Below are 54,358 nucleotides of genomic sequence, written 5' to 3'. Positions count from 1 at the left end.
TATAGTTCTTCTGTGTAATCTTGCCACCTCTTCTTAATCTCTTCTGCATCTGTTAGGTCCCTGCCATTTTGGTCCTTTATCATGCCCATCTTTGCATGAAATGTTCCCTTCATATCTCCAATTTTCTTGAAGAGATCTCTGGTCCTCCCTATTCTATTGTTTTCTTCTATTTCTTTGCACTGTTCATTTAAGAAGGCATTCTTATCTCTTCTAGCTGTTCTCTGGAATTCTGCAATCAATTGGGTGTATCTTTCCTTTTCTCCCTTGCCTTTCACTTCCCTTCTTTCCTCAGCTATTTGTAAAGCTTCCTCAGACAGCCATTTTGCTTTCTTGCATTTCTTTTTCTTTGGGATGATTTTAGTTGCTTCCTCTTGTACAATGTTGCTAACCTCCGTCCATAGTTCTTCAGGCACTCTGTCTATCAGATCTAATTCCTTCAATCTATTTGTCACCTCTACTGTATATTCATCAAGGATATGATTTAGGTCATACCTGAGTGGCCTAGTACTTTCCCTACTTTCTTCAGTTTAAGCCTAAATTTTGCAACAAGAAGCTCATGATCTGAGCCACAGTCAGCTTTTGGTCTAGTTTTTACTGACTGGATAGAGCTTCTCCATCTTTGGCACCAGAGCACATAGTCAATCTGATTTCTGTGTTGACCGTCTGGTGATGTCCATGTGTAGAGTCGTCTCTTGGGTTGTTGAAAAAGAGTGTTTGCTATGACCATTGTATTCTCTTGACAAAATTCTACCAGCCTGTGCCCTGCTTCATTTTGTACTCCAAGGCCAAACTTGCCTGTTATTCCGGTTATCTTTTGGCTTCCTACTTTAGCATTCCAATCCCCCATGATGATACGGACATCGTTTTTGGGTGTTAATTCTAGAAGGTGTTGTAGGCCTTCATAGAACCAGTAAACTTCAGCCTCTTCAGCACCAGTGGTTGGGGCATAGACTTGGACTATTGTGATGTTGAATGGTTTGCCTTGGATTTGAACTGAGATCATTCTATCATTTTGGAGATTGTATCCCAGTACTGTTTTCCTACTCTTTTATTGACTATGAAGGCTACTCCTTTTCTTCTGAGAGATTCTTGCCCGCAGTAGTATACCTGATGGTCACCTGCATTAAATTCACCCATTCCTGTCCATTTTAGTTCACTGATTCCTAAGATGTCGATGTTCAGTCTTGTCATCCCTTGTTTGACCACGTCCAGCTTACCTTGATTCACGGATCTTACATTCCAGGTTCCTATGGAGTACAGATCTTTGCCGCATCAGACTTTCCTTTCACCACCAGATACATCTGCAACTGAGTGTCCTTTCGGCTTTGACCCACTCGCTTCATTCTTTCTGGCGCTACTAATACTAGCCCTCTGCTGTTCCCCAGTAGCATATTGGACACCTTCCGACCTGAGGGGCTCATCTTCCGGTGTCATATGTTTTTGCCTTTTGGTACTGTCCATGGGGTTGTCATGGCAAAGATACTGGAGTGGGTTGCCATTGAGCTACGCAAGCCCCTTCGCCACAACAAGGCAGTGATCCATGAAGGAGTGTGATTCCCTACACCCTGTTTATAGATTCTTTACATGTTTCTGAGACTCTGTAGTTTTGCTTCCGTGACTAAGCAGCACTTTCAGAGAGCTTTTTTGTTAGTTTGTTTTAGAGCGGGGGAAATGTGGCATTTGTATGTGTATGTGAAAGAAAACACAATCTCCTTTTGTGTGTTTATGCTATCTGATATACTATAGTGCCACCTAGAGGTTATGTGACAGAAAAGGAAATGCACCTTCTCTAGCGATCAGATCTCAGTCCTGTGAAGAAACCAAAGTTCACCCTGCGGATTTGCAGAGTGGTGTGGCAAAGCTCTAAATCTCAGAATGAAGACGACTTACTAAGGATTTCCCTGACCACTGATGGAGTGTCAGAAATTCCTAGCATATCACTAGTCCCTCCCCCACATGGCATGTGAGTGAATACATACATATGCACTTTGTTCTGGAAAGGCCTTTGAACAAGGACACGTCTTTGATAGCCCCCCAGATCTCCCCTTCCAGCTGGACTGTCAGCTTCCTGCTAAGGAGGTAAGAAGAAAAGCACTTGGAAGATGTACGACCATCGACCAAACCCTCCTCGACTATGGACCGGTTGGTTTGGCCTTTTCTCTCTGAGAACGGCTCAGCAGCCCCACACAAACGCTTGCTTTGTGTTGTGGAAGCTTTTCTTAGAGTCTGGCTGGGTGGCAGAGAGTGACATCAAAAGCAAGGCAGGCTCGGAGCCCGGGCGGCCCTGTCCTGCATGAATTACTCTTAGCATCCTAGTAAGACAGGTTTAGGGTGCAAGCATATGGGGTTCCTGCCCATGACATATAAGGTTCCAAAAACTGAGATGTCCGAGAAGCCTCTGCCCTGCCAGACAGCCAGACCAAGAATGGGGCACTTTGACCACTGCTTGATTACCTGCCACCCACTGGACAGGCCTGTGCATTTGTCTAGCTCACTCCCCAGTGGTGAGCAGAGTGAAGGTGATGGGGAGGCCATAGGAGTTCATGGATCCGCCTCCCTTCCTTGCCTGCCTGGAGAAAGTTCCTCTTTTGGACTTCCATGTGATCATCCAAGATTGGTTTTGCATTGCTGGAAAGCAATCAGGATGGCTCTTTCCATAAGAGCTGTGGGGGAGGGGAGAGATTGGATGCCTCCACCTATTCCCCTAAGGTTGAAAGGGGGAAGGTTGCAGGGGAGGTCTGTGGCTTTGGAAAAGAGGGGATCCAAAATATTCTGTGGTCCCCCAGTGAGTTCATTTGAGGTTTCGTTTGCAAAAGCAGCCAAGTGGTCCTGAACTTCTTTCTGCTTGATTCTTTAGTAGCTTTGCATATAGCCTGAAGTGCCTGATCCTGCCTCCTCTTGGAAGCTAAGCAGAGTTGGGCCTGATTGAAATCTGGATGGGTGACTTAATGTTGTGAACTCCCCACAGACCTTCTGCTATGGATGGTATAGAAATGTAATGTAGTAATATCATAATGTACATTGAATTGAAAACTAGTGTTGATTTGATTCTCTTGCCACGCCTGAAAGTTGACTTATCCATAGACTGAACTGCTTGGCAAACTTGCTTGTTACGAAATTTGAAAGAGGCTCTGAAACAGGGGTGCTCTTCTCCACTTATAAGAGCCGTAAGCCTAGATTCCCATGAAACCAGAGTATGAGTTATTCAATGGTAATTTTCCATAAGAATTAATCATACACAGGTGGTAGCAGCACTCCGTCCGAGGAATGTGAGCCAAAAGATGGCTTGCATCCTGGCCTATCTTGCAGGGCTGGAAGTGCAGCTACATCAGTAGACTGCAGTGTGACTTTCGGGGTGTATCCGATTTCGTGTAAGGAGTGGAATGGAGAGGAGAAACCAAGGGAGGATTGCTGGAGCATGGAGCTTTCCCACAGTCCGTTCTTGCAAGCAAATTGTGCTGCGGGTTGAAAGTTGCTTAATGGCTGCCTGTTGGCCATTCTTAAGTTCAATGCACAAGGCAGAAATCCAGAAAATGTCTCACTTGTATTCCACAGAGAGAGGGGGAGAGAGAGGGAGAGAGAGAGAGAGATCTTGGGGATTTTTCTTTCCACACTCACTGAAAAGGACTTGCCTGTGAGGGAGGCATCTTTTCCAGGCCTTTTACCCCAGCCTCTGTAACGCTATGAGCTCACTGTCTCCCCTCCTCACTGTTCCTCCCTCTTTAGGAAAGCCGATATGCCCAAAGAGGCAGGAGAGCTTGCCAGAGGTGAAGGGAGAAGATTTAGCAAGCTGTTGGCTGTTGTTCAGGATTCATGCTGATGGCGCCCTTGGCCAGCTGCCTCCATCTTGCACAGCTTTTCTGGTGTGTTTATCAGCCGGGTCCTACAAGAAAGGTGGACCAGGGAACAAATAGGCTGAAAGCTCTTGGCCAGCTTGGTTTGCCAAGAAAATGAAGGAGCAGCTGGAAACAACATTTATCTTATCAGCACGTCATTCTGAAATGGAAGGGCCATTAAAATAAATGATTCGAGTGTGAAGGCCTACATAATTTTCATTATTAATTGGCACCAAAGAAGGGGTGGAGAGACATAAATCTCTGTTTTTTGCACAGAGTTTTCGCTGCAGCCTTGATGCAAGCCAGTCAGCCATTCTTCTCCATCATGAAAACAACAACAAAAGCAATTAGACAAACCAAACCAGGCCAAGATTTCTGTTGCCAATTTGGGGATGAAGAGCATGGGAGGAAGAGTGTGGGAGGAAGGGGGAACTAACTAGCTCTGCCTTAGAATTGCCAATAAGGATTTAGGCGTTATGGTTGTTAATCAACTGGGCTTGTGCCAGCAACATAGAATTTGGGTACAAAGCAGCGCTCTCCATTGCCCCAGCACTGTCCAAAGAACCACTCTGCTTGGCTCAGTGACCTCCTCAGTGAAGCTTTCCCCTATCCTGCCACCTTCCGGCTGTGTTAAGACTACAACTCCCAGAACCCACAGCTGCTGGCTGGGGGATGCAGGGAGATGAAGCCCAACACCTCTGGAAAACACCATGTTGGGGAAGGTTGTGCTAGAGTGGTGAGCATGGTGGTCGTTAAATCCCTGCTCGGCTGAGAAGCTTAGTGTGTCACGGGAGACTGGTTTACACAAGCATGGACGTCACTTCATTTCTAAGCTTGAGCGAGTTATAGGGGAACATGTGAATTGATGGTGCTGAACTGACTCAGGCATTCCACTTGTGCGATGTCCAAGTGGTGAAGCTCATTTGTTTATCCCAGTCACCCTTTGATGGTGTTGCACCAAGGAGCACCCACCGAGTCTCTTGCTCTAGCTTGACACTTCACAGGTAGCTGGAAGATTCCTGGAGGAAAGAAAGGGGGCAAAATTCATCTGGCAATGGCTTCCACATTTCAAGGATTGATAGGTTTGGGGCAGAGACTAGTAGGGACCTGAGTGAGAATCCTGATGTTAGAAGCATCACTGCTGTAATCTAACATGGGACAGAGACCACCAACTGCTGAAAGTGCATTAAAATATGAGTAAGGGGCTAATTTGATGTGATACCAGGAGGTCTGTTATTGAATCTCCTGGGGGGGGGGGTTCCCTTTAAAAAAGGACAATATCTGTTAGGACCATGGCAACTGGGGAAGGAAAGCTAACCCTTTCCCTGGTGCCCTTTCCCCAATTAAATGCAAGTGTTATTTGCCCTATGGGGAGAAATACACCAGTATTTTTCCTTCCACATGGCAAATTCTAGCTTCAGGAGGCAATTTTAATTGGAAAAATGGCCCAAGGGAAAGTGTTAACCCTCCCCAGTTTCCCTAGTGAAGCAATCCAATCCTACGTCTTGCAATATTACATCCAGTTGCAACAGAAGTTCAGCTAGAGAAGCCAACTTGGAGATGCAGCAGTAATTAAAACTGCTGAACTTGTTTTCCTGTGGAGAAGCTTTTAAAGCTCAGACTGGCACAGTGAATAAACCAGAGGGCACTCCAGCTTCAGCTTTTAGGGTACCCTGGGCAGCTGGACTTTGATGTACCTTCTCGGTATTGACTAGCGCATCCATCCTCCCCCTTCCTCATGAGAAGGTAGCTCCGACAGGGCCCCCCTTACAGTGTCACTCCCACCAGTTAAGCCTATTCACACAGAATTACCATAGGGTGAGGGGTGGAAAGGGGGTGCTGCCAGTGCTGGGGACCCAAGCGGCCTCAGGTGCTAGGGCAGAGCCAGCTATGGTGTCCACAGGACCCCTGGCAAATGCCCCTGTATACTAGGTGCCGACTCTTGCACACTTGCCCTTCACATGTAATACTCAACACAGACATTTAGAATGTCTTCTTTCTGCTTTTGGTGGAAATAGAGCTCACATTTTATTATTATCAATCATGTTTGTGTCTATCACCCTTCATACAGAGGCTTATTAGGGCAGCTATGACCCATTATGACTGAGCCTATAGTTCATTAATCATGGGTTATTTGGGCCCACAAAGGAATGTGCTTCCAACTTCTGGTGTGTTAAACCACCCAAGGGTTGTTCTCCATGGTATGTGAACCTGGAATTCTGGGTTGCTGGAAGGAGAAATAGGCTAGAGAGGGTTATAAGTCCATGTGTCTTAGATTACAGAGGTCAATAGGCACCCACTATTTGGAGGGCTGTCCAAGTCTTGTAGAAAGATCAAGCAGCCGAAGGAGAAGAGTGTCAGCAGGGGACTTGAAGAGGCCCACCAGAAGTACCAGAGCATCAGGCATGAGTCTTCTGGTCACAATCTTCCCTATTAAGGTGGGATGTGTTGGATTTAAATTACAGTAATGCTAAGCATGCATCTGTACATAGAAATTAGTACATGTGAAATTGTGTCCTCTTTTGGGGGGCTGTGTAAGTGCCTGTGTTAGGAGTGATCCCATTCTTACAACTGCCAACATTTTATTCTTACAAGTGAGGTATGTGAGGCTGAGAGATCATTCAATTTGTTTCATGATCAAGCCCAGAATTCCTTCTTTTTTATTTCTGAATTTGCATGCCATCCACTTATCCAGATGGATTCTCTCCCTTAGCCTCCACTGCACCTAATTTTAGTGATTCAGTGATTCATGCATCTTTTTATGTAGAAAATATCAGGTCACTCTTTAGTCACCATAAGATGTCGATGCTCTTTTCCCCCAAATGAAACTTCCCCTGGAAAAAGGGTGCACAATGCTTCCCACAACTGAGGCAGAACATTGAGGAATCCCTCACAGGGCTGCAGCATGTGACCTTCTAGAGAAGTGGGGATAAATTCCAAGACTAGCTCCTCAAAAGCTGGAGCTCCCTTCAGGCAAGAAAGGCGGCCATGGCGCCTCGATAATGTTGTAATTACAAGCACAGCAGGAGTGAAGGCAAACAGGCACCCTTATTGCAAGGGGGAAAGGGAATCCTTCTGGGAGCTATTTCAACAGTACTCCTAAAATGCACTCCACCCAATTCAGAGTAATTGAGGCAGGATAAGGGTGCCAATGTGATGTCTATTTAGCAGAGAAAAGGCTGCTGTGCTGATACTCCTTGTCCTGCTAACACAGTTGGCTAAGTCTGCAATCCTATACACTTACCTGGGACTAAAGCCCATTAAACTCCGTGGGATAAACTTCCAAGAGCCATGGACAGCATTACATTGTAGACAGCTCATATACAGTGCATGGATCCTGATTCATGACAGATATTTCTTAACTTACTGGGGGAAGAACTATATATGCCAAAAACTGGTTTTTTATTTATCCTTTATTTTACCATTTATAAATAGCTTTTCCAAGAAATGCTCCAATTAAGCAATGTACAACAATCAAAATATTTTTAAAAAGTTAAAAAACCAATTAAGAGCAAAAAAATTCACAGCAATTAAAAACATTGCGACCAATATATTAGCAAATAATCACAGCACTAATTGTATGCAAAAGCCTGGTGGGTTGAAGAGAGCCTCCACGCTGAAAGATAAGTAACATGTAGACCAGCCCTTACTTGTCTCCTACAAGGATAGGTCATCATTCTAAAGTGTAAAAAATGATATTTTGAACACTTTTAACTAGGTGTTAAAAGACGGTGTGTGGTGACAATGGATTTAATTCTGGACATGATGGTGCTAATATCACATGCCCCCTTTTCTCAGAGAGATGTAGGTTACTGGAGTAATGTGGCTTGGCATCAGACTTGTGGACCCAGAGCCTCCAGCTAGAGCTTTAGAGTGTGATCCTATGCACGTTTAGTCAAAAAAAATCCAACAATTCCCAGGATTCCCCAGCAAGGGCTACTGGCTGAGGAATGCTGGGGACTGTAGAAATGTTTTCCATCTGAACATACAAGAGCTTGTGCCTTTCATCTCTAGCTGTACTAGATATCTCAGGGAATTAAGCAGCAAAAGAGCTTTGGTTAAGAGCTTCTACAGCCACTGGTGGGCAGTACTGAGCTAATTGATAGAGTTGATCCATCTTGGTAAAAAGAGAAACTAGTTCTTCATATTCTGCTTTGAATTCCTAAGGATGGTTGGGTGTGATGCTCTAACTTGTGGTCCTGCCCTGAGCAGGGAGTTGCACTCAGAGGCCTTATAGAGGCCTGTTGTATGATTCTATGGTACAATAATCATCTATTTTTCAGGAATGGAGTTGCAATTTTCACAATGTGGTTTAAGGGTACTCCCCAAAGCAGTTCAGTATCCTTTGCTCACAGTGCCACTTATTGGTAGATTTAAGCACATTAGTAACACACAAGAGTAAATGCATTTCACAGTCATCTTCTAAGGCCAAAGGACGTGTGTCATGCTGTCTGTTTAGTGCAATACAGTTGCAAGCCCTGTTCCAGCATCAGGAGCACAAGATCTTCTCTCCATACAATGGAGGGAGGCATGCCTCATGCCTGAGGACAGGGAGCCATGGTGGAAACAGCCAGATGTGTGTTTGCACATTCTTTCATACATAGCAGTGTGGCTGGGTGAACCCTACAGTGCCGGCTGTGCTCAGCAGAGCAGCGCACAGCCAGCAAATTATTCAAACATGCACACTAATTTTAAACAACAGCAGGGCAGTAGGAGGTGGGGTGAGATTATTCTTCATGCTTGAAAACAAATATACCGAGTGCTCCAGTGGTGGGATTATACAGCAGGAAGCATAACTTAAACAAAGGGCCACAACATGGCATGGTGTATGTCACTTTTCACCAACTGCATTACAGGAAATACCCAGTGTATTTTTATCACACTTGTACCACCACTTTTTCAGTGTCAACTGCAGTGATTTTCATTACCTACAGACAAGAATCATGTTTTTCCACGTCTAAACTGTGCTACTACAAAATGTCACCAGCCGCATGGTTAAGTTCACCATGTAGCACACAAAAGAAAGGTCACTGTCCTGGGCATCCATGGAGATACTAATTTAGATTCATGATAGCACCCTGGCTTGATTGGACATCATGGGTAGTTTAACCCAAGAATTGGCAGCCCTGTGCTTGAGTGAATGACTCCTCCTCCCAGCCACACAGAGTTTCCACTCTGCATCCCCTTTCAGCAATAGCACAGGAAGGCCCTGTGCCTGGGTGCTTGGTGCAATATATCAATACAGACCCCCAGGCTGCTGCAGGGCAATCAACCCAGAGGTGTAACCCAACCAAGTGAAATCAGAGGGAAAGTGCTGTTCCCACCTTCTGCGCTGGCCAGCACAAACAGGCAGGGATGATCCGTCAATTTGCTCCTCTCCTCACTTCCTGAACAGGATTGCTCTGCTAGATATCAAGTTGACAGCTTTGTTCGGTGATGGTCCTTGTTTAAAAAATTTTGGAACAAGAATAATCATGTTAAGTGCAACCCTATTTTTCCCTTTAAGTTATGAATGATTAAGTTCCTTGTCTTCTTTGTTCCTTTCCTGTTTATCCTTTGTTCCTTTTTTGGTGTTGTTCAGAGGCTGTCTTGGATTATGCTTTTTGTTGTTCTTACCGTCTGACATGCTATCTTTGCACAACTTTTTAAATGTCGTAACAGCAATAATTATTTTTAAAACGATCTCTATTTAGCATAAAGATGCTTTGGGAAGAAGGGCTTCAGCTGACATTTTCCCCTACCATGCCGCTTACCCATATGCTGAAAGTTTCTGTATGGGATAGCACAGAAACTTAATTCCTTCCAACCCACAGTCTGAAGGGGTGCAGACCAGCAAGCACTACAGCACATGATCCGGCTGATTCTGCAAGAAAACCTTTACCCCATAGAATGCCCAGGAGCTGATCCCTAAACAGAGATCCACGAGATCCCCTTTCTTAACACTTGCCTGTCTGGATGAAGGAAATAAAGTTACTAGGGCCACACTGTGTCTGGCAGAGAACTGTCTAGCAGGTAAAGTCCTCTTGCCCATGGGAGCAATTTCATCTGGGAAAGGAAACCATTATCCCACTGCAAGGAGTATCTGATGGTGCTGCTGTCCACACTGCCATACCTGGAATGCATAGAAATTGAGAAGACTGCAGGACAGCAAGCTGCTTTCCAGCAGTACTGAGTACAGGAATCAAAGGCTGGGCAGGAACAGCCTAACTGTGCATGTCTGGATTTTGGTGTGGAAGCACCACTATCTCTGCACTGCTGGAGTGGTCTCTGTACCTAGACTGTTGGAGCAGAAAGCAAATTCAGTGCCCAGTAGAGCAGAATTCTGCTGCCCATGCAGATTAGGCCCTCTTCATACATCCAGCCTTTCCTTATTTATTTCTGCAGGCCATGGGGAGGGACAGAGTGCCAAAGCCCAGTTGGCTGCCAATCAAAATCTTGCTCAGAGTTACTGCTTACACAGTTTTGAGCACATCCATGCAAGTGAAAGCTCTAGAAAATTGCTTTTCTTTTTCAAAAAGAGTTTTTAATGAAAGCTGAATTTCTGGGTGTGCCAAACTGTGCATCTACCATCAGTTCTCTCTCCTCCAAAGTAAGGTGATCGTGAATGTCCCACTACTCAGAGAGTGATGGAATATCATGCAGATTATAGTCTTTTGTTTTCTTTACTGTTTGTTTACTTACAATGAAGGATAAATAACTGATGATCCAGAAACTTGGAGTTTTTATTTTATGATCTGGACTTCCCTGCTTATGCAGTCCTCTTTCTGCTTTTTAACATGACCTGAAAACCAAAGTTAACTCTTTACATGAAAACAAAGAAAAGAGGAGCTTCGAAACCCTACTTCAAAGCTCCACCATTTGTAACCTTACAATGTGTTCCAGAAATGTGGAGCTGACAGCAGACTGTGTATGATCTTTTAGTTTGAAGGATGCCCTTTTCACATGTTCAGAAGCACTCTGTTCTTTATTATTGCTTCACAGATTCCAGAACTGAGCCACAGCACTGAAAAGAAGCACCAGGGCTGAACTCTACTGAGTCCTGGCTGGAAATTGAGGCTTTCCCAATAAGCCTAGCTCAGCCCCCTCAATTTAATTCATCCCTTGCCCCAAAGTAGTAAGAATACATCAGGATGGGCAAAGGTCCAGGCATCTTTTTGTCTGCTTGCTTTTTTGGGAAGTTCCCCAAAAGCTGCATAAAAGTCCCTCTGTGATCCATCCCTATTTGCCTGTTCTCAGCAGAAACCCTTGAAGAAGAAACAGTTCTCCAGAGGTTTGTGCCAAAGCAAAAGCAGGTCTACTTGGGGAAACTCTCACGAGACCCATCAGAGTACTCAAAGCTTGTAGGTCTGTTTCTATCACTGGTGGCCACTCAAATGGAATGCAGTTTCCAAAGTCTGTGAAGATGAACCATGTTTGCAAATAGCTATCCAATTATACACCAGAGCAGTGTGGATTGCTTGGATTAATGTAGTTACACAAGGAGGGACAGCGGTTACTGCCATTATTGTTCCCCCTCAGGAAAAAAAATAAAGGTATTACGGTAGCATTCCCATTTGTGCTCCATCTGCTTAAACAGCACCATTCGTTTCCTTGGCCATTCATCAAGGAAAGCTTTATTGTCCACTTATCACGGGTTCTGTCACTCCTGCACCCCCTCTGTGGGTTGATGGCAATCCAGTTCTCCCTTCAGCTCCACACTTCCGGGCAATTTCACTCCGGTTTTCCGGTCCACACACCAACATTTCCCTCGCTGCCCATCCAGTGCTGGGTGACACTGCAGAAAGAAAAGGAAACATTCTTTACTGGGACAGCAAATCATCTTTCTGTTTCCATCTGACCAAAATATGAGTTCAGGTAAAGATGATCTCAAGCAAATTCTGCTAGCTTACAACGTATAAAATTGGTGCTTTCCTGATATATTTCTTATGGATGCTTTAGATGTTTAGACTTTTCAGGGTTAAGGATAGGGCAAAGAAATACTTAGGATGGTATAAAAACACTTTTAATAAACAAGAAAACAAACTTTGGGCTGCAAGATGCCTTGGTTTGCTTGTTGAATATCCTACATAACACGGTTCTGAGGACAAAACTTTGGGTTTCGAAAATCCAGCACTGATTTTTCATTAACTACTTTTCTGTAATTAGCAATTTGGTTCCAGTGCTTGAAATGTAAGGGGCACGGGAGGATCCGTGTTCGACGTTTTTGCCAGCATTGCGATGTCTGACACACTAGTGCTCCCCGTGACGCTCACTGCTACTCATTCTTCCCACACTATTTCTGCCACTGTATTTCAAGATATCATTTCAGCATGTGCAAAATCTGCAGTCTTGTTCTGTGGGGCAGAGTAGTGGCTTCAGGGGGCTGGGTCAGAGTGACGCCGCAAGAGGCACCTGCACAACACTGTCCTCAGCTTGGCGCCAAGCCATGCTTTCCTCATTAGCACTTCCATTCCTTTGCAGAGGCCAGAAAATTCCACATTTTCGATTCAGTGGCAGAAACGGGGAGTTCCTACTGAATTTCCCCAAAAAGAAGGCCAGGCCTTATATTAATTTTTGCTCCAAAAGATGCATTAGGGCTTATTTTCAGGTGATGTCTAATTTTTCATGTACAGCAGTCTACATTTATTTATCCATGTACAAAAATCTACATTTATTCAAATACAGTCAAGTCATCATCTTCTGGAACATCGTCATAACTCTCCAAACCCCGAATTGTGTTGCAATGGACGTCCTAATTGCATCCATCTGGCTAATGAACTTAACTGGAGCTTATTTTTGGGGTAGGGCTTATATTACAAGCATCCTGAAAAATCATGGTAGGGCTTATTTTCCAGTTAGGTTTTATTTTCGGGGAAGCAGGGTATGTGCATATCCCAGGTGTATATTGCACAACTACCTCTTTACATCCTACATGGATAGCCAACTATCCCATAACATTTAAGCCAGAGAGTAGCTCTGTTGGGACCTGTACAAATTGCCTGAGGCATTTTGTGTCTCCACCAGAAGGGCAGTCAATTGTGGAGAATCTGGGTGGACTGAGAGTAAAAGCTACATTTTCTCTTTAAACAAGGCATAGAGAGAAGCATCTACCTTGATTTAATATAAAACCAAGCTCCTGAAAACCTCAGAAGAGTGCAATTTGGCATTAAAATAAGGCATGTGTTCCCCACACACTTCATTTTAAGGCAAAAATGTAGCTTTATTCATTCCCATTGCTGAAATTTGGCAGCAATTCAGTAGCATCCATGTGGGGCCAATGAGAACTGCAAAAGAAGATATCCATCCCACAGACCAAGCACAATCCACCCCTATCCATGTCTTCTCTCCCCCTAGGAATCAAGTCTACTCTTTTTTAACCCTTTCCAAATGATACTGCCTTTCCCATCTGTTTCTTTTCTAAACTGCAGTTGCTCCAATCAGGATTGGAACCACAGAGAGTGGGGAGAAGAGAGGGAAGGTGAAACACATTCCCTTCACTTTGCATAGAAACCAGTGTGGTATTCTGCTACCAGCTGGACTGAAGTGGAAAAACTAAGCCAAGCCGGATGTCTTTGTCTATAACCGAAAGAGTCTATAGCATTGTTGGGATGGTTGTAGGGAGGACTTGCAGAATCTTGGTGTGGTCCAGCACAGCATTCCTTGTGTTTTTAAGGAAGAATAACATACAGATTAGTTATGTCTTAGCTAATAACACACAACTTAACAGCTATGAGTAGGCACTAAGCACTCCTGATTTGTACGTAAAAGCTTGCCAGGGAATCAAGAGCTTGCAGTTTATTCCCACTACTGATGATGTCATACTGCACCCACAAAGAGCCAAAGCTTCAGTGTTACCTGTTTGGGGTGGAAATTCCCATTGCGGTCACAGTTGGGGATGGGTATTACGTATAAGTCCTCATGAGTCCGGGTTTGAGAAGCTGCTAACCTCTCCAGCGCTCTCTGAAGTTCACTCTGACATGAGCCTTGGACCTGTTAGCAAAGCAAAGGAAATGGCAAAGTTAGAAGTAGTGACAAGAAGCAGAAAAGGAATGAAGGTACCAAATGAAAGCATCATCGGGGTTCAACTAACTACCTGCTGCCTCCCAGGCAGATGGGGCTGCCAAGGCTTCGCAGCACTGGCTAGAAGGGGGCACAGTTAACCTCATCCCAGTTCCTTCTGACACAGGGCAGAAGTAACATCTGGGCAACCAAAATCCCTGCTCTCCCATACCTTAAAGAGATGTTGGGATGCAAATTAAACAACGGCTTGTCAAATAGCTTTGCTGTCTTCCTTGGCATGGCAACACAAAGGATTTCTTCCCCAGCCTGGCAGGCCATGGAATGACATGCCTGATGGACCTGGTAGGTCTTGTTGTGTTGGCCTATCTAAACCAAAGCATCTGTTGCAGCATGCTGGAAAGCTAAGGCCCAACAAGGCTGTTTTTCCTCAACAACTCTGTCTCCTGCCTACACTTCAGGCTGGAAAGCACCTGGTTTCTCAAATCTCTCCTACAGTGGATGATGGTGGTGAAAGCCTTTAACTACACTGAGCTTCAACAATACAGCAACCTCCTCTTTGTGGTACAGATATACAGAGTGGAACCATTTTCTGTCCGCAGTGTTTTGTTCCCCTTTGCAAGCACCACCCAGTTCATCAACTACTTGTACAGTATGTTTCTACAGAGCCATTACCATGTATTTAAATGCCTGCGGATGTCCTGGAAGGCTTAAAGATCAAATAACTTCACTGGAAGTACACTAGAGTGGAAGGATTGGCAGGAAAGTATCCTTAAACAGGCTGGGAGATACTGCCTCAGTCATCAGCTGAAAGAAATCTTACTTCACGCAATGTTGCTGTGAGGAAGAGTATTTTAAGGAGCAACCACACTGAGCATCAGGTGTGACTTATGTTCTCCCTCCCCTAATGAGAAGCCAGGACACCTCACCACAGGCCGGGTCTCCTCCCGGGCAAGCGGGTTCCCACTGTTCCTCATCTTGACACCGCTGTTTATCCGCTCACGAGCTCTTGCTTGCTGCTTCTGGAGGCATTTTCTGTCATGGCTGAGGCAGGGGCTGAAGCTGTTGGTCGGGGGGAGGTCAACCTCTTCCTGCTCTGAAGAGGAACAAAGCCACAAGGGTGTGAAAAACATCAAAAAGGGGGGTTGGTTTTACAGCGGCAGCATGGCAAACAACAGTTTCAGCACACTTAAGGACATGCACATCCCAAGAGCTCACTGCCAGGGTCCCCCGCATTCTCAGGACCAAGAGCTTTGTTCCTTGGTCACACAGACTGCACTGTTCATGGCGTTCTCCCTTTCCAATGAGTGGATCATCTCGTCCTCTGTGTTCAGACCAAGGGCTTGTGCACAGAAGCAGGGAACTTGCTGTTGCTTCGCTTGGACCCGTCTGGAGGTGAACATAGCAGAGGTGGCACTACAGAGCACAAAATGGGACAAACAGGATAGAATGCTCCTTGTGCTTCTGTGTAATTTACAGACTTCAGGACTGAATTGCAGCTTCGTGTTTTGCAAAGCAAGTTAAGGCTGCTCCCTTTTTAGCATCTTTTAACAGGCCTTGCTCCCATGGCTGGAAGGCCCAAATGCCATTAACTGCACCTCCTCCCATGACATCAAGTTTCCTCTACATCTTCTACAGCATCTCCTGATGCCCATCTTGTGACCTTTCCCCATCTGCAGCAGCAGGTAGTACGGTGGGCCAGGAAAACAAGGAGGGGAGTCCTCTGCCGTTACGGCATGGAGAAGAAGACCTAAGCACTGGGGAGAAGGCAGAAGCTAGATATGACTGCTCATCTTCACAATGAACATATAAGGAAGATGGCCTTCTTAGCGGCAGGGCCTCAACTCTGGAATGATCTTCCCTCTGAGGCCGCCTGGCTCCAACCTTGTCATCCCTTCAGTGCCAGGTCAAGAAAGTCCTCTATGCTGAGAAATTCAAAGATATATCAAGATATTTAAGGGCTTGAGGTGGACTATCCAACTCAGGTGTTTTACAGGTGTACCCTGGATTAAATGTGATTTTATAGCTGTTTTAACATTTTTGCATTGTGGAAAATTTTTTGATGCTATATTACATTGTCCCTTTTAGGAACAGTTAGATGTGACTCAGAAAGCTTCAGTTATTGGATGGTATAAGACAGACAGACACAGAGAGAAGTATCATATAGACTGATATACAGACATAGCTGCCACACATTTCCTTTCAAGGGGGGTTGCAAGATAATTTCTTGATGGATTCTGCCTCAGGAGTCAGATCACTGCAGCTTCTGCTCCACTGAACTGCAACCCAGGTATTTGCGCTATCATTTTAAAAGGAACCACAGGTAAACGCAGGGGCAGGGGCAGGGGCGAATGTGGCAGCTGCTCCCTCCATCTACTCCTCGATCCGTGTCATCCTCTGCATTTGTTTACTCCCCTTGCAGGGATGTAGATGTGCTGCGCAGAAGATAGCAAACCAAAGGAACAGGGCTTGAGGGCAAACTAGGATGTGATCCTGTACATGTTACAGGCTCTACAACTCTCAGCATTCCTCAGCCAGCCAGTGAAAACTGAAGAACCTTTTCTGTTTAAATCTCATTTATTTAACACATTTTTAACCCTGCCTGGTACCCAAAATGGATCTCTAGGCAACTGACAAAAAACCAAAAGCACAGGCTAAAACAGTTTCCAAAATATGAAAATATACAGTAAAACCATTCTATCCTATACAATAAAAATCATTCAGCCATTAAAATACTGGGTAAATAAAAAGGCTTTGGTCTGGTACCAGAAACGAATAAGGGGTCAGTGCCAGGCACACCTCTCTGGGAAGCAGGTTCCATAGCTGAGGTGCTACCTCGGAAAAGGCCCTTCCCCTAGTAGCCACTCTTCTAGAGGGCTCCAGAAAAAGGCCTCGGTGAAAGATCGCAGACAAGACATTGCAGAGTATCCTTAGCTGATATAAGGGAACGGACCACATTTTCAGACAGTAAGCTGTCAATATTGGTAATGGTGCAGTTTACCATAACTGGGGGAATCACCTTGGAGTAACAACGTAGTCTCTGTTGCACTGTAAATCAACATTCCCACACCCCGAGGGTAGATTTTCAGGACATTTCACGAACACTATTACAAAGCAACACAACTGCTTGCTCTCATTAATTGCAAAACTTCCAGCTCTTATATCTTATCTGCATTGCTTCTGCCAGCCCTCTGGTCACCTCTCAAGAAGACCTCTTAAGGAGATGGTGGGAGCCATTTGTAATTTTCCGTAAGAGGGACGGCTTGTTTGCAAGCCCTCCTGGACTGCACAGCCTGTGGCAGGGCCAGCTCTACCATTACGCTAAGTGTGCCAGGCAGCAGGTGCGAAGTGGCGGCAGCAAAGGAGGGCAGGAAGGGCCTCTGTGCCTTGCGGCTTGTCCTGCACCCCTTAGGAGAGGAGAGGCTGCTGCCTTGCAGGGCCATGCCGGTCCAATCAACTTTTGTACACAGGACGGGGGAAACGCCTTCTTGTCCTTTGCCTCAGGCAGCAGAATGTCTTGGCCTGTGAGCTGGAAGCCTCTCTCAGAAAGCAATGCGGCACATGTGGGTGGGTTGCCTTCTTCAGCCATGACAATACCCTTTATTATTACTGCATGTTTCTACAACTGATAATAGCTTCCAGAGGTCATCCCTGCTGAGGTTTTTGTTAAAAAATAAGCCCTGAGTTACTAGCAAGAAATCAGCGTTCTGTCTATGCCCAGAGACTATATGCCCCAGCCTTGGCAATCAAATTAAGAGATGAGCCTGCATCCTGGTACAAATTACGCCTTGGAGATGATGTGTGGCTAGCAAACGGGGCCACAAAATGGCTGGGGGTTTTGCCAGCCATACTCTAAGCACGCCCTTTTGTGGTTTGCTTCAGCCTCCCTCTCCCCATCCCTTCTCTCCTCCAAAGCTTGCCCAGTTGGCTGCCTTCAAGTCTCCAAATGGCTATTTTCTGTTTAACTCCCCTTTCCAAATGGGTTGCATCCAAGTTTCCATTAATTTATGTGCAACTTTGGATCAATCTCATTAGCTGACAAACAGTACAGATGCAGAGGCTTTTCTCTGTAGGTAGAACCTTCCCTATCTTACAAGAGAAGAGAAGAGAAGAGAAGAGAAGAGAAGAGAAGAGAAGAGAAGAGAGAAGAGAAAGAGAAGAGAGAAGAGTTACAGTGGCAAACATCACAAAATAATACAGATATCCAAAAAAGTACTCCCATTTCCTTTTATTATCCTTACAGTGTTTTGAGTATGACAGCACTTAATCAAATCCAGTAGTCTCCTAAATTTGCAGCCCCTTTGTCTTTTGGAAGAGAATTCAGATTGTCTATTTATCCAGAATTATGGTTAATATCAACTATGTTAAGTTTCAACAAGACAACTTCAAAAACTACAGTCTGAAGTTGACTTGTTTGTAAGTAACCATAGTTAATGTTAACCTCAGAGGCATTGTTAAGAGGCATCCTACTAGGGTGGGAGCCCAAATCTCTCAGCAGCCCCACAAACATACAGGGGCCCTGGCGATCTCTGATGCACCTGAGACACCTGGATTACGTGGCTTTATGCTCACCTCCTGCTGTCACCCCACTTGACTCTTTCTGCCCAGGCGTCTTCTGCAAAAAGAGATGGCCTCTTCCACGTGTCTTACATCCCTTTTTACAACAGGCGCATCCTTATGAGAGAGGGTCCTTTAAAGTCATGGGCACACGCTTTAGAGTGTAGTACATATTACTACTACTACGTTGCATTTCTTTACTGCCCATAGGTGAAGCTCTCAGGGCAGATCACAACATTTAAGTCACCCATCCAGATTTTGGCCAGGCTTGAGCTTGCTTAGCACATGCAAGCTTGTACTGCTTTTTTCCTGTGGGCCTGAGTTCCTTATCTTTTCAGTGCCTAGCTCTGTCAGGCTTGCATCTCCTGCTCTAGCCACAGCTTCCTGGCTGCAATTCCCCCGGGCCAAGATTCAAGAATGCCAGAGAGCTCTTGCTGGGTTTAGGCAACCGCTGGGCAAAGGAAGTGTGCTAGTGGCACGCAGGGATGCGTGTGCGGATTTGAAGTTTCCTGCACACTCGGAAGCACATCAAATTCCCTGTTCCCCAACCCCCTGCATTTCAGCCAGCATTACTGTCAGCCCACTAAGCAAAACAAGTTGGCAGTTGCTATGGTGCTCGCCTCACTACAAAATTGTCTATGCAGGGATGTTTTTAGAAGAGGTAACAGCACTGCCTCTGGATCGTCAGCAAACAGTGATGCCAATACTTGGTAGATCAATACCGCTGAAGAACAGGTGTTTGTGGAGCAGCATGTACCCTGAGGATACTGTAACAAGCAGTCTCCAGAATTCAGCATCCTGAAACTCATTTTTCCCTGAAAAATGAGCTGATGGTGCTTATGATCACAGGAGAAGTGGTATCCACAGAAAGGAAAATTGGAAGAGGAAATGGTGATCAAGTTAAGGATACTGGACAAATCTACAGTGGATTCAAATGTGCTTAGATTTCTATGAGGCTGACATAAAGATCTTGCAATGGACCCACCTTTTCCCAAGTCATGCAAGTTGTTCTGTTTTTAACTGGGGAGAAGATCCGCACAACATAATCTGCTTACAAATGTCCATAAATGCTAATGAACCCAGTGCATTTGCAAATGTATAACTGTCAAGTACAAATGAAATGCTTGTACAAAAAACCCCAGGTCTGTCTACGAGTACTGATGGAACAAAAGCTGCCTGACATCCACAAAAAACAGACAGAACTGATTTTTTAAAAATCTGTAAAGCCCTGCAAATAAATCATTACTGAATCAGGATGCATAAGCTTGGTCGTGTCAGCTCCTGCATCTGCAATTCTCTTATTTCCTTCCCCCACCTTCCCCTAGTTTTCAACATTTTTTAAAAGCAGTGAAAGCTCTACAGTAGGCATTTTTACCTGACACGCATCCCCAGTCTTTCTCCTGCTATTCCTGCCCTTATATCATGGATTTCTTCAGATCATTTAAATGACAGTGTTCTTCTATGTTGCATTTTTTTCAAGGTGCATATTCCAGCATGTGCTAAACTTGTGGCACTGCTCTGCAGGGTGAATAGTGGCTTCAGTGGTGAGGAAGAGGATGCATCCTATCCAGCATTTATTTATTTATTTCTCTCTCTCTTTCCTGCCTTTTTCCCTCAAAGGGTTCAAGGCAGCTTACATCATTCTCCTCCTCCATCTTATCCCCACAAGAACAACCATGTGAGGTAGGTTGGGCTGAGAGTCTGTGACTGGCCCAGAGTCACCCAGTTGGCTCCATGGCTGAGCGGGGACTAGAACCCAGATTGTCTGAGTCCCCGTCCCATGCTCTTAACCACTGCACCACACTGGCTCTACACCACACTTCTTAATATATTAACACTACACCACACACACACACAGCATGGACAAAATAGCAGCTATTCTGATGAAATAAGCCCAATTGGCCTTCATTTGCTCTCCCACCACCTTTACCTTTTCTGTCCTTAACTTGCCCAGTGAAGGGAAGAGTAAATGCAAAGCTGTTTCCCCTCCTCTCTTCTTCCCTTTAAGAATAGCCTAGCTAAATATAGGCCATATAATGGCTACTCAAAAGGACATCTCATTATCTTCAATAGTAGCTACTCAGAAGTAAATCACATTATCTTCAATGTATTTCGGCATAAGTAAATCATATTATCTTTACTTAGACTTTGGGGAAAGTCTGTTCTCAACTGCTTCTGGGAACTGCTTTTGGCTAAAGGGGAGTAGGGAAGGCAACCCCGCTGGATTCAACCCATGAGAAGTGGGAGAAAGGCGTAGACCAGCATCACAGCTGTCACTATACCTTTCTCCATCTTCATTACATTTTATTTATTTATTTACATATATTTATAGGCCACCTATAATTGCTAAGGCCTTCCTAGGCGGTTTACAATATAAAACATACCAACAGTAAAAATTTTGTGAGGGGGCAACTAAATTTTGTGAGGGGGCAAGAGGAGCTGTCATCCCCCCCCCCCCCCCCCACCCCTGCTTTTAAATTTCTGTTCACTCACTTTTTACTGGTGAATAGTTTAACAGATGGGGTGAACTTTCCCTACACACATTACCTTTCTAGCTCCCTTACTTCTCCTATGACTGCATGCGTGTGTGACACAAGATCACACTTTCAACACAATCTGTGCTGTATTCATTCTCCTGTGCCCCAAAAGTGGTAAATGTATTTTGCATAAATATGAGAAGACTGTTCCCTGATAGATGAAAGGGGATCTAACGTAGATCCCTCCACCCCTGGTTCTTGGAAACTAAACATGGTGCCATTAAAAAAAATGTAAGGGAAGCGCAGAGTATTTTCTGGCTGCAATAGCTAGATCTCTTTGGTGCAGAATTAATGAAGATTTAGGGATCCTGCAAGGCCAGACTGTGAAGGTCTTTCGAGGGGATACTCTAAACTGTTTGTTTTAAAAGAGGTGCAGAGCTTCCTAAGTGAGTGTACAATAATGAACGGCATATTGGTAATGGCTCAGTGTTTACATCTGGTTTTCACCGATTTGTTTACACAAGCTCTGTCTTTCTTTTCTGTTGATACTACACTGTAGCTTTCTTTCATCATCCAATTAAACTAGGACAGGAAGGATGTTTGGCCCCACTCAACTTTTCCAAATGTTACGCTACTTCTGAAAACTGTTTGGCATGCCTTCTTCCCACAGTGGCAGAGCAGGCTACACTTAAAGTACAGGCTTCCTTTGGAGGAGAGAGCATAACCTGGGCATCCTGTGAAAACGTATGAGGTGCTGAAAAGACAAGTTCTTGGGCGAGGAATATTATGCCCAAAAACAGAGCTGCCATTGAGGCAGGCTTGGACAGGCACCTCCCACAGGGCTGATACCCACAGGAGTGTCCTGGAGTCACTCCTCTTTTTCACCACTGCCTCTTGCTTGTCCACCTGCTTCTTGCTCTGGCCCAGGCCAGGGTGGTGGTGAGAAAGTGGAGCAGAAGATGCTGTTGGCTCTGCAACCCGTTAAACCGAGAAGTTCTGACCTGCTGAGTTTGCTATGCACACTGCCAAGAAGATGCCGGACTTGCAGTTTGCTCTTACTTTGCAGGTATGTATGGCTTAGGGTCTGTTCTAGCTTGCTTGAAAGAGCGAATTTCTTATCAGTGTCCAGCCCTGTTAATGGAGAAGACCATGGAAAACCCAAGCCAAAAAAAGAATTCGCTACCCCTGCTGTAACAGAACAGGATGACTCACTATCCCACTGGGCTCCTCTGCATCAGGCATTTTACTCAGTGCTTTACTGAGGCTGTTGCTTTCATTTTCTTTGCTGGGGGAGAACATCCCTTTACATGAGTCTCTCTCACCCCAGAATTTCCCTCTGCTTTTTTATATGTTCCTGTATGTTCCATTATGCAACAGAAGCTGGTGCTGTGGAATACAGCAGAACTGCAAAGTTACTCAAGACCTCCTTAGAAAATCACGACCTCATCAAGGAAAATACTGCATTATCCTTGCTCCAAGAGGGAGGGAGGCTACAAAAATAGCTTGAAAACATTGGAAGAGATCTTGCAGGATGATAGCATTTTGTAAAGGACCTCTAAACATCCGTGAATGAGGGATTACAAGGGCACAACAATGCTTCATCTAGAAAAACCCATTGCTACAATATTTCAGGCTGTACCTTTGGAAAATATTAAATGCACCATTTCTCCTTTAATGCATGCCACTTCAGGTTCCTTGCTAGAGGGGCAGTGAGGAGCAACATGAGCCTGCCCTTCCCATTTTAAAAAATGTTGAATGTAGGGGTTTGTTGTTGTTGTTTGTGAGGAAGAGGAGTTTTGTAGTTGTCCGGCAGCCTCAAAGGCAGTCGTGAGACAGGATAATTGGGTTCAGTCAGGAAAGATCCCTCTCACCTTGAACCTCAGCATTTTTATTGAAAGATCACCCAGGACCCCCGCAGTTACTTACTGAACCACAGCGTGCTACTGGCTCTCACCGCCAACTGCAAAATCACAGGCCATGTACAAGATACCTTCACAACCTGCTAGTCACAAACACCAATAAAGAGTGTTAAGTTTCCAGATAATGTTAGTACAAAAGCATCCTGATGTCTTTAGGTAAGACATAATGTTCTAAACCAATCAGATATACTGGTAAACAATAGTATGGAAAACATTACTGACTGCTTTATTGACCTGTCAATTCAGTAGACCTCTTTGCAGTTTGGATCCTGCTTAAACTTGCAAATGTGTCTGATTGGGGAACCATTCAGGAAAACTGGTTTGGCAACTACACTGTGTAGGAGCTTGCCTCTGTGGGACTAGATGCTTCAGTGGGTCCATTCAGAAACAAATGGACACCACTGTTTCAGTTTTTCTGCAGCTGATGAGAACACAGGTATTTTCTCACTGATGGTGTTAGCATACAGCAACTTTTCAGCCTAGTTAAGAATTCCATCTTCTTAAAGTAACAGCAGCCCTAAACAGTGACCTGGCTTGGAATGCTGGTGAGAAAGGGGTGCAGCTATTTTTATAACAGAAAGTCACACATAAGCAACCTTTTTCTGCCAGGATTTATCTGAATTTTCCCAACACAGTCAAAGGGAAAAGAACAAGAACACAGAAATGCAAATCCAAGACAAAGTATGAGCAAGTGAACCACAATAATTCGCATTAAAATCCAGAAACCACAATAAAATGTAACAAATATTCAAATAAAATTATAACTAAAATAAGCCACCCTGAAGTAGAGAGGGGCAGAATGTATTTTCATTCATGGTGTAATAAGACACATAAATAATAATGTCACTTATGCAAGACCATTTTCAAGGAAAACACTTGAATCTGTCCGGAGTACATATTGGCTGCCAGGTAAATGACAAATACAAGACATGGTTCATAAAAGGAAATTTTCCCTCTCCTCTCATTCCTCAAACGTGACAAGTTAACTTGCACAATATCCCACAATTTATCCATCCACTGAGTCAAAGAGCTTCTCTACACAAGGCATTTTTTGTGCTTTTGTAATCCCTCACTCATGGAAATTTATCAGACCTTTTCATAACATAGTTATCCTCCAGGGCCTCTTCCAAGTTTTCCAGCCTCTTTTGCAGTTTTGTTTTTTTTTTAAGAGCAAGGAAAACCTGGTATTAAATTTAAATCATGACAAACGAGAACACAATCCTCATGAAACAATGAAAATCCACTATGGTACAGCTATACCCTAGCACCACCTTGTGGTTTCATAGACTAAGGTAAAGAAACACACACCTCCAGAAAAAGGTTCTGGATACTTTATACAGGTGTCCCCGTATAAAGGACACATTTTTCTTTTGCAATGAAATGGAAGAAGCCTCGATATGGCAGCAGCTTAAACCTCTCATGTATAGAATCCAAAGTGGAGGAAGCCACTGCCTCTCTTTTGCAAGCTAAAGCTATCTTGACTGCCAACAAAAGCCTGAAAAAGAAAGTTTGACATGGGAGAATTCTGCTTTCCCCAGTTGCGTAGAAATTTCTCTTTTGAGCTACAATGAATAAAGCTGCATGTTTGTAAAAACTCTTCCTGATAAGTTTATTTTAGCAGCACTCACAATAAACAGTGAAAGGTTTCCAACAACCCACAAGGTTTGCTTCCTTCCACCAGCATAACTTGATAAGGGTTAGCTTATTTTTAATAGGATTCCATTGAGTTCAGATTTCAGATTCCCAAACTGCTTTAATACAGGATTATTCTTTAGTTTTCTAAGATACTTGAGCTTGATCAGATAGAAGCCACCATGTTGCCTACTAGTCTTGTCTTGATTGTGCAGTACCAGCGAAATGTTACAGTGCATTTTAAATGTTTGGGCTTACCAGTCAGTGTCTTAAACCCTGTAGCATCTAGGCTGGCTGATGGATACTGAGGTAGAACATAGAACAAAAGTCCCAGATTCCTTCCATAGCTAGGGAGCTTAAACAAGCAGCCATCTACCTTCAAGAGCCCTGAAGAAACATGGAACTTGAGTGGAAGACGGGCACTTCCAAACAGTCTGGGGTTTAAAAAAGTACCGAACTTTCTGCAGGGCCACAGATTTCTTATGTGCATTCGGGCAGGTCACTCAGTCTTTCTGTGGCTCATTTTCCTTTATGATAAAAAGCAGCACTGCTCCTTGGAACTCTAACCCTTAAAAGGTAATTTGTTGAAAATGTGCAACATCCTTCCCCAGCCAGACACCTTCCAGTTGTGCTGGACTACATAGCCAGACTGCAGTTGCCTACTCGGCTGGAGGGTTATGGGAATTGTAGTCTACTGCAACTGGAGGGTGCTACGTTGTGGAAAGCTCAGTTATGAGCTTCCTGTAAGGGAATTTTGAATGCCTACAGTTACTCCTTATGGGCCAGTGGTGAAGGCCCTTCAGACAAGACACCTTGTACTCTCCAACATTGCCCATATCTGATGCCTATCCCTTTTTTTTTTTTGGGGGGGGTGGCTTTCCATAGTCTCACCCATTCCTGTGGGATGCTCAAGTCAGGGTTGCCCTAAGGCAGGGATTGGGGCACCATTACTGGGTCCTCAAACATCTCATTCACCAGTCTCTTAGTTTGTCTTGCTCAGCCACCCGGCTGCAGGGGAAACAATTTGTCCCAAGAGCAAGGAGCTCATTACCCCAAGCCTACAACTTCTATCCCGCTGTCAGCCCATCATGCCTGGGGCACCCAATGTAGTAGACAAGAGACCCCCAAACTGCCACTGGCTTTCTACCTTCATCACTTTTCTTTATTGCCATTATTGGGCTTATTTTGAAAGCTGTGTCACTAGGATAAGGTAAGGAGTATCTAACTTGCTAGTGTGCTGATATTTTGTCACTGGGATTTGGAGAGCTTCCTTATTAAAATCAGCATAAGTTTTGCATTTTGAAGGGATCCTCCCTTGCAGAGACCTGCTTCCTAGGAACACAGAAGAGAACTTTTCCTGTGCTGCTCCCAAGCTCTCTTGCTTCACAGTCATGGCTAGTCCTCACACTCTCTGCATTCAGAAAAGCCGTCTAGGCCAGGTTTATTTATTTGGTAGTTTCAAGTGTTACTGTGATTTGTAAAGTTTGTAAAGCTTTCATATTTGCCCTCCCGCCCCTTGAGACCGGCAGCAGAGGCCCTCCTCCGGGAGCCCTCCGGGAGAGACATCAGGAAGCAAAGTACCCGGAGGAGGGCTTTCTCTGCGGTGGCCCCATCTGTGGAATGCGCTCCCCAGAGAGGTCCACCTGGCGCCATCGTTATTTGTTTTTCAGCGTCAGGTTAAGACCTTTTTATTCAAACAATATTTTAACAATGTTTAATATTTATAGGTTTTAATTGTGCAGCCGGGGTGTTTCCGGGTTTTAACTGTATTTGTATTATATTTATTTATTTGTGTGAGCCATCTCGAGGCTATATAGCAAGGGGACAGCATACAAAAACTTTAAATAAATAAAGTTGTTTCTAGGATTTTACTATTTCTTTGTTGTTTCATCAGAGTTTTGATAAACCACCTTGGCTGGCTCCAGAAAGGCAATACAGAAATGGAGGGAGGGAGGGAAGGAAGAAAAAGAGAAAGGGCGCAAGAGTGAGAAGGAGAGAGAAAGAGGGAGAGCTTCAAGCTTGCATCAGCATCTGAACGGGTAAAGGTCAAGGAGCCCATGCTCAGCTCTGGTGAGCTGCAAACTGTTAAACAAAATACTAAGAGGATTGGGGTGTGTGGGGTGGCGGGGGGAATTCATGGCAAGAAGTATAAAAATGAATAATCTTGGCAACTACTTTCAAGGTTAAACGCAATTCCAGCAGTGGGATAACCAGATCTTGGCAGCCAAGGCAACAAGTGTCCAGAGAGCACATCTGGCCAGACTGACATTTCTTGAAATGGGAAGTACATTCAGGATCTGAGAATTCAGGGCATTTAATGCTTAGTATTTCGGTAAAGCAAGCATGACTTCTCCCCAACATCAATGTGTGTGAGCGTGCATGCAAGTGCACACGCACGCGCATGCATGTGTTCTCTCCTCTTGCTGAACTTATCTGCAGCTGCAAGGTCGAGATGTCATGCCATTAAGCACATGCTCCCACACCCGCCACGGTCTGTATCGAATTATCGATCTTTGCAAAGGGAAAAGAGCTCCACAGTGCTTTTGCTTTGAGGATCAGCAGCATGGATGGACTAAAGCAAAACTGTCTGCCAGAACCCCAGGCCTCTTGCCAGCTACTCTGAATGAAATCCAACAGGGTCCCTTCTCTGGACACGGAGAGAAATCCTTTAGCACTGTCAGGTCGGAGCAAGCCAGGCCCAAAGACAGAAAAGCCCCCATTCAGGCAGTTAAAAGAAAATGACAGCTGATGATCCAGAACCTATTTCATCCCCAAGGTTTCCGAGAAACAAACCTGAGCTGGAAAAAGGACTAAGAAAAGCTGCATCTAGAACTGGGTTGTCAACATTCCCAGGATATTGATAGTCCCTCAGGCAATGGAGTGTTGACTGCATATTGTATTCTTTTCCTGCTAATCAACAAATAGCCCTTCAGTCTATGCTCTTCCAAGTTTTCTTGCCTTGGGAAAGACAGGCTGTTTCCACAGGCAGAGTTACCTTCTACTAAGGCAGACTATGGAAAGTGGGTGGTCCCTTCTGCAATTCCAGCAGTGAAATCAGCAGATGCTGGCAGCCAGAGGATGCCCACAAAAAGAAGTTTAATGCCTTTCACTGGCCAGTCCATCAAGTCCAAAAGTAGGCAACATGTGGGCCTCTCAGGAATTTGGGTTGGTTGGTTGCACTTCTATCCTGCCATTCCTCAGCCAGTAGGGTCATATAGGAGCCTCCTCCTCCCTTTTATCCTCACAACAAACCTGCAAGGTAGGTAAGGTTGAGTCAGTCTGTGCCTGGTCCAGAGCTTCACAGCTGAGTGAAAAGTAGAAACCAGTCCCCCAACACTGGGGACCAATCCAACACTAATGGCTACACCTCCTAGGCTGTTTCAGCCTGGAACGCCCATTGTCTGCCACCACTGGCTAAGCTGATGGGAGGGGCAGGCCTAAGCATATTAAAGGCCATGAGCTGCACAACCCTGATCAAGTCCAACAGAGTGTACTCTGTTTCGTGGTTGCTTTCCTACGCCTGGTATCTGAAGCCCAAGTCTACACATGCAGAAGAGGCCTGGTCTGGTAGGAGAGACAGCACTGCAGCTTGGGATCACATGCCTGACATTCACCTATGTAAAAGCAAGAAAAAGAATCCTTCTGAGTAGAAACTAGCCCAGCTGGGAGTAGACTAGGCCAGAACTTCTTTCTCTTACTGGAGAGATGGGGGGGGGGGGCAGTTTTTACTGTATGTCTGCATATACCTGTTGCTGGAGAGCTGGTACATGACACACACCTGCCGTTTGAAGCAGCATACTTTATCACTCTGGGATTTTATAGATTGTAGACCTAGCATTCCTTTCATCTTAATAATAAATCCTCGAATAAATCCTCCTTTAATAGGAACAGCCATCATACCATGTCAGTAATCCTGTCTCATAACCCCAGATTGTGCCTCTAGTGTATAAATCTCACATGATTCCGTCACGTTGGATACTGACTCATACCTGACCTGGTGAAATCAGTGGGACATCAGCTCGTCATGACTAACGTAAGCCCCATTGCTTTCAGTGGGTCAATTCTAGGTATGACTACATTTGGAACCAACCCATTGCATGAACAACTATTGCACTACTGGGGCCATTACCTGTTTTCATGTATAAGCACGAGAGTCAAGTCCTGCTTATTTTCCTGTGAAATCCTAGTCATTCTTGTGGCTTTTCTTAAGACTTCTAATGTAAGAGTGGCTGGAGAGATACATGAAGGTAAAATGTCTCCTCTCATTTGTCTTCTTATTCTGAGGTATGTTGACAAAGGTTCTGTTTCCACCCTCCTCTTCCCTGCAAGACTAAAATCCAAAACAGCCATGTTTGCACATAACAAGAAACCACTGTGAGTGAACTTCCCCATTCAGCTTCTCACCATGGGCACCATCACTTTGGCAATTTGGAGGCTGGTGAAGGAACCCTGTAACTTTTCATTATGTGTGGAGAGGTGACGCTGAGTTGTTGGGGTGGTTGACAAACCTAAAACGGCCCATGCCTTGCTGGTCTGGCATGCAAAGATTACATGCAGTGATTAAGAGCTGGTCTGGGGCTCAGGATTGCTGGGTTCTAGTCCCCACTCAGTCATGAACCACACTGGGTAACTTTGGTCAGTCACAGACTCTGTGCCTATCCTACCTCACAGGGCTGTTGTTGTGAGGATAAAACAAAGGAGGTGAGGCTTTTAAGCCACTTTGGATTCCATACAAGAGGAATAAAGGTGGGACGGAAATGAAATGCAGTAATATTGTGTGCCTTAGATATTTCAAATGATGGCTGCCCCTTGCAACAAGAAGCCCTATGTGGAAATTCACCCATGATGTTTTCTTGTTATAAACCAGGTCATAAGTGCCTTCACCGTTTTCTTCCTCCCCATCCCAGCCTGCTTCCATAGTTTGCCTTCAATTTAACATGTTTGTGTGTCCCGGTCCCTAGGAAAAGACTAATTCTTCAAAAGGAACACTCCTCCAGAACCTCAGGGCAAGAGTCTTGCCTGGGCCCACACCAGTCTTTGGCTGGTTTAGCAATTATCTCCTCTACCTTGGAAATGGCAGTGAAATTGCTGCTGACAAGCAGGACTTCCCACAAAATGTGATCGTGTGTAATACTTCTCCTCTACTCAGCCAGCCATACTTTCCTTCACAGTAGTCCATTATTCTATTCACACATACACACCCCAACAGTCAATCAGCTTCCCATGGTCCCTGGAACAGCTAGTCCTCATTGAGTTATTTGGGATGTACACAAAAATATCTAGGATAAAGATTGGAGGGTAACAACAGCAAACGTTGCAATTTCCCCCCTCCCTCAACCTGCTGACAGTTACGTGTTTCACAATTTCTTTTGTTTAGTACATTAATACTATGTTTCATAAAAACATGACTTTGATGTGCTTGTTTGAGTCAGAGGGCATCATCAGATCTTGCAGAAAGTTTACCATATTAAAGTATTAATAGCTATTAAAAAACACACACCAGAGTCCTAGCACATGTTATAAAGTACCTCTGAGCATGTGCAGAACCTCATTCCCTCACTATCAGGCTAGGGTGGTGACTAATGAGCACATAAAGTATTACTAAGAAAATGATAGTTTGGACCATGTTCCTTTCAGAATGACCAGTCTCCTCAAATCAGGCTTTGCAGAGCATGCGGTTTATAGATGGACTTAAACCCAGGTCTGCCATCTTTTTTAGTGGTCCTGTATTTGTGCCTTTAACAGCAACCCTGTGAAGCTTTTCCTGACATAAATAGGAAAAGCTTTGCCTGCTTAATTTGTATGGGTCTGGCTACTGTTAAAGGCAAAGCAGCAGGGCAAATGCAAGAAGGCTGCAAACCAAAGAAACTGAGTACCTCTTACTCTAAGGCAAACCTTATTTATTTTAATGGCTTAAGAATATTTTCTTTTTCTTAATAGCCACTGTAGTGGGCCTCTTTGGTTGTAGGACCTGAGGAAGTTCAAACCCTCAGAGAGTTCAAGCGTTTAAATTGGAGGGCAGAAAGAGAGAACATGGGGTAACTCCCATTTATAATTTATTCCAGATCAAAATGCACAGAGGATTGATTGCTTATTTCAAGAGCACCCCATTCAGAAATTTAGTTCCATTTGCAAGATGTACGTGTCAAGGAGAAGGATGCCATATAATACATTTGTTTAAAAGTATACATACACATTTCAGATAGGCAATTTTAAAATATCTAGCCATTTTTTATGAGTTACACTTTTAGAGTGCCTCAGTGAGAGAGAAACTGTAGGTCACAACAGGAGCTGTTTACGTATTTCTGCATGGTTTTAATTTCTGTTCTGCTTTATTGCTCATACAATCTTCAGAGCACCTTAATGATGTAAAAAGGCATTCAAATGACCAAAATATCCAAATAAAATCAATATAAACTAAGGGAGCCTTATGGATAATGTGGCAGGATAAAAAAATCTAATAGAGGATCAACTGCTCAGAAGTGTTGTGGCACAACTGGGCGGCATACAAATGTTTTAATAAATAAAATATACTGAAATGATTAAACCACCTGAAAAGGAGCAAGTGAGAGGAACAGGTAGGAAGTACTTCTTCAGATATGGGAAGCTGAAAGCATTTCCACATTGAAACAGGTTTAAATGTATATTGCCAAATTACTTTTAACTGTCAATGTTTCCAAGATAAACTATGAATTAGGGTTCCTTTCCCATATTCTGGACACCTGATAAATCTATTTAAATCACAGCTCTTTCTGGCCTTCCCTGACATCCACCCCTTCTCTCCCATGCCAATGTCAGTAGGACTCCAGGTGTACAGCACACGAGAATGTAGGAAAAGCTGGACCACAGGATTAGGGAGCAAACTGGTAAAAAACCAGGAGCACTCTTACAGGGCAGAGCTAGGTACAGAAACGATCCGGTGCTCAGGGCTTGGGGGTGGAGAACACAAGGTACATATGCTCTGTGGGGAGGGAGATCTTCTTAAAATGACTCCATCTCCCAAAGACACCCCTATTTGTAAAAAGGGATATATGGACAGGGCAGACAAGTGCTTTCAAAAAATAAATAAAAAGCAGGCTGGCAGGCAGGCGGTGAGGCACACACAAGCAGAAAGCCAACTATCCCAGGGATCAGATGCAAAAGAGATCAAGTCCCCTGTACCTTTATTTCAGCCCACAAACAGCAGGTTAGCGGGTTGATGGTCTCTGGAAGATTTGGGGTTCTAAGTGAAAGATTTAGGGCTCCATCCTTAGCAGGCTGCCTCCTAATGCAGCCTCTACTCTTTCAGGGGGATAGAAAGAGCTCTATCTGTTGTCCAAGTTGCTGTGTGCACAACAGATAGACATAATTGTTTTTGTATGAAGTGGCTAGCGGGCCCTCTTAAGAAACTCAGCACCCTTCGGTTTGACCCCCAGATGTAGCAGAAAGAGGTATTAAAGACCTGGCTCTTGTTTTGATGGGCCTCTCGCCACCCTCTACTGTGAAGAATCCTCTGAGCTTGTCCATTTGACGGCAATGGCAGCAGGCAGATTTCACTCCCCACAATGCCACTGATGTAGTATTGCTCCAGGGCATTGTGGGAAATCCAAATGGAAGCTCGCACATCCAGCTGCCCAGTGCAGAGGACTGGGCAGGCCCCAAGAGCTGCATGAGAGGACCATGTGCTGATGCTGGTGAAAGATAGTTGAATGGGCTGTATCACCATTGGGCTGAAGGAGACAAAGCCATTTTTAATGCTCTCCCAAGGGGGAGAAAAACCTTTCTGCAAGTTTTCTTTAATCCGAGCAAAAGAGAAAGCTTCTTGTTTAGGACATGGCTGTGCTAGTTCTCTGCTTTCAGGGGGCATTCAAAACAGTGAAGCCCTATCTGCATCCTGAAATCATACCATGTTGTCACTCCTTAATGCTGTAGCTGAACATCACACCTTACAAATTCTTTGGTCGGGTGGCGAGGAGGGAGTGACCGCAGTTGAAACAGCCTCCAACCAGTTTAAAATGTGTACATACACTCCAGTATTTTTGTTGGCTTTTGACATGTTGGCAAGGATAATTTGGCTCTTGTAGCTTTTTGCTGCCATTCTTCAGTCGTGTCCAAAAACTCACTAAGCTTCCTAGGCAACAGAACTCAGTCATTGTTAGAAAGTAAAGGGCCACCTGCTTTGTGGAGCTGCTGGACAAGCCGTGCCTTCAAGCGCCCCCTTCCTTCCCCCACCTGTCCGGCCAAACTGCATCATACATTTCAAAAATGTTTGCATTTCTGGTGCCCATTATGGAAACTGCTTGGGGCAAGGGAAGTAATCTTGGCTTCCTCTACAAAAATTTAAATCTCTCCTTCTCTGTTAGTGTTCAATTTAAATGGGACCAAATAAAAACATTTTGAATGAAGCCAGATGCATAGAAAACTTTGTTGTTAATAAGGTCACTGGAACATGAGAAAGAAGAGGAGGGAAAAATTGGCCACTGAGAAAGGAAACTTGATCACAGATGTAGATCTGAAAAAAAGCTGGCCTTCATTCCTATTCTCCATCAGGATCTAGGTCCGAGTCTTAATTTGTCAGTATTCTTCACATGGCAATCAGCAGTCCCACACATCAATTCATTAAGCAATTCATTCCGATTCAAGAGCAGAAATACATGTTTTCTGTTTTGGCATCACAGTACCAATCTACCCAGGTGGGAGGCGGGTGTGACCTTCCACACAGCCAGGGCTTCTCTACATGAGATATTCAAAGCAGCACTTTACTGAGGCATCTTTTCTTTGTGGGATCATTGGCATGTCCTTTGCATCTTTTTTTGCTGGGGGTTTTCCCCTTTTGCTGGGGGTTTTCCCCTTTGTCTTTTTACGTGTTCCCATACATCCTATTACGCAACGCAAAGTGGCAGCATAGTATAGAACAGAATTGCAAAATTACATAAGGTCCCATGTAAGGAATAATGGCCCCACCTAAGAAAATTAAAGACTTTCCTCGTTCCAACTGTCCCCCTCCCAACACACACAGAAAAACAATGTCATGAAAGTACACTGCACATTTCCATAACTGAGCATGTACACAATATATCTCATGGAGAAAAGAACCCCATCTCTGAGCTGAGCCTGAGAGAGAGAGCACACAGATGCAAGGTTTAAAACTGGGAACTCTGAGAAAAGTCTTCTTCACACAGACACCAAACAGAGGTAGCAGGGAGGTGGGAAAATATTTTAAAAAGCCCAAACTGTTTAAAACAGGGCTTTTCCCTTATGTACTTCTTATGTACTAGTGCATGGTTGTTTCACATAAACCAGACAGACCATATGTTCTTTGAGTACAGTACAATTGGCAACAAATCATCATTTTATTTAGTTCAATATGTATGTTTTCCTATTTTGCCTAAATAGGGTTGCCACCTATTTTTTCCTGGCACAGATCTTGTGCCTATCAGTCAGAAGACAAAAAGAAAAACACTAAATGAAACTTCTCCCAACATATGGATGCATTGCTGAGGAAAGCTTCATCAGTTAATTCCCTTCGACTTTTTTTAGTCATGAGGGTTACAGGCAGAGGAGCAATATAGGGACAAAAGTTGGCAATATTCTGAACAAGGTCAGTGTGCTATTCAACAGTATTTCCTTCCAGAGGTTCAAAAAACTCTGCATTATGTCCTCCAATAAAAGTCATGGTCTGGCAGGCAAGCAGGTCTCAATCTGGTCTCAAGGAAGTTAAAGGGTCAGTCTAAAGATGCATAGATTGCTCACTTAATATATTTTATTTCCCAGACACCAATACAACAAGGACGTCCTATGCTTCAGCAAGCTCCACATCAATGATTTTAGTTGGAAGATAATGCCAAATGCTAATCCAGCCAGCCTGGAAGTCAAGCCTTTCTAAAAGTTAGCTGCAGTTAGACATGGAGGGGACTGCACTTTGCACATGCTCTTTTTTATTTTCCTTATTCCAGGTCTGAGTCCTGACATTTAAAGACAGAAGCAGAGCCCTGGCTAAAATTTACTGCAGCTCTTAAGAAATTACTATGTACCTCTCCACAAGTATGATGAAAAATGACCACAATTTTTATGAAGTTGTGAGCTGATTTTATTAAATGTAACGACAACTAAAAAAAAAAACCACTTTTGGAATGTGCTATGCTTGCAGACAGAGGTGAGTTGGGATGGAGGCCAGTTGAGGGCTTGTTCCCAGCCACATCGGCTGCTGTCCTGGGGACAGTTGATATTATTGTCCGTTGCAAATTTTTAAAAAAATCTCATTGCATTTTGGCCTGAGAAGATTTGGCTAATGTTCACTGGGAAAAAACAAAAAGGCCTCAGCCTTTGACTATAAAACTGGAGGCGGAGGAGAGAGAAAGTCAGACCAGAACAAGCCGGCAGCTGTTTCATCAAAGCCAAAAAGGGGAAAAGGGCAAAGTGAAATGAAAAACAGACCAGACCAAAAATGGGGTGGGGAGAGGAGGTTTTGGGGAAAACCTACAGAAGCATGCTGGCTGTAGAGGAACGAAGCATGAGAAGAGACTCTCATGACTCTCTTTTCTGAGCGTTCTGCTTAAAGTAGGATTAAGTCCTTCCAATACTTGGTTGGGTTATTGACCACCACCAGAGGGGGTAGTGAAAGAAGCTTCTTGCGGCTGCTGACTCCCAAGTAACAAGAACGGGGAATCATTGCCTCCTTTCATTCCTAGCAACCTTAAATAAGTGGGGGGAAGGGACATCATAGATAGGCTGTTACCTGGCAGCTACCTTTCTGAAGGTGCGCTTCGACTCATTCATAAACAACCTCAAATGTAATCCCGGCCCTCCACCATCACCCCTACTGATTAGACATACAACTGCATCTTAATGGGTTAATTTTTGTTTATTGCCAAAGAGACAGACACCAAGTACTTTCTCTTTACCTCAGACTTTGCTCAGTGTTGGGTACACAACACAACCCTGTTCCCCAAATGCAAGGCTTTTCAGTTCCTAGAAAAGAGTCCAACATGCCAAGTTGTGTCTTTAGTTTCAACCCTCTGTGCTTCTCCCCACTGCCTTTTGTATCTCCACCTCACCCCTTCCCACCACCACTGCTGCGGTCATTGATTTGCCTTTGTCACTCCCTAAGGGACGGAGCCAAAAATAACAATTTCAGAATATTCTGTTCCTGGTACTGAGGCAACAGAGTGAAAAATGTTTGCTTTCTGAGCTACATATTAACGTGTTCATCCAGTGGTGACTGTCAGGTGGAAGACCAAGTAAGAAACCGGCAGCTGGGTTCAAGAAAATCCCGCTCATCCATGAAGACCCAAGATGCGCTATTTTGGATCAGCATTTCCCCTTGTGCAGCCAGCCAGGTGTGCCAAGGAAGTTTACTGGAGAGTCAGTATCTTGCTACTAGCAGTCCAGTACCTGGTAACATGGGTTAAACACCCCATAATCTAGCTTCCCATGCACTGATGCCATCTTCTTGCAACACTGGGGGTTGCGGCTTCAGCCAACCACCGTGACTCACCTAAGTTCCATCCTCCTCCAAATTATTTGCAAACAAGAAACTCACTTCAATTAAATGACTATTTTGTGATGAAGCACCTCCCCTGCTTTGCATCAGCTTCAGTGAGGAGTCTTCACTGCCCCCCCACAAAACCATTGCTTCTCAACCACCCCAAACCAGTCAATGTTTATCCACCTGCAAGCCACTATGAACAAGACAGTCAGCCCAACTTCCACTCAGCAGAAAGAAATAGAAAAAGGGTGATAGAGCAAGTTGTCAAAGTGGACTATTATATTTCAGACTGCAGGGGTGGGCTCCTTTTTAATCTTCCCCTAAATTAAGTTGCACTATTCCCTGGGAGAAGAAAACTAGATTAGTGGCTTTCCCACATGTAGAAGAAAATGGTACAGTCTGATATTTGCCCTTAACTACTAGCTGTCGGGCACTGAGAAGTGAGAGGGGAGATTCACACAAATGCACATTGTGGCTGTGTGAAGGGGGTCACAGGGCTGTACAAGCAAAGGGGCAGGATCAGTAGGAGCCTTCCTAGAATGAACCGTGGTTGTGAACGAGCCCAGTAAGGCTGTTCAAGCACAGCGAGGTGATGTGGGAAAGCCCTGCATGGTGGCCACAGAATGTACCCACCACAGTGTCCAATCAGGGCTGCAACTTCTCCATAGCAGAGATTGCAACAGGGATAGAAGTCCCACAACAGGGCTTTTCTTCTGTCTCCACAGGCACAGGGGTACACCCATAGTTGTTGTGAATGCAGGCTGTTTTCAAGCATATAAAAACAGCATTCAGACGGGCAACTTGCAATTGAAAGTCTGCCGGATACATTCTCTGCCCCCTTTGTTCCCCCATGTCCCATTGCTCATCTTCCTCCTCCAGCTGCTGAAGCAAGTGGGACATTAAATCGCCCCACAGCAGAAGAAAGGAGAAGCCGGTCAGGTGGCCTGGAAATGAACTGGGCCAGGAATGCAGCATGGGCAACCTCTCCTGCTCCATTGCCTTTGTCAGAGGTTGGTACGGGGAAGTCGCTCAAGTCTGTGCAAGGGACAACCACGTCCTCGATACTGGGGAGGTCAAATGCAAAAGGCAGCAGGTCACCTTCTACACTCCTGTTAAAGGTACAGAAGGCAATGTTGGCATCCCCTTCAGGGACATGAAGATCTACACTTGCTGAAGCACCCTCTTTTAAGAACCTATGAAAGCAGGTGCAAGAGACTGTTTTCCAGAAAGGCTGATCAACCCATGGGAAAAATCAGAAAGAGCCATAAACTGATGGTGTGCAGAGTTTGCAGAAGAGTGGATTTAAATTAAATCCAGTTTAAATTTATGATGAATACCGTTTGATCCATAATATACCTCAAATAAGAAACTATCTTCAGATACTTTGATGAAAAATCTATTTTATTCTAAAAAAAATCTCATTTAAATTTTTAAAATCCATTTTTTATTTTTTTAATCATGGATTTTGATCTACCCTGGTCTGCAGCAGTGCATTGCTGTGCGTACACGGGCACCGACCCATACTGGAGTTAGGGTTCCATACTACAGTAATTTATGGACTATGGGCTCTGCCTCCCCCCCGCCCTTTCTGGTCAGCTTATGCCAGGACTAAGCAGCCTGTTGCCTTCCAAATTGGACTACAGCTCCAAAGCATATGGACAGCAGCTTTGGATTTTGAGAGAACAAGTGCTGGCAAGGGGAAGGCACCCCCATGGGCTGCTTACAGGTCCAACATCTGCCCCAAAAAGGAATGCCAGGTCCACACCTCGCACACACTTTGATGTGCGATGTTGCTGGATCTGGCACCAATCCCTTATGCAGCATTGCAGTACATCCAGAGTCTGGGAATCCGCACCAGTAATGAATTCATTCATATAATGAACAACTGCAGGTTTCTCCTTTTCCGTGCAGCCAACAGACGAAAGGGCTGGGACTATAGCCAGGTGTGTCTGCACATGCACACACTGGAAATGTCAAACACTCGAGATTTCCCACATTTACATCCAACTCCTGCCCAAGGTGAGGTGCATGGGCCCCCTCCTCTCCATATGTCCTCCCAGCCAGCCTATGAGGAAGGTGAGTGTGCGAGCCTGTGACAAGCCAAAACCACTCAGTGAGCTGCTTGGCTCAGCCGACTGACTGAAGCTGGCGCTCTTGAGCCTCAGGCCAGCACGTGGACCCCTTCGCCACCACAGGTCACCAAGTCCGTAGCAGCAGCAGCAGACGGAGTGCTTTTTGGCCCGTCTGGAAGAACATGTCCGAAGGACTAGCGTGTTAGTTCACATCAGTGCGTAACACACAGCTCTGCCCCATTGCTCTCTTGGTATTGTCAAGTCACAGAACTGTCCATGCAGGGTGGGGCCCTCTCAAAGTCTGGTCATGGAGACCCAGTGCCCCTTTGAGTACTTAACACAGTCCAGTTTTTTCATTCCGCCTAGATACCCTGGCTTGTTCTACTCTTTTTCTTTGGCCATGCTCTCAAAAGACTTTTCACTATGTACTTTACATCTGGAGACTTCTAGCAGCTTCCGAGTCCTTGGTCTTTCTCAGAAAGCAGCTTCTTCACGACATTCATTAATCCCAGTAGCCAAGCTGACAATTCACCCTTGCCTCAAAGCTCCACATCTGCTGCCACCTGTTTTGTTGCTAAGCAGGTGGAATATTTATGGATATTCTGTAAGATAACACAAGGCTGGTAATAGTCAGAAGTTTCTCTGACACAAGTGCAGTGCCACACAGCTAACCCAGTCCCAACAGGCATCGGGAAAGCTGTTTATGTCCACTAAAGGAGGAAGCCCTTGCTCAGCTTCCTTCTCAAAAAGGATGTCCCTCTTGTGTTCCAGCTGTTTCCCAGATGACTAATCTCCCCAATTTCTACTGGAGGCAGGAAAGTCCGCTTCCTGTGGCAACTTCCACAGTGGCATCCTTTGGGATGTAACGATTCAAAACAAAACAAAAAACCCAGAACCATACAAAGAGCCGGGAAGCAGGGAGCCTGCCACCTCCTAGCCAAATGGCAGGAGGATGTGTGCGCAATCTAGCAAGAAAAAAAAGGGGGGGGGGATCACAAAGAATGACTGTGGCAGTGTCAACAGAGAGGCTGTGCTCAGTGCTTGCTATATAGAACGGATACCTCTGACACACGCCACCAGGCCTCGTTAGCTGAACACTGCCAACACTTATGCTGGCACAGAGTTTCCAGATAACTCCAATTTTGCAACCTGTATAGAGAATGCAAGCTATACATATTTTACATCAGTTCTTATTTTGCTGTTCTCTTCTGATTAGGCATGGGGAGAAGAGAATTAGGAGCCGCACTAAAGCCCCATTCCAGGCCCCCACCCCTGACAATTCCTAAAAATCATAGCCCACACCTTCCCCAACTTCCAACTAGCCATCAGGCATTGCCCACATACTTTCAGGACTCTGAATAACCAAAGAGCAGATTCTCTGAATGCTAAATTCTGTACTCTTATGTTTTGTTTGAACTTCCTGGATCCTTGATCTATAATTTTAATGAAGTATTTTATTTTTCCAAATTTAAAAGTTAAGGGCTAAATGATGCCTTTCTTCCTGTTAAAAAAGACAGGAATTTCCTTTACAGATCCTGAAGGTTGACCCACACCAAAACTTCACTGTTACATTTTCCACTCTACAGACTGATATGTTTACCGAAGGATGTGAATTACTTAGCAGGTGAGTCCAGAGCAAAGTGGGCACCACATTGTTTCACCATATGCCCATTTCATGGCTCCTCCTGGCATATTTTAAAGGGAATGTAAGATCCATTAATCAGGGCAAGCTGGATGTGGTCAAACAAGGGATGACAAGACTGAACATCGACATCTTAGGAATCAGTGAACTAAAATGGACAGAAATGGGTGAATTTAATGCAGATGACCATCAGGTATACTACTGTGGGCAAGAATCCCTCAGAAGAAATGGAGTAGCCTTCATAGTCAATAAAAGAGTAGGAAAAACAGTACTGGGATACAACCTCCAAAATAACAGAATGATCTCAGTTTGAATCCAAGGAAAACCATTCAACATCACATTAGTTCAAGTCTATGCCCCAACCACTGGTGCTGAAGAGGCTGAAGTTGACAGGTTCTATGAAGGCCTACATTACCTTCTAGAATTAACACCAAAAATGATGCCCTTATCATCATGGGGGATTGGAATGCTAAAGTAGGAAGCCAAAAGATAACCAGAATAACAGGCAAGTTTGGCCTTGGAGTACAAAATGAAGCAGGGCACAGGCTGGTAGAATTATGTCAAGAGAATACGATGGTCATAGCAAGCACTCTTTTCCAACAACCCAAGAGACGACTCTACACATGGACATCACCAGACAGTCAATCTGATTTCTGTGTTGACCATGTGCTCTGCAGCCAAAGATGGAGAAGCTCTATACAGTCAGTAAAAACTAGACCAAAAGCTGACTGTGGCTTAGATCATGAGCTTCTTGTTGCAAAATTTAGGCTTAAACTGAAGAAAGTAGGGAAAAGCACTAGGCCACTCAGGTATGACCTACATCATACCCTGATGAATATACAGTAGAGGTGACAAATAGATTTAGGAATTAGATCTGATAGACAGAGTGCCTGAAGAACTCTGGATGGAGGTTCGCACCATTGTACAAGAGGTAGCAACTAAAACCATCCCAAAGAAAAAGAAATGCAAGAAAGCAAAATGGCTGTCTGAGGAAGCTTTACAAATAGCTGAGGAAAGAAGGGAAGCGAAAGGCAAGGGAGAGAAGGAAAGATACACCCAACTGAATGCAGAATTCCAGAGAATAGCTAGAAGAGATAAGAACGCCTTCTTAAATGAACCGTGCAAAGAAATAGAAGAAAACAATAGAGTAGGGAGGACCAGAGATCTCTTCCAGAAAATTGGAGATATGAAGGAAATGTTTCATGCAAAGATGGGCATGATAAGGACCAAAATGGCAGGGACCTAACAGAGGCAGAAGAGATTAAGAAGAGGTGGCAAGATTACACAGAAGAACTATACAAGAAAGAGCTTAACGTCCCTGATAACCATGATGGGGTGATCACTTACCTCGAGCCAGACATCCTGGAATGTGAAGTGAAATGGGCCTTAGGAAGTCTGAGCAACAACAAAGCTAGTGGAGGTGACAGTATTCCAGCTGAGCTATTCAAAATCTTAAAAGACGATGCAGTAAAAGTGCTACACTCAATATGCCAGCAAACTTGGAAAACTCAACAGTGGCCACAGGATTGGAAAAGGTCAGTTTACATTCCCATCCCAAAGAAGGGCAATGCCAAAGAATGTTCAAACTACCGCACCATTGCACTCATTTCACATGCTAGCGAAGTGATGCTCAAAATCCTACAAGCTAGGCTCCAGCAGTATGTGGACCGAGAACCACCAGAAGTACAGGCAGGATTTTGAACAGAGAGAGGAACTAGAGATCAAATTGCCAACATATGCTGGATCATGGAGAAAGCTAGGGAGTTCCAGAAAAACATCTTCTGCTGCTTCATTGACTATGCTAAAGCCTTTGATTGTGTGGATCACAACAAATTGTGGCAAGTTCTTAAAGAGATGGGAGTACCAGACCATCTTATTTGTCTTTTGAGAAACCTATATGTGGGTCAAGAAGCAACAGTGAGAACTGGACACGGAACCACTGATTGGTTCAAAATTGAGAAAGGAGTTTGGCAAGGCTGTATACTGTCACCCTGCCTATTTAACTTATATGCAGAGCACATCATGAGAAAGGTGGGGTTAGAAAAAACACCAGTTGGAATTAAGATTGCCTGGAGAAATATCAACAACCTCAGATATGCAGATGATACCACTCTAATGGCAGAAAGTGAAGAGGAACTAAAGAGCCTCTTGATGCAGGTGAAGGAGGAGAGCACAGAAGTTGGCTTGAAACTCAACACTAAGAAAACTAAGATCATGGCATCCAGTCCTCTCACTTCCTGGCAAATAGATCGGGAAGAAATGGAGGCAGTGACAGATTTTATTTTCCTGGGCTCTAAGATCACCGCAGATGGGAACTGCAGCCAAGAAATTAAGAGATGCTCGCTCCTGGGGAGGAAAGCTATGGCAAATCTAGACAGCATACTAAAAAGCAGAGACATCCCCCTTCCAAAAAAAGTGCGTATAGTCAAGGCTATGGTTTTCCCAGTTGCAATGTATGGCTGTGAAAGCTGGACCATAAGGAAGGCTGAGCGCCAAAGGATTGAGGCCTTTGAATTGTGGTGCTGGAGGAGACTCCTGTGAGTCCCTTGGACCGCAAGGCGATCAAACCGGTCAGTCCTAGAGGAGATCAACCCTGACTGCTCTTTAGAAGGCCAGATAGTGAAGATGAAACTCAAATACTTTGGCCACCTAATGAGAAGGAAGGACTCCCTGGAGAAGAGCCTAATGCTGGAAACAATAGATGGCAAAAGAAGAAGGGGACGGCAGAGGATGAGGTGGCTTGATGGAGTCACTGAAGCAGTCGGTGTGAGCTTGAGTGGACTCCGGGAGATGGTGGAGGACAGGAAGGCCTGGAGGAATGTGGTCCATGGGGTCGAGATGGGTTGAACACGACTTCACAACTAACAACAACAAGTACTGGCACCAGGAAAATTTGGGGGGAGGGCAAGGTGGGAAGAACCAAAAGCAGGCAAAACAATTCTAAGTGCTTCACAGCAATCCTTTAATCCTAAACATACTTGCTGAGAAGTAATTCTGATTCCAATAATATTTACATTCAGATTAGACATTGTATTTCAGAACATTAATCAAGAATTTAATTTAAATGTTTATTTTGTCTTCACTGTGGTCTCTAGATGTTTTTAACAAAGCAAATACCCCACCCTGCAATTAGAGAAGAATTCTGGAAACCCTTCTTGTTAAGTCTAGCAAAACTGCTTGCCTTTGAGAAGCAGCTTTTCCCTTCTGGAACATGAAGGGATAGTAAGCCTCACCTCTTGATGATGTCATCCAACAATCCATAAACAAATGGAAGGAATCACAAGTACACAATTAATACATCATACAGAAATGCGTGTGCTAAAAACCCTCTATGTGGAAGCACCAGAGAGAGAGAGAGAGAGAGGTGGCAGGCTTGAGATAAAAAGATGAAATGTAGAAAAGGAAGAAACATTGAATCAGTATTGAAAAAGCACAGGAAAAATTACCTACATGCAAGACTGAAACTCCTTATCCCGTATTCAAATACCTATCACCTTAGAGGGGCACAGTTCCTAATTTTCTGTGCTCAAACCTCTGAAGCCCCAAACAAAAGTGCAAATTTGTGCAACTGCAAATTTACAAGTTTGCAATCTGGCCATATGTAAATATATATGATTGGGTTTTTAAGGAGTGGAGAAGATGTAACAGAAGGCTTGCAAAAAACAGGCAGAGCAGAGCAACTATACCTCCCTAATTCAGGGACCAGAAGAGGAAAACCCAGCATTATTTTTGCTAGTTTTGCTCCTTTGCTTTTAACATCAGCTTGGCACTCAGAAATTTAGCAGTGAAAAGGTTCCACTACTACTTAGGGCCACATCAGGAAGAGAGAGGCTTCATTCACACAGCTGAGGCAGTTCCGCAGGGTCGGCTCTACCATTAGGTAGGGTGATGCATTGGTCTCGGACAACAGGTAGTGGGGAGCAGGCAATAGGAGCAAACCACTGGGGGAAAGAGCGGCACACCATGGAACCTGCCCTGTGCTCCCCTAAGCTAGCCTGCCTTCCACACAACGCTGTGCAGACAGCAGAGACACAGGAGACATTGGCCATGCTGGCTGAGAGTGATGGAAGGGGTAGTCTAACACATCTGGAAAACACCAAGCCGGGGAGGTGTGCTTTAATGTCATGTTTGGTCTCACAATGGCTCTGTCCCCGTTGCAGAATCTCTGGACACTTTCAGCAACATCTCTGCACTGGGCAAGCCCTCACAGCAGTGGTAGTTGATGAGCTAAGGTCAGCCAAGCATCTTAACCTTTTTTGGAGTCATTCTCTTCCCACCCACCCCAGTATAGCAAAATAGAGAATTATCTATCAAGGACACTATCACACTAGAACCAAAACTCTCTGGGCTGTTTACAACAGCACAGAAATACCTTAAGGGCACAGTCTAAAATGTCGTATCAGACCACAAAATTTAAAAACCAGATTTAAAGCTGATTTAACAACTGCAATAACAAATTAAGATGGTAAGACTCGTCAGACAGCTGATGTAACACCCCTTTTTAAATACCCTACCTGGAGTAGAAGACAGTCTTAACCTGGTGCCAAAATGATAGTATGGTGACAGGTAGGCTTTAGTGGGCAGTTTGTTCCATAAAAGGTGGTTTGGCGGGGGGGGGGGGCTGGCACTGAGAAGGTCCTACCAGTATCCATAGAACTAGGGACTGACTTTGTTAAGCAGGGATAGCAGTAAGCATGTAGTAATCCTTGTCTAATCCGGCAGTCTGATGACAGATGGCTATCCAGGTAGCTAACACTAAAGAGAAGGTGCTCTCAGTTACCAAATTCTCAGGCTATTCATAAGGGTAGAATGCATTGCTTACCTAAGGATTAAAACAGACAGTACACCTGTACTCTTAACCATATCCCTGCCATGGCTCCTCTATTACTACATTCTTGAAGGAGCTGGTTTATACCTTATTTCTCACTCCAGTTCCCCTATTTTCATCTTCATGACATCCTTCTGAGATTAGATGAGCTGTGAAAGCAACAGGCCCAAACTCAAGCTGTGATCTTCATAGTTAAGTTACTAAATCCGCAAGAGCACCATGGCAGAGCTGCTAAAACTGCAGGAAGGCTGCAACTCCACACACACTCCCCTCTGGGAGTATAGGCCCTGTGAATTCGCTACAGCAGCCTTCCCCAGCCTCGTGCCTTCCAGACACACTTCCACTGCAACAGCCAGAATTCCCAGTCAATGGCCCTGCTGGATGAGAATTCTGGGAGTTGTGGTCCAAATGCCTCTGAAGGCCACCAGACTGGCGAAGGCTGCATTAGAACTTACTGCTGCAGGATTGCCAAGTTGCCTGAATATCCTGCTGCGTACCACACGGGCTTTCCTACAGAAACATAAACCCAAAAGCAACCAAGGACTGTTACTCCACACCACCAGCCCCTTCACCTGTAGCTTGTACCATTGTACGATTCATCCTCCCATTCCACTCACAGGGCTGGATGAGTGATGCTCTCTAGCTATGGAAGGGACAAGACACAGACCTACCAAATGGAATACAATATGTTCTATTGTATTTCAATGTATTTTATTGTGTTGTAAGCCGCCCCAAGGCTTCGGCAAGGGGCGGCATAGAAATGTAATAATAATAATAATAATAATAATAATAATAATAATAATAATAATAATACACTGCCTAATCAGGCTAATTTCTTTACCAGAACTTCTTTCTCTAATTAATGTTTTTGAGCCTGAAAGTCAGGTATGGCCAACTGGCAGTTCACGGCCTTTGAAGCCGCTTTGCTTGCTGCCCTGTGAATTTTAAGACATTTTCTTACCTATTTTTGTCATTTCTGCAGTCATGCAGATTTCTTGTTATATTGTTGTTTCGGTTCCACCGCTGTTATATTATTGTTTTCCATTCCAGAGAAACAAACAGGCATTGCCAAACGGTGTCTCTTGAATTTCTCATAATGCAAGCCTGTACATGTCTACTCAAAAGTAAGCCCTGCTGAGTGCACTAGGACTTACTCACAGGTATACAGCAGTGGAATCTCCATCCCCTCCTCCCATACTACTAATGATCTTACACTCTGTAGTCTATATACCTAGGTCATGCAAACATGACCGATTCTGCCCATTTGGGAGGGAGCTGGCAGAATGTTTTATGCCCAAGCTACAAGGGGCCCAGGCAAGCTGTGCTGCTCAAAATACAAAAGCCAGCCAACTCTGCTTATCAAAATTCATACACTGCAAAACTGTATTTCATGCTGTATCTACTGCACTGTTGAAACTTAAAAGGCTGATGGGTTGCCATTCCCCCAACCCATTTTTAACATTTTGCTCACCACACTAACACAGAAATTAGGCACTTCTCTTACACTGCATTTTCAGGTTTTGTTTGTCAAGATGTACTAAGAGCTCATATTAAGCTCACTGCTATATTGCAGCAAGTAAGTATACATTTACAATTTAGGAATGCAGCATTGCCCACCCTTAAATCTGCCCCACCCCCTTAGCTGTATCTTATAGGGGGCAGAACTGCATTACCAGATGGGAATGTTTATCTCTAGGATCTGAAAGCTTCACCTGCTGATTTCTACATACCAAGCTGCTCTTAAAGGCTCCACAGCTGGCCAGGCTGTTTTGGAATTAAGGACAAGTATGTGCATTAGTGTTTATTCCTACACTTACAAAGAAAACCAAAGCATACAGGAGAAAACATGCAACCAAACTGCCCACTGATAATTTCCTCTACACTCTCGTGGGAAGAGTTAACCATTCTCTCTCCAACAGCACCTTTGACTTTAAATACCAAGTTCTGTTCAGTGAAAATGAAGAAAGCAAAGGGACATTCTTGACTGACACCTTCTAGGACTCTGCAGGCTCGAGTGACTGGACAGCCATGAATTTATTCAGCGTGGGTTGCATGCCATCCCTTAGCTCTCCCCACATTTTTCCAGAAAGCAAGGCACTGCAGTTTGCAAGTCACATCCAAAATGTCTGTGTGGGGGTCTCTGTATATTGGATCACTTCAAATATGGGTGAGTAGTGAGTACTTGGTCAATCCAGTGGAAAGGAGGACTAGTCTGATTTATTAATTTATCCTATTCCTATGCATTTGCTTGATTTCTCACTCTTCCTCATAAAGAGCCCACAACTCTTTAAGTATTTGTGCAGGAGAGGAGATTTTAGCAAGCCCTGTCTGAACTCTAAATTATCTAAATTTTAAGAGCACAGGAACCTTCTTTTCCTATTCCTCCAGCTGCTACTACTTGCAGTACTACCAGTATTAGCAGCAATTGTATCTTCTGCTGTGACCGAACTACTGCATGTTTGATGCGCATCTTATCCCACGTGAGTCTACCAATAAAAGAAAATCATCATGTATCTAACTGATACTAGACAATATGTGGTTTTCTGGATTCCCATGTCCCACTAGAAAAGTTCCTCTGGTCCTAATCCTTTCAAATACTATTCCCCCAGTCCTTGCATACTGCATACAAAGTCAGCCCCACCCTGCCTCATTATTCAAGATTCACTCATTGGGTATCACTACCACGAAGGTTCCACAATCCAAACTTGCAGTGCGCAATTGCAAGGATGAGATCAGAATGCAAACTGACATGTTACGGCAGGGCTGGGTCCCCTTCAGGTGCACTCCCAGCAGCAAAGATATGCTTCCATATGGTGCAACCTCACATGGCAGCATCCCCTGTGGGACCACCATGGGGGCAGGAACTACTGTGTGCATCCTTCTCCTCCCATCCACACCAGGTGAGTGACAGGTATGTGGCAAATGCCTAGACAACAGGAGCATGCCATTTGTACATGTGCTAGTGCAGCGCACAACAGCATTTATATCCTGCCTTTTCCCTCCTCTGAGATGGCTTGCACAGCTCCATTATATCCTCACAACAACCCCGAGAGGTAGGCCAGACTGAGGGTGAGTGACAAGTCCAAAGTCACCTGCTGAGTTTCATGGCTGAGTGGGGACTGGAGCCTGGATTTCCCGAGTTCCAGTTCAACACTAACTACCCTACTACACCAGCTCGGGAATCACACACAGCAGGAATTATGCAAGCAAGTGGGCCTCCCACTCGTTTGGCTAAAATAAGGAATAGCATGACATGCAAAGTCTGGCAGACTCAAGCAAGGAGATGCAATGACCAGGGAGCAATCAGCCTTGAAGCTTCACCTGTTGAATATGTCTTTTAGCAACTGTTAGACACACCACAGAGGGGGAGAAACCCCCGTGAAACAAACAAAGGTGACATGGAACGCAGCCTAATATCACTCCCCTGCCACCACATCAGGAGTCCAGTACCAGAGGAACTGTAATCGTTCTGGATGCATTAAATCCCGAGGGGGGAAAAGCAGAAAAATGTGTGCGCCATTAGAACGCATACTTGCAAGAGTTTAATAGGGCTAAGTTATGCCTTTGCACTGTTAAACCACCCTGCTGCTTTCAAGGTACAGAGCGGACCATCAAGGGTGGGGGAAATCAGGCCTTCATTATACACACTGCAGAAGGGATGCCAGTTTCCACTAGAGGCAACAAGTACAGGGCAATAACTTTTCCAAGAAAGTCACAATAGTGTGCGTTTTTGTATAGATGCCTGCCCTGTCCTAGGTTCAGTTCCACATACAGGGTGCATTGAAAGCATAGAAGGAAGAAACCTAAGCATTCTCTTACAAGAGTACTATGCCCACTTATGTAGGAGTAAGTCTCATTCGTTCCAATAGGACTTCAGACCAGAAACAGGATTGTACTACTAGTTATCCTGTGTAGACGTCAGCCTGAAACCCTTTCCTGAAAGTGAAGTCCATTAGAACACAGTGGGGCTTAGTTCTGAGCAGGCGTGCAAAGGGGCTGCACCTCATGTTCCCCTTTGTAATTGCAACAAAAGAAAAGCGGACACATGCAAGGGATATGTGATGCACTTAAGGAGATCGCAAGGAAGAAACTTTTACGCTCCAGGAGAAAACACCTTCTTGCTCTGTGTGGAGAGAGGAGAAGGGATGGCTGGCAAAGCATTAACCCTTTCCCATCAGGAGAACTTGAAGTGGTTATCCAACAGAGATTTTAGCTTCATACTTTCTCCAGAGTATCCACCCAGGACAAGTATTACTTTTTATAATGCAGTATCAAGAGCACAACATACATGGAGTGGAAGTAAATCCAGGGAACAGATTCCCTCCCTTTTCTCTCCCAGTATCTGCACATGTGAGCAGACAATACACAAGGTGGCTAAAGGCTACCTAGAAATACTTCCAGAGAGTTTTACATAGAGTACAACCTAAAAGATGCAGAAGGGGCTCTTACCTATGGCTATTTTCTCCTGGCACTACTTTTTCTGTCCTGAGACTCAGCTTTGGCACTGAAAATAGGCCATTTTTGTGTTTATGTTGGCAGACAACAAGTTGTTATCCAGAAATTAAGCACAAAGTTCTCTTAGAGCTCTCCCAAGAGCGCATCGATTGCTGATATGGGACAATTTCCTTTCTGGACATTGGCTGATCTGTATGGCTGTGCCCAGTGGGTTACCAGAGCCAGATGCCTGGACACCATGAACCTAAGAACTACTCACGAATGTAAGGCAGCCTGACCAACCTCGCGCATCTGAGACAGGCACTATGGAGCAATCCCCATGAAGCAGTTTCTGCAGCAAATCAGGTTGCCTGCAGGGCTGGGGCGTCCCATGGCCCTATGTCCCCTTACCTGTGGACTGGATGCTCTCTTGGATAGCTTCAACTTCAGAGAGCTCCATGCACACGCCTTGGCCGTGCATGAGCGTGTGCAAGGGCTTCTCCATCCCCCGCGGTGGATAACATCGCAAGCCAGAGCCGCAGCGAGGTGTGTAGACCCCGCAGGGCATCCCTTTGGCCAGGGCGCAAGTAGCACAGCATCCACAGCCGGGCTCCTGAACCAGCTCCTCGCAGCCGGAAGGCGCCCTGCAGCGGGCCAGCTTCTCCTCGGAACACGGCGGGCACTGGATGGCCTCAAGGCTCACGGCGAAGCCCACCTGGACGAGCAGCAGGAGCGTGACAGGAACCCTCGGAGAGGCCATGGCGGGCGATACTGCACGGCTGCGAAGACCCGCGTGTCGGGCAAAGCGAGCAGCCCGCGCGTCGGCGAGGGGACTCTGCACTGAGGGGGAGAGGAGCTCATTCTTGCACTTTATACCACTCGGTGGCCACACCTCCCCGCTCAGGGGAGAGGCAGAGCGGGAGACGCTGCAGCTGCAACTGCTGCAGCAATCGCAAGTGCTTGCCCCGCAGCTGAGGGAAGACCTCATTTGCCCTGAGGAAAGAAGCGCAGGGAGTTTGCCGCCGCCGCGGCAGCGGCGAAGACGGGGAACTGCGCGGGAACAGGAAAAGAGCGGCGGCGGCGGCAGCAGCCCTCGAGCCACGCTTCTCTTGTTACTTGGGTAAGTTTCGAGCCTGCTTCGCCCCCCGCCTCGGGGACGGCGGCAGAAGCACATCAAGCCACGATCTGATTCAGAGCCCTTCGTTTGAGGCTCCTGCGGTACACGCGTTCTGTTTCGCGAATGTGAGAACGGGAGCGGCTCTGCGTCAGAGGAGCGGTACCTCTGGCCCAGCACTCTTGTCCGGAAGAGCAGCCTGCTCGCACACACGGCCCAACTGTTGGAGTGCCTTCCTAGCACCCAGCAGCCAGGGAGGTAGTGGGGACTCCCTCTCGTAGTTCCACGCTTCCCCAAAAGCGTGCAAAAAAAGATGCATCTTCAACGAACTAGTCTAAAGCAAAGAAACAAGCAAACAAAACCCTTAAACCCCCCACCCCCAGGTTTTGTAGCATTCCTGCTTTGCAAGTGCAATGCAGGCTCACAAAGGACGTGTCCATTGCTTTTCTCTTTGCCGCTGCATGAAGTTCGTGCAAAAAGAAACCTTGTGCGCTTGCTGCGCAGAGAAGGGCAGACACTCCAAAATGTGTGTGACGTTTACCTGCGATTCTTGCTAAGAGATGCAGAAAGCCCCTTTTTGGTCACTCCAGCGGAAGGGCAGAAAAAAGACAGGTGAGTCTGCCATTTATCGGTCAATTGTTGCTTTACTTATTAAATTTATATCCCATTTTTCCCTGCAAAGAACCCAAAGTGCCTTACATAAACCTCTTCTATTTTATTCTCACAACAACAACCCTGTGAGGTAGGTTAGATTGAGAGCCGGTGACTAGCCCAAAGTCACCTAGTGAGTGTCCTTGCCTGTAGCATCATCCTGGAGTGGATGGTGTGTTGGGTGAAGGAGTATTTATTTCTCCCATAAGTTCAGCCAATGGATTTCACTGGATGAACCCAAATTCTAAGGGAGAAGGAATATTCACTCTTTCCACCTTTGCTCAACATTTGTACTTCCTGCTTGGGCCAAAATATGCATTGCTTGCACATGCCAGTGTGGTGTAGTGGTTAAGAGTGCAAGATTGGGACACGGGGTTTGGGATCTGGTCCCCATCCAGCCATGGAGCTCACTGGGTGACCTTGGGCCAGTCACAGACTCTTGACCCAACCTACCTCACAAGGTTGTTGTGCAGTTGAGATTGAGAGGAAAAGGAGGAGGAGGATGTAAGCCACCTTGAGTTCCTAGAAAGTTAAAAGGGCAGGATATAAATATAATGCATACATAAATGTATCTGTAGCCTGGTGGCTTTTTTTGGGGGGGGGGGCTTGAAAAGCCACCTGAAAGGAGTGGGACAAGGGAACTGAGGAAGGTGCTTGTGTGCCTTTGCACTTGGAGCAGAGTGTGGTGGGGGTGCAGATCAGCTGTATTTTAGCACCAGGGAGTGACTGGAAGCCCTGTCACTCTAGAGCCTTGGGCCCCTCGCTTCCCCATGGCTCTCCTGTTCCTCCCTCCAGGACCCTCAGCGAGGGGCGGCCAGCTTGGTTCTTTCCGTGCAGGCTGCAAGGGGATGGGGTAGGAGCTGAGCCTTCTAAGAGCCAGGACTGCAGAGGATCCTGCCCACCCAGACAATGCCAGGTGGCTGTACGGTTGCACCCTTGAATTCTTTCCAATTCCTGTTCCGAATTGCACCACCTTGCATGGTCTTAAAGGCACGATACGGCTCTCAGATGATGTAAAATAAGTAACGTCTTCTATGCTGACAATGTGTAAATTTCTAAAATTACAGGTGCTGAGGCTCAACCTGGCCAAGAGTTTTCTCAACCAGGCACTTTTACTGACAAGCTGAGATGTATGAGAACCAGTTGCGGTTATTTGGTGATGATGAGGGGGAGGCAAACTGAATATCCTCAAAAGCACTCTCTTTGTTACTTCTTTTCCTGTTCCAGGACTTGGCTCTGGCACTGGAAATAAATTCCAGGACAAACCTTTGATGAGCCCTGGTTTAAATTAAGCACTGCTTTTTAGACAAGTTGGCCAGATGCAAGAGAGGACGGGGCTTTGGCCTGTACCCTTAATTGTTGTGTAGAAAAGGGAGTTTTATTATTACTCTTGCATGGTTTGGATTTGTAGAGAAGCATGCCAGTATCTAGCTTTTGCAGAACTCCTCTGCTTGATGTAGAGTTCTTGGAAAGTTAAAAGGTTGCATATGCCTCCCTCAACTTAAGCTGCTCCAGCAAAAGAACTCTATTTTTATCAAGGGTTTATAATAGTTCACAACACCGAAGCTGTTCAGATTGATCTTATGCATGTTTACTGAAGAGCCAAGCCCTGCTTTGTCCCAAGGAGCCTACTCCCCAATAATTGTGCCCAGGACTGTTGATTTTGTATCTCCCCTTGCCCTTCAAACCAGACATGTAAGATTTTTCCCAAATTATAGAATGATAACCTGACTTCTAAAGTTTCCTGAGGGTATAGCTACAGATTGACTGGGTTTGCATGACACCCCACCATGGCTCATCATGGCTTATTTAAGGGTTATGCAAGGGTTAAATGACCTCTTCTAGGGTTCTGTGGGGGCCAGGCTCACATGAGCACCATAGTGTTTTGCTGAGCATTTTGTGGTATCCCTCCATGGTGGAGAAATTGGCCAGAATGCTCATTTGCATGACAAATGCCTCTCTCCTGCTTTTCACTTCTTCGGGACAAGTGAAGCGCCATGTTTCAGTCCGTGATTACCATTTCTTCCCCTGATTTGCTGCTTGTTCAGACTTGGGGTGTGAGGGGTGTTGGCAAGAGAGACTACAGTGGGGCAAAGAGGAGGAGGCAGCGGCCAAGCTGTGTCAGGCATGTGCCCACCTACACGTGCCTTGTGCAACCTCCAGTGACCCAGGGCATGGCTCAGCGCACATCAGTGCACAACTGAGCCAGGGGTTTATCACTTGCTCACATCTATCCCTGCACAAGAGCCCGGGCTGGATTCCAAAGCGCCTTACAATTCATAAAGCCAGGAAGGAATGGGGAATCGGAGCTTGCTTTGAAACGCCAAAGGGCCATGATACGAAAAGCCGTGTTATCAAGGGAAGAAACTGATGGACCTTGAAGGAAGAACCTGTTGCAAGAATGCACTGCAAAGCCCTTGCTTTTCAAGTCATGCCAAGCCAGATATGGGACTACTTGGAAAAGAGGGTGACAAGGGAACAGCCTGGTCTAGTTTTCACTCCTTTGTTAGGAAAAGTGCACACTCAGTGTGCATCCCTATTGCCTCAGCAGTCTTACTTTTAGCTGCACCCTTCAGGCGGATGGGCAGCTTTGGTGCTAAGCTGGCTGTAGCCCCCGGGCACAGCTTTGGACCCACTTTGGGGGCTGGTGGAGGAGGAGCTCCAAGTTTTTAATTTCAAAAACTGGCAACCTTATATTGGCCAAAATTATGTTGGTCTCTTAAAGAGAAGGCTTCCCCATTTTGCTGCCAAAGAAGGCTACAAAAGAATCTATTCTTATGCCAATACCAAGCCCACAGTCCCTTTGATCACACATGTATTAAATATGTATGAATATCAGCTTATTAACAGTCATACCGTGCCCACATTTAATAACAATATTCCTTTAAATAACTTCCAATAGAGTTTCCCAGTCTTTTCCATTCTCTGATAGCATTCAGGAGCAGACCACTGGTGGATCTCCAGGTGTTTTGACCTACAATTCCCATCATCTCGCACTATTGACTATGCTGACTGGGACTAATGGGAGTTGTAGGCCAAAGCAGTTGGAGGGCCACAAGTTGCCCACCTGCTTTAAATACAAAATATTATCCAGCTGGCTCCCATTCTTCTCTTGCCCAAACGAAACCAGGTAAGCTACCCCACTGAAAATCTGCCCAAGGGCCAGTTGCAGTGGGAAAATGCAAACAGCTGAAACTGATGTGGCAATTGCTTTTTCAGTATCTGTTTATACTCTGAATTATGTAGGCGCACGGTGCCAGCCTCCAAGTCTTTGCGAATGGTGCCCTCATGTGGTTCTTACAGAGTACTTCTTAGCTTTGACACAGATCTGGGCAGACTCCTCTAACTCCAGAGAAATTAGGGAGGAATTCCAAGGTAAGTAGTTAATTCAGTGTTCAAGCACTGGTATAATTTCAGGTATTCCTCATACATATATATAAAAGAACAACAACGAATTCACAACAACTAACACTCATCCTTCAGAGTTACACAAAATTTATGTATCACAACAACATGGAGCAAGGACTGGTTGAAGAATGGAAGAATATTCAGCAGGCTGGGAAGGCAACAAGCAAGATGTGGAACATCAGCAATGGCATCTGAAAGAAACTTCCCTGTTGCCCAGGATGGGTGATGCTCAAATCTGCAAATGATTATACTTCCAAGTATCCCAATTGCATCTTTAGATCACACAAATTGAAAAGATTTCATAGACAAGCTGATGATAACAGTA

General features: G+C 45.0%; 1 protein-coding gene across 1 annotated transcript; it reads right to left on the bottom strand.

Moving 5' to 3' along the window:
- Positions 1 to 7,231: 7,231 nt before the first annotated feature.
- On the bottom strand, positions 7,232 to 49,686 carry IGFBP4 (insulin like growth factor binding protein 4). The gene is made up of 4 exons (XM_044447178.1): positions 49,272 to 49,686; positions 14,762 to 14,928; positions 13,671 to 13,805; positions 7,232 to 11,610 (listed from the first exon to the last, which is right to left on the bottom strand). The coding sequence occupies exons 1-4, from the start codon at positions 49,618 to 49,620 to the stop codon at positions 11,476 to 11,478; spliced, it is 786 nt and encodes a 261-aa protein (XP_044303113.1). The 5' UTR covers positions 49,621 to 49,686; the 3' UTR covers positions 7,232 to 11,475.
- Positions 49,687 to 54,358: the final 4,672 nt, after the last annotated feature.

Source organism: Varanus komodoensis, unplaced genomic scaffold (genome assembly GCF_004798865.1).
Source record: "Varanus komodoensis strain SLA01 unplaced genomic scaffold, ASM479886v1 scaffold50, whole genome shotgun sequence".
Taxonomy (NCBI): domain Eukaryota; kingdom Metazoa; phylum Chordata; class Lepidosauria; order Squamata; family Varanidae; genus Varanus; species Varanus komodoensis.
Note: the sequence above shows the minus strand (reverse complement) of the source record. Positions and strands in the feature narration are given on the sequence as shown.

Coding starts and splice junctions, on each gene's coding strand:
- IGFBP4 (XM_044447178.1), bottom strand. CDS start 49,620: ATGGCCTCTCCGAGGGTTCCTGTCACGCTCCTGCTGCTCGTCCAGGTG. Junction 14,929..49,271: donor AGAGAGCATCCAGTCCACAG/GTAAGGGGACAT, acceptor GTTCCTCTTCAG/AGCAGGAAGAGGTTGACCTC. Junction 13,806..14,761: donor GGGAGGAGACCCGGCCTGTG/GTGAGGTGTCCT, acceptor CTTTGCTAACAG/GTCCAAGGCTCATGTCAGAG.